We start from the raw sequence: 72,089 nt of genomic DNA on the forward strand, positions 1-72,089 counted from the left end.
CTCGATGACTTTGGCTGGAAACGGGAGGAGCGAGATGGGGCGGTAGTTCTTGAGTTCGGTGGGGTCCGCTGTTGGTTTCTTGAGTAGAGCGCTGAGTTCGGCGTGTTTCCAGCTCTCAGGGAAGGTGGCGGTGTCGAAGGATGTGTTGATGATGTCTCGCAGGTGGGGTGCGATGACAGCGTCGGCCTTGTTGAAGACGTGGTGAGGGCAGGGGTCGGTTGGTGATCCGGAGTGGATGGAGTTCATCGTGCGGATGGTGTCTTCGGTGCTGATCGGGGTCCAGGCGTGGAGGGTGGTGGTGGGGGGTGATTGTTCGGTCATGGTGTGCGTTGGATGGTTGTTGAAGCTGTTGTGTATGTCCGCGATCTTGTTGTGGAAGTATGAAGCGAGGGAGTTGCAGAGGTCTTGCGATGGGGTGATGTCGTTGTTTCCTGCGCTGGGGTTGGAGAGCTCTTTCAGGATGTTGAAGAGTTCCTTGCAGTTGTGTGCGTTGTTGTCCAGCCGTTCCTTGAATGCTGTTTTCTTGGCGGCGCGGATCAGCTGGTGGTGCTTCCGGGTGGCAAGCTTGAAGGAGGTCCTGTTGTCCGGTGTAGGTTCCCTTCTCCAGACTTTCTCGAGGGCTCGGCAGTTCTTCTTGGAGCTCTTGAGTTCGTCGGTGAACCAAGGGGCTTTCTTGCTGCCGGGTCTGCTGGGCGGGGTCCTCAGCGGGGCGAGCTCGTCCACGCAGATGGTGATCCACTTCGTGAGGTTGTCGGCGGCCTGGCTGGGGTCCGCTGAGCTGGCAGGGGGGTGCTGGCTCAGGGAGGTGGCGAGCTGGTCTGCTGTGATCTTGTTCCAGCTTCTGCGGGCGGCCTGTTGCTGGTGGTGGTGGGTCGTCGTTCTCTTGAAGGTGAAGTGGACGCAGCTGTTGTCCGTCCATTGAAGCTCTGTGGCGTGGCTGAAGTCGATGTCTGTGCTGGATGAGAAGACTGCGTCGAGTGTGTGTCCGGCGAGGTGGGTGGGGGTGGACACCAGTTGCTTGAGTCCCAGGTTGGCGAGGTTGTCCAGTAGGGTGGTGGTGTTGCGGTCGTTGTTGTTCTCCAGGTGGAAGTTGAGGTCCCCCAGGAGGATGTAGTCAGAGGAGGGAAGGGCAAGCGGGCTGACAAAGTCGGCGATGTCCTCGCTGAATTGTGTGCGTGGTCCAGGGGGTCGGTAGATCAGGGTGCCTCTGAGGGTGGTGTTCGGGTTGGTGTGGATCTGGAAGTGCAGGTGTTCGGCGGTGGTCAGGGTGTTGTCGGTGCTGGTCGTGAGACGGATGGTATTCTTGTGGATGATGGCGATGCCTCCTCCCATCTGGTTGGTGTTGCGGTCCCTCCGGACGATCTTGTAGCCCTCTGGGATAACGATGGCGATGTCGGGAGCTGAGGAGGCGTTCATCCAGGTCTCTGTGAGGAAGGCGACGTCAGGGGCTGTGGCGTCTAGGAGGTTCCAGAGTTCGATGGCGTGTCTGTGGATGGAGCGGGTGTTGAGCAGGATGCACTTGAGGTGGGTGCTGCTGGTGTTCGACTTGGCGGGTGCTGGTGCAGGGCAGGTCCGGATGCAGGTGAACTTGCAGGCGTGGCAGCTGAAAGGTCCGTGGGTGCGTCGTGGGGTTGCTTGAAGGCATTCTGGGAGTCGGCCGGAGTTGAGAGCGATGAGGGTGGCGGCGGAGTACGTCAGGCGGGTCGGTCGGGGTCTTCGGGGGCCAGGGGTCCTGGCGCTGGTCGTGATCCGGTCGCGGACGGGCGCAGACGGGCTTACCTTTGGCGCGCCTTCGGCGCACAATCGGCGCACCCGCTGCGCGTTCGCACGGTCGCCATATAAAGGCGAAGTGCGCGGGTGGGCGGAGCAGCTGGGAGGCGGGAGCGGGGAGGGAACAGAATGAAAAAAGGGACGGGGCCTGCGGTGGTGACGGGAAGCGGGGAGCGGGGAGGGAAGACGGAGGGCGGCGAGGGTAGGCGGGCAAACAGGAAGGACAAGCTGAGAAAAGTACAGAAATACAGAAAACAGAGGAAAAAAAACGCTAACACGGGCAGGGAAGCAAAGAGACAAATTAGCAAGCACAAATGACGGGCAAAACAAAAACAAAACAAACGACAACGGAGTCGGCCGGCAGCGAGGCAGGCAGCGAAACAAAACAAACGACAACGGAGTCGGCCGGCAGCGAGGCAGGCAGCCATCGTTAGTAATCTTCAATCTCGCTGGGTAGAGCATGGCGTATGGGATTTGCAGATCTCGTAGTTTTTGTTTTGCGGCGTTGAACTTTTTCCTCGCTTCTTGCACTGACTGGGTGAAATCCGGATATAAGGCTATTTCCATGCCTTCATGATGCAAACTTTTCAGTTCTCTCGCTTTCCGTAGTGCCTCGTCCCTGTCCAGATAATTCAGAATTTTTGCTATTATCGGTCTGGGCCTTTCACCAGGCAGCGGTTTCTGGGCCAAGGATCTATGGGCCCGTTCAATAAGAAAGACCTCCGAGAAGGTGTCCCTCCCCAGGAGTGCAATCAAGAGTTGTTCTACATACTTTTCCATCGGCCCGTGTTTGTCGTTTCCGCCACTCCCATAATTCGTATTTTGGATCGACGGGACCTGGCTTCTAAATCTTCGGTCGTTGCCTGCAGTGCTGCTAGTTGTTTATCCACTTCAGTTTGCTTGCTAGACATCTGGTTGGTAGTGTCTTCCACTTCCGAAATCCACCGTTCCGCCATGTCCAACCTCTCCGTGTGACGATCCAACCTCTCAGACATGCGGTCCACTCGGTGAGTGAGCGTGTCAAGTTTACCATCTATGTTCGACAATGTGGTCTGGATGGATAGAAACATCGATTGGACATTTTCAATTGGTATTTCCCTGGGCTGCGTCTCCGGTGGTGTGTTCAGCTGTTGGTCTGCTTCTGATTGCCCCGGCTGTTTCTTTTGGGCCTCAAAGGTAAGTTTGGGCTGATTCCTGTCCGGTTTACCCATGGTGTCTGGCTGCGTGTAACCAAGATGGCTGGTGGTCAGTTGCTGGGCTGGCGTATCCTTTTCACCCCCGTTCTTTTGTGGAGTATCTTCAGCGGGTCGGGTGTCCGGCTCCTCCCGGGTGGGTTCACCTCCCACCTACTTCCAGCAGTGCAGCCTTCCTCTGAGGGTCTCAGGACCGGTGCGCTCGTGGGCCACTCCTCGTGCTTTGGTGGCAGGCCCGCAACTTGACGGCTCAGCACTAGTGGCGTGGTGGGCGTGGGGGTCAGCACTGGGTGTATGTGCTCTTTTTCCGCCTCTCTGAGTGCCCATAACCGGCCTCCGGACTGCCACCGTGGGAGGAGGGGCGTCCGAAATGCAGCCTGTAGTGTGCCCTCTATTTATGACCCAATCTGCGCAGGTGAGGAGGCAGGAGAGCGTGCTTTACTTCGACTCCCACTCGGGGGGGGCTCAGCAGGGTGTCACTGTGGTATCTCTTCATGCCCGCGTCTTCTCGCCACCCCAGGGGATCCGTCACGTCTATGGGCGATGTCACGGCCCTGCTCCCCTGTTCTCACCTCGTTTGAACCTCCTCGTCCGCTCCAGATCCGCCTGCAAAAAGGCACCGCGCTGGCCAGTGGTCAGTCACCCGCTGGGAGGCCGCGCGGGACCTCCGCCACTCCGCTCCCGCTGCGTCTCTGTACAGAGTCGGACCAGGCGCCCGGGTCCTTGCGTAAGCCCCGGGCCGGCATACGTGCTCTGCGATTCGGCCCGCGATGTTACTGCAGGGCGGTGCTTCCCGGTGATCTGGGTGCCACAGGCCTCTTCTCGCCAGCAGGACAAAACTGTACTCCAGTCCGCCTCAGCAATCGCCGCTTCCTGTCGAGTGTGGATCTAATGGTTAGCTGTTGTCTGCTGGGGTTCTCGGCAAAAAATCGCCCAGCTACATGTAGGATGTGGATGTTTTATTACAGCCTCTCCGAGGAGCTTGCGTACTACGCGGCCATTTCTCGTCACGGCTAGCTCCACCCCAGGTGTTATGCGAAGTTGATCGCAGATTTTACAAGAAAGCTAGATATAAGATTATTGATGGTGTCTGGCGGGTGTGGAAGGCATGTGGAAAGCTCTGTAACATCCCCAAGGTTAATCCATACCTACACATTTATAAATCGAGCCTCTTTTCAGGGATAGGTGCCGATAGGATTCTTAAAGTTTGGATGGGGTTGGGTATTAAGACCCTGTGGGAAATAATGGATGGAGAGGGGATTGTAAGCTTTGATGCCCTACAAAATAGATTTGGAATCCCAGGTAATCATTGGTTTGTATACGGTCAATTGACACGCTCCTTGATGGCAATCAGACCAAAACCGCCACCCCCTGACAATAGCCCCCTTCTGGAGGCACCTACTAGAGGCTGTAAAAAAATTAAGACTCTGTATAATATTCTTATCCTAGAGATCCAAGATGATGTTGAAAAGACGGGGGTAGCCTGGTCTAGTAAATTGGGAAATCCAGACGTAGACGTCGACCTGTCCCTACTATTGAATAAAAGGATCTTTAGAGCCACAAACCTGAGGGCCCAGCACTACAAAACAGTGTTTAATTTGTACTACACCCCTGCGAAATTATTTGCATGGGGGGTCAGGGACGATGGTACGTGTCCAAGGTGTGGGGATGGACAAGCAGACCTATTGCACATGTTTTTCAACTGTAGCCTCCTGACCCCAGTAAAGAATGAGATCGAAAAATTTTGGGAGGGGCTGCTAGGTCACAAGGTTGATCTATCCCCTACCCTAATGATCTTGGGCATTGATTTTAATTTAAAACTGGTGAAAGAGGAAGAAGCCTTGGTTTTTATATCCGTCGCTGTGCTCAGGATTTTAATCTCAGCAGGTTGGAAGGATGTTGTGGGCCCGTCTTTTCAAATGTGGCTCTCTAGGTTTCTTGGAATTCATAATAATGAGTCCTGCCTGTACGAACAAAAGGGGGTGAAAACACGGGACTTTGGAAGAAGGATTTGGGCCCCGTCACTAATGAATTGTGAATAAGATGAACTTGGTCCTGTATAATTGGTTTTGCCTGTTTTATGCATCTTTTTGTATTATCTATGGAGTGTATTTATGTACGGAGCCTGTTGATCAATTGCCATTTTTAATGTCCGGATTAATTCAATAATGTTTTTTTTATTTCTGTGATGCACTTAAATCCCAATAAAAAAATAAAAATCATGTGCAGAATTCATAACAAATTACCAACACCCACCACATGGCCCCTACCTACTCAGGGCCCTCGTGGAGTTAACACAGATAACATCCATTGTGTGACAAATACCACCACCAAAAACATACCCTATAAGTGCCCAGAAAGAAGATACTCAGATTCAGATTAGAATAATTTACAACCCTATACCCCTACATTCTTGTGAGCATACTTACTCAAACAATAGGTACAAAGACCTTCTATATTGGTACTGATTTACGTGTCTAAATATAGAATCTGAATATGCACCACTTCTCAGCCAGGTGCTGAAACGAATCTCAGCGTCTAAGAGGGCAAGATAAACATAAGAACTTATTCTGCATCTTATTGATTCACAATAATACTATATAGGTGATACGTCCAGTATACACTAATCTGATAGTTTGATCCACACTGAATAAAAATGGGGCAAAAGTCTTTTGATCCATCTTATAGATTAAACCGCATAAGGATCCCCTTATGCATGATTACGAGCAAGGAGGACAGGGGCAAAAGTCATAGCCATTCTGGATCGCATACCAAAAAGAGTTACAGCCGAATGGGACTATCGACACACGGCCAACTAACCTTGCAAATGTTCTTTTTCAGAAAAGACGTATGTAACGCCGGTCCATCGTAGCGGAGAGGTAATAATGCACGGGCCACTAATGAACATAGAGTACTGCAAGGTAAAATGCACCCAAAGACAAAAAAATAAATATCGATGCAACATAGATTGACACAGAGGAGACCCTGATACGATTTGTATCATGTCCAAAGAAGGAGGACCAACCACTAAACATACTTGGTTGGCATTAACAATGAATTCCAAATAAATACTTCTTATCTCAGCAACACTACACAATTGTAGAAATTATGGACAGAGTTTATAAGGCCACGTACAGCACCGAGACACGTCTGGTTGAAGTTGCTGAAGCAATTCGGGAAACTTTTTACTCAGGAGGTAGAGCAGCCCTGATTCCATTAGACTTATCAGTGGCTTTCAGCACTGTGCCCCACTCCCTGTTCCTTGACCATCTCCTGGAAATTGGAGTTTCGGGGTGTGCTTGGAGATGGCTGAAATCCTTTCTTGAGAACAAAAAGCAACAAGCATGGATTCCCCTTTCTCTTCCTCCCCCCAGACTGTGAGCTCATAAATGCCACAGAGGTTCTTTTAGCCCCCTTCTCTTTAACATCTATGTCACTCCCCTGATACAGATGACCTACCTAGCTAAATCCTGATTGTCAGCCGTCTTTCGATGGCTCTCCGCCACTCAGATGAAACGCAGCGGGGACAAAATAGAAATCCTTCTTTTTGGTAACTTCCCCCCTCAGTTCCGGAAAGCGCTTTGGCCAGAAGAATCTCCCACGCCGTTCTCGGAGGACCAGCTCACAAAACATTTATGAATTTGATTTGACAAGAAGATTAACTTCTCTACTCAGATCAAGAAGCTTTAAGGGCAGTGCTTTGGCACACTTCAATCACTAAGGTCGGCGAGGGAAACTGTTACCCGAGCACTGGAGTCATCATGCCTCGACTACGCTAACACCTTGTACGTAGGCCTACCAGCTATCTTATAAACTAGAGGTGGTACAGAATGCCGCCGCCAGAACCCTCCTAAACTATCCCATAAAGAGCAGCGCGAGACAACACTTGCACAATCTTCATTTCCTACCTGTAATTGAAAGGCTAAAGTTTAAATCCCTTGTCCGGGCACATTCTGCCCTTTATGGACTTGGCCCTGCTTACCTGATAAATCGCTTTAGGTTTTATGTCGCAAACAGGTGACTGCGTTCAGCCACGCTACTTCTTGCGCACGTTTGGAGATTTCGCCTTAAGGGAGTTGGAGGGCAGCTTCGGCCTAGAACCTTCTCCCTTTGACCTCCGTAGCATTCAGGATCCCATGCTTTTTAACAACAAGGCTCAAGACTTTTCTCTTTATCGAAATAGTTTCTTTCTGCCTTCCTACCACCAGGTTTGAACTGGGACACTCTTGAGTAGCTGTGCGTGCTATAAATTCCAGCCCATGGGAGACCCCTGGTGTACCTATGCCCTGGGTACCTCAGTACCATATACTAGGGACTAGTAGGTGTACACCAGTAGCAAATTGTGAAGATACAAATTTAGGGAGGAAGCACAGTGACTGAGGTCCTGATTAGCCGGATCCCAGTCAGACTACTCCAAAAAACATACTGAAAACCAGCAAAAGGTGGGGGTAGTCTTTCCCACAAAACATGTGCAAATCTTTTGGTGAGAGGTTGCGGGAAGCTCGGTTGGGAGCTCCACCGAATGAGGCACAGATGAGAAAACAGAGCCCTAAAGTGTTATGAATATTGTCAGTATTTAAAAACGTAGTACTGAATTTTGATGTCGGGAGGTATTTCCTGGTTTCTGTTGCATGAATACTTTGGCCAAGTGGCGTGCTTACGAGACGCCCGACGCGGCTGTAGGTATCTGGGTTGATCGGGTTGAGGTGGAGGTGGGTCTCAGGGTGTGGCGCTGCTGTTAGCCCGCTGAAGGCGTTCTTTCTTTGGAGGCGAGACACGCTCGTGAGCTGATACGGAGTGTGTCGAGAAAGTCTGCAAGCGGGTTATTCCGTGCTGTTATGGTTGGAAAGACGAGGGCGAAGGCAGATTTCGGCGCAAGGCACTGCTCCATCCCGCTGAGAGAGGAGAAAAGGGGCGTATGGGCTGAAGCTGTGCTCAGATTACAAGAAGGCCGGAAGGGGCTAATTAAAACAAGTTTCAGAAGTTCGCCTAATAGCTATCCTCCATGTAACGTTGGTTTGGAAGGCACATGCAGCATAGGTACAGGACTAAAAAACAAAGGGAAAGATGAAGAACATAGTTATGATTCATGTATGAATCCAGTAAAGAGGAGGGGAAGGGGCAGAGCGGGGGATTTAATAGCTGGTACTCTCATTATTAATCCACTGCATGAAGGTCTAGCTCAAGTGACTCAAGCTGCAGAGTTGGCACCAGTTTGAGCAATCGACCGTAGAAAGGTAGAACACCCTGCAGACTCGACAGTAAGCAAAAGCGCCACAAAAACCTGTTCGCAAGAAATAAGTTATGCCCTACGGAATAGACGTATGAACATTGACCCCGTTGAAGCGTCAGGTTATTGCAATATAGGGAAAACACTAACACCTACTCCAAATCAAGAGATACCAAATCCCACTAACAAAAAACAAAGGGACCAAAAAACAAAAAGTGGAGCTGTAGCAGTAGTATCAGCTAGAGCTGTTAAATCGGCTAAAAAAAAAGAACAATCCAGGAAGAGTGCCAACATAAAAAGAACACCCTCTCTTTGTTCCTTTTTTAAAGTGCAAGAAAAACTTGTAACTCAGAGCCCATCTCAGAAGGAAAGCTCTTTAAACTGTGAAATTCAGAAAAAGCAAAAAATGCAAGTAACAAAAGAAACAATATCTTCTCCCAGCATTAAGATTGGAATTGCTGAATCTCCGAATCGCTTTCAAGTACTGAAGTCAAATAACAGTTCAGAACGTACTCCAGAAGCTGAAGAAAGCCCCTTGTTAGGAAAAAATGTTCAACAGGATACTCTTTCCAGCAATCATGGTGGAGACCTAGAGGCACCCTCGCAGGGTGAGATTGGCGGATTGATAGCTTCACTAATGAAGGAGATGAAATTGGGGTTTGCTAAGTCAAGAAAAAAAACAGGAAAAAATACAAGCATTTTGCGAAGCTTTGGAAACAAAGTTTAATGCTTTTATAGATTGCGTATCAGACATAGAAAATATAGTAGAGGAAACTAGAGAAGATGTAAAAGCATGTCAAAGTAATAATTTGCAATCTAAATATTGTGAGAAAGATTTAAGAGATAAAATTGAAATTCTGGAAAACAATTCAGGAAGAAATAACCTACGCATACTAAATGTACCGGAAGGACTAGAAGGTCTGAACATAAGAAAGTTTGTGGTAATCTTGCTGAAGGAATGCATTCCAGAGTTAGACGAGAAAATGTTGGACGACGATATTCAAAGGGTGCATAGAGATCCCTTTAGACGGAACACACTAAGGAAAAATGCTTGAAAAATTCTCATACATTTTCAAACCTATACTTTGAAAGAAAATATACAAGTATTGCGCTAAAAGTTAACACTTTTTCTAAGGACGACCAAAGAATCAAAATTCGTTTGGATGTATCTTAAGCCACCTTAGACAGACCGTTGGCGCTTGGAAATTATATGCAAAAATTTAGATCATTAGGTGCCACTGTCCAGATGAAGTTCCCAGCCCAACTAAGGATTATGTGGGACAATAAAACATACAATATTAGAGACGCAAAAGAAGTTGAAATACTCCTTGAACAAATTAAAGCAAAAAAATAAGGGCCATACATGGTATAATTAAAGGCCTCGTTCATCAGGAGCTCAAACAGGGCAATCAGTGTTGCCCAATGACAGAAAGGAAGGTTCTCCAGGGGGGGTGATGGGTGTGAATTCTGTTTTTTTTTTAACACAAGTTTAAAGTGGGGAGCATTTGGGGGAAAAATCAAAAAAGAAATTGTCCGATATGCAAGATACACGGAAGCCAAGGTTCTCTAATATGTACCGCACGGTCGACACCTACATTAAACAGAAAGGGAGAAAGTAGAAAATACAGATGATAGTACCTGAGGGCAAAATAAAAATAATAACCTGGAATGTAAACGGGTTGAGAGTAGGGAGAAGACGAAAAAATTATTTTTTATCTTAAATTAATTAACTGTGATGTTATAATCTTACAATAGACTCACCTCTAAAAATCAGAGTGACCAGAAATAATAAAACATGAAAAGTGGGTTGAAACTTATGTTTGCACAAATCAGTCATGCTGTGTTAAAGGCATAGCTATAATAGTAAAAAAAATCTGCTAAAATAAATATCCTGGAAGAACACTGTGACTCAAAAGGAAGGTGTTTGACAACAAGGGGTCTGAATCAAAAGGAAGGTGGGCAGCTGGTAAGATTAAACAAGAGCAAAATAAATTTTATGTAATTGGATACTACGTCCAAATACGGATGACCCAGCTCCCTTGCAGTCTCTATATTCCCAATTAATTACTATATCCATCCCAATTATTCTGGGCGGGGATTTTAATATATTATTAGATCCAATAAATGATAGACATCCGCCCGGTAGAGCCTCAATCCTCCCTAGAATGAGGGAATGGATGAATACATTTAAAGAATATCTGGGTCTAGTAGACATTTGGAAGAGCAAAGGAGACCACAAAAATTCATTTACCTATAAAAATCAAAAATATGGCCACACTTCAAGAATATATTTTTTCTTGATAGATAAATTACTAAGCAAACATGTAACAAAAGTAGAACATGTACCAGCCTACCTATCTGACCATTCCTTAGTCCAATTAGAACTGAACCAAAGCTGTGAACATGGTGAGATTAGATGGACGTTAGATCGCACACTCCTGGCCGAAGAACAGGTCATAGAGAAGATGAAAGTTATTACCGAGGAATATTTTAAATTCAATGCTAACGGAGAAGTCTCAACGCCAGTAGTGTGGGACGCTTATAAAGCGGTTCATGTAGGAACTTTGATCAAATTAGCAGCAAATAGAAACAGGGAAATAAGACATACAATAACAAAATTAGAATCAGATATATTGGAACAAAATCAAAATTATGAAATAGTAACCTCGGAAATAAAACAAGAAGAAGCTAAAAAGGAAATCTCCACCAAAAAAAAGGATTTATGAATACGGTGAAAATAGTGGGAAACTCATAGCATGGAAATTCAAAACTGATATTAATAGGAATAAAATTATGACAGTATATAGCGACCGGACGGGTGAAAAGGTAGAGAGTAAGACAGAAATACAAGATGCTTTTTAAAAAAAAATCATTCCCTGGATGAGGAGGACTTAGTACCTTCAAGCAACAAAACTGGTTTCTATCTGAGAGATTCAAAGGTTCCAAAGTTAGGGGCAGACTTTAATTAATCTTTAAAAGCGGAAATTACCATCGAAGAAGTATTGTCCCCCCTCGAATTTAAGTCCCTATTGCTACAAAAGATTCAAAGTGCAATTAACAGGTTTATTTGGTCCTCCAAAGGGGTGAGAATGGCATGGAGAAAATTGTGCCAGAAGAAACATTGAGAGGGGATAACAAGCCCTGGCTTGGTTTCCTATTATAGAGCTTTCCAGTGTAAGTAATTCTTTATTGTTGGTTAATTAAAACCATTACAATGCATAATATTCCACAGTATTTAAAACAAGTTTTAATGCTACATTAAAGAGGGAAAAAAAAAGTGTAAAATCTGCGTGCCGAGAGTCTGTCGTGAGTTTCAGTAAACTTATTCAACACAGATAGTCTTTAATAACAAAGTTCTAGGTCGAGATGAAGGTCGGGCCTATGACAATAGTGGGCCTCTTTTTTTCACAAAGCTGTCCAGGAATTTAACTGATCTACAAATCAGTTGTGGATCCGCTGTACATAGGATTTGGACTATCTCAGTCCGGCAGGTGCGTACTCCTTGCGCATTGAGCTTGTCCTTTAACCAATGCCGCTGATCTTGGTACATAGCTGGACAGATGCAAACTATGTGAATAATATCTTGTTTGCCTGCACCACAAAGGTCGCATTCTGTTGTTTCTTGTGGTTTCCATTTTGGTTGGTCAAATCTTGTCGGAAGATTGCCCAGCCTTAGTTGGAGAAATGTATGTTTGATGAACAATGAAAATGCAATATCTAGATAAGTTGCTGGTGTTGGTTTTGTGTATGATTTGATATTCATCCAGGCGCGAGTCCGGGCGCTGAAGGTTATTTTATCGTTGAGGAACGAGTGTTTCTTAGCGATCCTCATAACCACTTGGTTGAATGCAAAAAACGACAATTTTGTTTTCCACAATGCTCCCAGCTCAGTTGTATCTAGTGAGAGTTTTAGGTACTTTGCGTGCTCGGAGTTCGGGCTTGTGTCGATTGCTTCCCACAATGCCCCATTTATTTTGTTCTCTTTGTTCCTCCAAACGTTGTACCAGAATTTGATGGCCTCGTATTTTTTCAGTAGTACTTGAGATTGTAATCCAAATTCAAGTCTTACTTGTGCTGGCGAGGAACTGTTCGGTAAGGAAAAGACCCGTTTATAGACTTTAGTTTGTATTTTGTCTATAAAATTAGCGCTTTTCCCATGGTGTAATACACTCCCGTATGTTATTGTGGGTAATAGTTTTGCTTTCATTGCGGTTAGCACGGGAGAGAGAAGAGGACATTTTAGCTCAGTTGCCAAACTAGTGAAGGCATGCAATAAAGTAGACCTTTTTTTTCCATGTCCTTAAAATGCACTTGGAAGTTAAGGTGCTTGTCTAAATGTACCCCCAAGTATTTATTGCTGTTTACCATTTCCAGCTGGTCACTGTTTATTCGGAAGGTTGGTGGAGTTTTATGTCGTTGCGTTATGAGCATTGTCTTTGTTTTCCTGATGTTTATTGTTAGCAAATTCTTTTTTGTATAATCGAACATGTCATGCAGCAGGTGTTGAAGGCCAATTTTTGTCTGGCTCAGTAATACCACATCATCCGCGTACGATAAGTGCGTTACACGGAAGCTACCTAACCGTGGAGGATGTGCATTGACCTTATCCAAGCTTTCTGCCAGATCACCCATAAATAAATTAAATAAACGTGGGGCCAAAACACAGCCTTGTTTTAGACCGTCTGCAGTGTTGATCTTCCGGGTCAGGCGATGCCCATTGTCAATTTTTACCTGCATCCAGGTGTCGGTGTACAGGTCAATGATGTGCAAGAGAATTGAGTCCGGTAGGCCCTGATGTTTTAGTTTTGCCCATAGCATTTGCCTGTTGACGCGGTCAAATGCCGCCTTAAAATCCACAAAAGAGGTGTAGAGCTCCTCGCGGTTCTGTAGGCTTTTCTCTGCGATCAGGCATAGGGCCATAGCATTCGTCATTGTTCCCATGCCACGGCGAAACCCAGACTGATTCAGTGGTATTTTGTTGTTAGTTTCTGACCATTGGGCCAGGTCTGCTGATACCATTGACGCATAGTATTTGGCTTCGGCGTCAATGAGTGCGATCAGACAGTAGTTATTTGGATCTTTACGGTCTCCGCCTTTGTAGATTGGAGTTATGATCGCCCCCCTCCAGCTCTCTGGGATACAACCTGTGTTGTTTACTGTTCGTAAAAGTTAATTGAATATGCTAGCCCAGTACTGTGGGTCCTCCTTGTAGATAGCTTGCGTAACGCCGTTTGGACCGGGGCGCTGTCTTGTCTACCTTTCTTAATTATTTTTAGTATGCTTTGTTCGTCGTCTTGCCTGGAGCTTAATACCATGCTTTCGTGGACTTTTGATCGGTTCCCTTGATGGGCATGGTGTTTTCCCCCTCTGATTTGTCTTTTACTTTGCTTGGCAAAGTTGTTGCTGTCTTCAAATTATTTAATGAGAATGTGTCCGTTATGTGTTGGGTCCATTCCGATTCGGTTATGCAGGTCATACTTATTGGTTGAGCTGTCCCGGTTTACGGAGTTGACTTGTAACCAGAAGGCCCTTGAGTCTGCTCTCTTTATATTATGCAGTAGTTTAGACCAGAATTCATTTACAAGATTTTGCTTTTCAGTCCATATTAATTTCTAATATTGTTTCCTGGCCTTACGTACTGCTACCCAAATGCTGGAATTTTGGGTTTGACCATGTGCTCGATGCGTTCATTTTTTCAAGTGCCTCCTTAATGATCGTGCTGATCTGTCGAATCTGATGTTAAATTTGAAAGGGGTTCTGGTTTTGTTATTTGAACTGGTCCTCGGGAATTCGTTTCGTTTCATAAACTTTTATTCGATTGCCATTTGTTTTTGCAACCATCAAAAGTACAAGAACAGTTAAAAATGTATACATTATAAAACGTTTTCAGAGTAAATCAATCATAATATATAGAGGGTATGAAAAAGTAGAAAAAGAAAAAATATTAACATTATCTAAAAAAGTTGATTACTCATTGTTACGTCGATATTTAATACAAGTTTTTAGGAAGTTAGCTATGAACTTTGCAATAAAGCTTGACTCCAAGGATTGCAAGGACAGGTATGCAGGGTGACATGATCTGAGGCTTATTAGTCCGAGAAGAGGCAAAATCCAAACCTTTCTGGGAAAAGAATAACATTTGCAGAAAAATAAGATATGTATTGTTGATTGGGATGAAGAGTCATCACAGGGACAGGGAATAAGTGTAGGAGACCAGTCTTGAATGTTTGGGAAAGTGACTAGCCTGAAAAAGAGATTGAAGCGAAACCTCGTGAGGAGGTACTTTTCATAATTGTTTAAATGAAATGTCAGATATGGTTGTATACCCAAATGGGTCTGGACAGCAATGATTTGAGAGTTTGTAGGTTTTGCCAGTTCTGTTACGCTTCGAAGAGCTCTAAGATGGCTCAGACACAGCTTTTTAAGTTCTTTCCTTGAAATGTCTCCCATGCAGGGGGGGTCCAGAAAAAAGTTGCTGCGATCCATATCCCGGCTAAAATCCCTTATGTATACTAGCCAGGGTATTTTTTCCCAATTATCAAGGGCAGTACAATCCAGAATTAAAGTGCGTGTTAGTTGGCACTCCTCTTTGGACCATATACGGTGCCACAGAAGCATTGGATGGCAGCGAATGGTGTCCATAATAAAATCCATACCTAGTTCTGCTAGCGAAGCATAGGTTGGGGCACTAGTTGGTAGGGACAACAGATATTTGGCAAACCCATTTTCTACTATTTGTAGTGGGTCAATTGGACCGTAGCCCCAAACACCTGCACCATACGTGGCCACACTGTGGCACTTAGCATAGTATATTTTGAGTAGTTCCGGAGGAGCTGGTTTTCCCAGTTTCCTTGAGAAAGAAACTAGGGCTGATGTAGTTCTCTGGAAGAGCAATTTTTTGCTTGCCACTGTCTGCCGCCAACTCATAGCATCGTCCACCAGGATTCCTAGATACGGATAAGCACCAATTCGTTCCAGCTTAGTTTTATTGACAAAGATGGGTTTAGGGTTCTTTAATCTTGGGCCAAGATGCATTACAAATGTCTTTTTAATATGGACTTTGAGGCCCAAAGCATCCATATAGGAACAGTACTTATTGAGTTGTACTTGGAGTTGGGTCAATGTCCTGGCGAAGATGACAGAATCGTCGCATATAAAAGTGTTGGTATGGGACGATGGTTGATTTGTGGAAGATCCTGGCTCCCTTCTAGTAGCGCTGCCTCCAACCCGTTGGTATACAAATTATACAGGAAGGGAGCCAGTACGCAACCCTGCCTGACCCCCTGTCTAATTTGAAAGTGGGAAGTGAGTTCTCCGTTGGTCCCGTACCTTACTCTCGCCGTTGCATTTGAGTACAGTTCGCGCAGGAATACAATAAGGGCGGGATCGACTCCCATTTCCTCGAGCAAGGCCCAGAGTTTGGAATGCTGTACACAGTCAAACGCTGCTCTGAGGTCAACGTAGACGGCAAATAGATGGCCCTTTTTGGCATTCACATACTTTCCGGTCAGAAGAACAAGGTTTAGGGTCTGCTCCACAGTCCAAAGACCCGCCTGGAACCCGGATTGAAGGTCCGTCATGATTTTCTTGGATGTTGCCCAATCTTGAAGACGTACCAATAGTATTCGACCTGCTACCTTTCCAATGGAGTCCAGGAGGAAGATGGGTCTGTAGCAGACCGGGTCGTTCCGGTCGCCCTTTTTGAAGATAGGGAGGAGAATAGATGAGGACCATGATTCAATAAGGCCTACTGATGTTACTGCGGCCAAGACCTGGGTGAGAAGTGGGGACAAGAGCTCGATGTTGTGAGTAAAAATGTCCACCGCACCCCGTTCGGGCCGGGGGCCTTACCTGATTTGGACGCCTTTAGGGCTCTGACTACTTCACCATGCTCAAAACAGATGTTTAACGGATAGGTCTTTGAAACAAATGTGGGGGGTTGTAGGAAGGTACCTCCTGACTATGGTTGCCCCCAACATTTTGCCCTGTGTTTTAGCTGGTTTTTGACATAGTCGACCTGGGACCCAGCCAATCAGGACCCCAGGCCTACTGCTCTCTCTCTAAAATGGATTCCATGTACCCTAGGTACATTTCCAATTGGTACTGGGCCACCTTATCAGACCCTGTAACTCAGGGCATAGGTGTACCCAGGGCCTACCAGGGGCTGAAGCATGTATTATGCCACCCCTGGCTGGCCTCCTAAATTCGACACAACTGGCTGCATGACAGCTGGGGCAAAGTCGTGTAATCACCCTTTGCTGTAGATATAGTATACCTATATCTAAACCTAAAATGGACACACAGATTCCTATCAGTCACTCCTATGGCAGGCCTTAACAATCCTGAAGGCAGAGTGCTTGGAATCGTGTGAGATGGTGCTCTGGCATGAGCTGAGCCTGTCTGCAGCTTGCGGAACCAAGTCCTAATAGCTGTTCCATGATATCGCATACCATATACTCTTAAGTGCATTATAATCCTCGCGGTTAAATGCTATCTTTGGTATTGCTTTATCAAAACATGTCGAGTAAGGTGTCATACGAATTGGAATACTAACCCCTCGCCAATTCTGGCGACGGGGTTAGCATTCCACCCTTCTAGAGGGACACGACATGTATGTAACTGTGAACCCCGGTTAAAGTTAACTGAAGCCTCAGCTCCACAAAATGGATGCTGCCACCACAGACACGAGTCTGACCCCCTGCAGCTGGGAGTCCTTCCAGCGAGGGGAGCCTGGACAAAGGGTTTCCTGTCGAGGGCGGTGCTAGCGCCGTCCCAGACAGGGTTTTGTGTATCCTGGGTAGGCAGGGCTTTACAGGAAGGTGACTGCTGAGTGGCACCCCGGTGCTCACTACGCATAGGCCGGTCAGAACCAGTTCCAGGGGCACACCAGCCCCTGGCCTGGGGAAAGTCCGGCATGGGAGAGGGGTGTAACCACCCCCCTCCTAGTCCCACCCATAGGCAGGACCTAGTCACCGGGTCAGCCCCCTTTTTTAGTATAAAGATAGGAGCGGGCCCCCTGTTCAAATTAGATCATCTTTGGAATCAAGACACGACTTTCTGCAAAAGGACATCAAGATTTCTTCTTCAAGATTCTGCCTTGTGGCTAAGGAGTAGTCACCCTGCATCCGCAGGCACCATCCTAAGAACACTGCGGTCTGCTGCAAGTCCTTCCTCAGGAATCCGACGACACAGCTCGACGAGACCCGGCTTCCCTGGCACCTCTGACCTCTACTCACCTCTACAGCCAAGCTGAGAACCGTGGGTGCGACGAGACCTCGAGGGACCGACGATCGCCAAGACTGCACGACTTCTTTGCAACAAGCCCACCGAGTCTTCCACTGGTGAGTGCTTTGGGGTCCGAGAAGCCCCAACCCCGAGCAGCTCCAGCACCGAAGATCAGCCCTCCAGCATCTCCACGATCTGCGTGGGGCCCTTCTGCTTTTTGCTGTTCACCGCGTTGTTTGGCTACTAGCCGGCTGGCTTGTGGCCTTCTTAACGACGCCCGACGACATCACTGCTGCTGGTCTGGTTGCTCCAGACTGGCCCTTGCTTCCTTCCACGAGAGAAGCACCCCGGACCCTCATGGTCCACTCCAGACGCCATTTTGAGTCCACCGCGTGGGCTTGAATTTGCCAAGGCTTTGTTGCCCAATCCTGGGTCCAGCGACGCCGACAGCTTCATCCATCGTGGGACAGCTCGCTCCTCCATCCTGGTCGCCGACAACGCCTCCTGGTCCGTGAGATCTGCAGAGCACAGCGTCACCCACTCACCTAGTCGAGGTGACTACCATCCGGTGCCCTCCTGGTGCCACCTGACTACTGGCTAGTAGTCACGAACTTGGTCCCCTCTGCTTTCAGGTGTCTTCTATCATCGATCCAGGCTTGGATCCATCGAACTTTCTTCACTGGTCGCCTGCCAGCAACTTCTTTCTTCCAGGCTCCTGGTCCGTCTACGAGGATTCCCGACGTCTTTTGAGACATATGCAGCTGCAGCCCCTGGGCTAGGTAACTTCGGCATTTCGGTGCCCCAGCATAGCTTCACTATCCAAGGGTCAGAATCCACTTTCGTTTTCCTCCTACCAGGTCGGGTTCGCCCGAGAACACTAACTTTCTGAAATCTAGCTACCATAGACTTTGTCCCGCATCCCGCGTGGGAGTGCACATTCTGCACCCGAGTCCCCTAGGCCTCCTAGAAGTAATCTGAAGATACTATAGTCAAGACCTAGCGATTCCAAAGCCTATTAGTACTGTACTTACCTGAGGTAATTGAAATTTCTATGGTCAGGTATGTCCCCTAACGAGTACCCCATCGTCTCCATGTACGAGTTAAAGTGCATGTAACTTTCCTCCGCAACCGAATTTGAAGACGCAAATACATTTGCGTCCAACGTTAACATATCCTCTTTCAGATCCACCATGAATGGATTGATAATTCAGTTCCTAAGTATGCCGTGCCACCGTCTTTACATGGTGCACTTTCACGTTTTCAAGGCTCTGCTGAGTTAGGCCCTGATTCCTGCCATTGAACCACTTTTTCCGTCTCTGTCTCCGACAACTGCAACGTGGAGATGAAATGCATCCCTGACCTCTGCCTTACTTCCTGCCAAGCGAGCGGTGCCCGGCTCGGCCTGGTTTGCCTGCCAAAAACAGTATTTTGCCTTCAAGTTATCAGCGTAGCCAGCTCAGCCTCCTCGAAAACACATTCCTGTCTAGTAAAATAAGTAAACAGCTCCCCGGCTGCAGAGTAAAGGGCAAAGCCTTCCTGTCCTCCTCATGTAATTCATTGCTCCCGTTACCATGGTAGGCCCTGGCCCCGCGCATTTGCACCTAGACACGCATACATTCAGTATAGAATAGCCTCTGCCCGAAAGACCTTTTACTCCAGATTAAACATCCTCCAAACACAAGATATCAGATATGTTTTAGGAACAGGTCGATCTGACATGCCAGACTTATGTCTCTTCTACTAGTATTAAAAGTCAGACCCTTAGCTTCCTCCAGATGCACGTCAATTACACGTCATATTAGCTGCGCGCGCATTCAGGCCACAGGTTTCAGCTAACTCTGCAAGAATTCTCTAAGCATCCACCCACTTGTGACACTTTTCTGTGACGTTTCTAGTTCTCGCCTCTGTGCACACCCATGTTCACGCCTTTTTGCTACGCACATGTGTTCTTATCATATACATTTCACTAGTCACGCCTACTGTATGCAATGCTATTGTGTCATTTTACTATATATGCCATGTACTGTGAATAAATCGTTGACATCTTTCCTGACATCTTCCCTTGCATATCCGAACCCTTGTATTGATGGAATAGATCTCCATTGACTCGAGTCATTTTCTGAATTAAAGCCCTTTAAGACTCAGACACCCCGGACTCTGCCTTTCATTTTTATTGAGCTATTCTTTTACTTGTAATTAATTATATGGCAAACCTGTATACGGTAAAATATTTACCACATAATTTGGCGCCCGAACAGGGAACCCCTCCCCCACCCCACGCGCCGGTGATGCGTCGCAGGCCTTGCCCCCTGCCACGGCCGTGACGGACCCCATGCGCATCTGCAGGATTTCCTGTATCTCCCTCAGGCCCACGGAGGTGACGGAGACTGCGGTCGACATCCAGACGAGGCGGTGAGGAGTGCGGAGGATCCCGACCAGAGCCCAGCCGAGAGAGCAGTGTCCGAGGTGTCGAGAGGCCCACCTGTAGTGCCGAGGCGCATGCGTAGTGCGCAGCAGAGGCAGTGACGTCAGTCCAGTCCAGTCGAGTTTCCGAGGCCTTCCGTTCCGTGCTTCCCGGTGAGTACCGTTGCTGGGGACGCATCAAGACGGGTGCATTAATTTGTATCCGGTCAAGACGGATTTGGGTACACAGATCCGGTCTGCACTGTTTTAGCAGTGTATCTGTACTGTTTAGCAGTATATCAAGTAATTCTTGTATTCAACGGTTCAATTTTGTTCTCGTTATAGAATTAGTGGGTAGTCAATATATGTTCGAAATGTTTCAATGTATTTGATGTCGTGGTATGAGTGACTGTTTGCATATTTTACTGTGTTTATTGTTTTCGTGTCCAATTCAGAGGCAGCAATGCCTTTGTTCTCGAAGTTGCGACAGATAGGGACTAGGAAAGGGATTCTTGAAGAAGCAGTTCCCATCCCACCCAGGGACACTCCTGGGCATTTTATGTACCACAAGCACGGCTTAGATGCCATATTATATCTAGATTTGTGGGTGGATTACACGAAGGAATTGGCAGAGAATCTGAGATGGCCCGTTACAGGGACATGGGATGCCGAGTGCATCATGAGAGTACAAGAAGCTTTATGGAAAAAGAAAGCTAGACAATCACAGAAAGATGCCATTGAATTGTGGCGTAAAGAATCACATAGACGGACAGAAAAAGCACTCAGAAAAGCAGAGAAAAGTAGAGAGGATTCCGAAAAAGCCAAAGAAAAAGAACTAATAGAAGAAGGAGAACGAGTTAGAATGGAACAACACGACAGACAGAGTAATGCCATTATGACAGGACTGTATCCAGTCTTGGCCGAGGGCCTGCCCAAGGCAACCCCGGAAATACCGAAAGATCTGCCCCCTCCATTGGTTCCGAGTAAATTACGTCATAAGACCACAGCAGACATTTTCCTTTCTTCCTATTTAGACGACGTAGCTCCCGCATATACCAATGCACCTGCCCATGTACCCGTACCACCTGCTGACAATAACCTACCCCACGATCATCTGCCCCCAGGTCCGCAACAGCAAACCCCTCCCGCACCACTTCCCGCACCACTTCCCGCACCTGTTGTCACTTCCCCTATTGTTCTCCCTGGTATTCATCCGCTTAATCCTTTTGGGCCTGGCGCTGTTCAGGGCCCAACCCTGTTACAAATACCGACACTACAACCAGGTTATGCTCAAGCTTCCGCCTCAGGAGGTGCTACAGGAGGCTACCGCACCCCGCCACAGTTACAACGTGTGACAATGAGAGAATTCGCAATGTCGCGAACACCTAAAGGAGCTCCAGCCGAAAAGCTTAAAGAACAGCTTACTGATTGCAGATATGATACAGTGCCAGGAAAAACAGGACCCATGTTGTTAGCATCCCTACGTTTAAGACGTGTTACAGATTATTTGAAATTACTACCAGAAATGCCAGACCATCTAGACAATATGTATCATTTTATTAGAACAGGAGAAAGACCGGAGTGTGTTGGTGAAGCCATGTCACGTCAGAAAGTTGAGACTCAAGGTATAATAATGCGATTTTTGGTTAATTGTTTGATAAGGGAACAAGATCAGCCCAGTTTTCCACAAGGAGAGATGGATAGATTGACCAGATGGAGTCAGAATATTGCAGAGGGTAAACATGATAGAGAGAGATGTGTACATGCTATGGTTAGAAAAATCCGTAAAGAAATAATAGCAATACATGCCCGTCGAGAATCTGATAGGCAACTCGAGTCAGACGACAAGGAAACCTCAGATGAGGAAGAACCAGAGACTACAGCAGAAACCTCGCAACTAGCAAATAGAGACATGATAGCATATGTAGGTAGAGAGAAACTCCCTAGACCATCTCCTCTTGATCGGCCCTTTGACAGACCCATTCGTTTAGAAAACAAGAAACGTTACCTATGTCCGATACCAGAGCGATATTCCCTTGAGCATATATTCCAAAATACCGACAAAGTACTGAAAGACAGAGTAGGTTATCACAAACTCAATACCATACGTGATCAGGAACTAGCCCGGTCCGCAGTACAGTGGGCCGGGGATGACAGCATATACTAAGACGATTCAGTAGTACACACATTTTTAAGTCTCACTCCAGAAGAACAGCGACTAGCTGGTATATACATGACCCAACACCTTATTATACAGTATGAAAACCAAGCATCTGATCCAGGTCCGTTATACAATTTATTGCAAGACTTACTCCTGAGACGATGGAGAGGCCTAGGTACCGATTTAAATGAAACAATTTTAGAACAACGTCACAAATATAGAACTTTCTTGACTCCACATCTTGTTTCCGTTCCACCCCCAGTCAGGCAACCATATCACTTAGACAAACAGAATCCTTTACGAGAAGTACATCCAATTCGAAAACCTGATAATACCCTTGAACGTGTGTTTGTTTACACACCCATAACTAAAATGGAATTATTGGAAATGAAGAAAATAGTGCCCAGTCATGATAAAGACCCCGCAGGTTTCCACCGTGAAATAAAGGACATGTTACTCATGGGTGACTACACCTATCTTGACATTATGAAAATATTGAAAGTATTACTGCCTGCCGGTATTTACGAGAAACTAAAAGAAAAAGAATGGGAGGTGGGAGACAAAAAGATTAATTGGGAAGCATTAGAAGCCGAGGAAACTGGTCAAACCCCGGGTATAGGACTCGGGGAGAAAACTAAAGCATTACCAGGTTTATTAGTACAGGTTTTGCCTAGACTGTTAGCAACTAAAAATGAGGATTGGGATGCAATCTCACCCTGCAAACAGAAACACGACGAAGACACTAGTGATTTTTATTCCAGATTCGAGAAATGTTTTATTATTAATAGTGGCCTGAAAACAAGTAGCGAGTCATACCCACACCTTTTTGTGTCAAAATTAGTTGAGAATTCTTTGCCTCAGGTTAAGAACCGTGTATTGAAAGTTGAGAGTACATGGCAAGCCAATACGCCATCCCAAATGTTACAAATGTTACAATACCATCAGAACAGAATTAGAGAGGAACATGATCACGAACAGAGATGTATGAAAGACACGAAAATGAAAATGTTAGTTGCTCAGTCAGTTCCAGCAGATGGTCAGAAGAAGGGCGCGACACAGTCAAATAATTCAGCGGCTCCCGTTAAAGGGGTATTCAACTATTGTAAACAGCCAGGTCACTATGTAAACGAATGTAACGTTCTGAAACACAATATCGCTACAGGTAAAACCAAAGAGAGACCACGCCCGCCCAGACAGGATCAGGTCCAACAACATGTTCCACAAAATATACAACCTATGCATGTCCCACAGCAGGCCGTAGCGGTACCACAGCCCCAACCCATTGCCGCTACTCAGCATGTTACACAGCAGATGTACCAGTATGCCCAATCTGATTACCCCGATTATCAGCAATACACATGAAACAGCCTAGAGAGGGAGGTTGGCTTGCCCCTTATTGAGGTTCCTGTAGATCAAGAGGGTCCTTATGTACATAGTCAGGTATTAGGGAAAGACAGAAAGTTTTTGATTGACACAGGGGCAAGCAGAACAACCATCAGTCATGAAGAGGTTCCAGGGGAACCCCTCTCAGGCTCACAGAATGTTTCCCTTGGATTTTCAGGAAAGCCTATTGTTAATGAAGTATCGAAACCAGTGCCCCTTGCAGTTGGTCCATTGTCCCGAACTACAGATTTATTGCTCACGAAATCATGTCCAGAAAACTTGCTTGGTATAAAAACTCTGAAAGCTCTAGGAGCTGTGATTTGTTGTTCTCCGGAAGGAGTCAGGCTGTTCCTTCGTGACTTCAAGGGCCATTATGTATTGAGAGATTTTGACCCCAGGTTACAGAATGTTCCTGCACATTTATGGGCTAAAGGCCCCACTGATGTAGGTTGTATGCACATTACACCATACCGTGTCACACTCAAGCCAGGAGTTATACTACCACGTATCCGACAATACAAGTTACCACCAGATGCTGTAGTGGCTTTACTGAAAATCATTGACGAGCTCATTGCACAAGGAGTGGTTGTAGAAACCGACTCCAATGTTTGTAATTCTCCTATCATTCCGATTCTTAAACGTACTGATCCAAACGCACCTCCAGTTTATCGACTGGTTATTGATTTACGTGAATTGAATAAATGCGTGGTACCACAGTATCCTGTGGTCCCAGATATCTCTTCATTATTGACAGCCATTGATTCAGAGGCGACGTTCTTTACTGTAATCAATCTTAAGAACGCCTTCTTTAGTGTCCCCATTGATCCGGAAAGCCAGTATCTTTTCGGATTCTGTTTAAATGGCCGAAGCTTCAAATTTGCACGCGCACCTCAAGGATTCACAGAAAGCCGCAGCATCTACAGCCAAGCATTGAAACGACAACTTGACAACATTCACATGCCTCCCAATACTGCCCTATTGCAGTACGTCGATGATCTATTGATCACCGCCCGAAGTGAACCAGAATGTGAACAAGCATCACTGACAGTTTTGTTTTTCTTGGCGGACAAGGGACACAAGGTGTCTCCTTCGAAGCTGCAATTCTGCGCCCAGCAAGTAGTGTATCTTGGGCACTTGCTGTCCAAAGAGGGGAGACAGCTGACACCAGATCGTATACAGTTAATTGCACATCTTCCACAACCCAAGACACAGAAAGAAGTACGAGCTTTTATTGGACTCACTTCTTATTGCAGACAATGGATTCCACAATATGCATTTCTAGCTAAACCACTCATACAGTTGACAACACAGGAGGCAGCGTCTTCGTCTGTCCTCCCATGGACTCAGGAACATACACAAGCTTTTGACGAATTAAAGAAAGCCTTATGTCAAGCACCAGTGTTAGCAACACCATGTTACAGCAAACCTTTTACACTTTTTGTCACAGAACGCGATGGCACAGCGTTGTCGGTTCTCACTCAGCTTCAAGCAGACAAACACAGACCGTGTGCTTATTTTTCAAGCACATTAGATCCAGTAGCCCAGGCCTTGCCTGCGTGCTTAAAATCAGTTGCAGCGACAGCTCTAGCAATCAGACAAAGTGATTCTATTGTATTGGGACACCAAATGACAGTACAGGTTCCACACTCTGTGGAAGTTCTCCTAAACAGAACACAGACCCAGCACTTGACCATAGCACGACTAACAGGTTATGAATTGACGTTATTCCAACCACACATAGAAATCAGACGTTGTAATACACTGAATCCTGCTACACTTTTACCATCAAGCACAACAGATCCTACTCCACATGACTGCATGGAGGTCATTGATGCAATCACGAAACCCAGACAAGACTTGACAGATGTCGCATTACCCGATCCAGACCTGACACTTTATGTGGATGGTTCATGCATGAGAACAAGTACAGGAGAGCTAGTGGCCGCATATGCAGTGACCACTGAGACTGAAGTCATAGAAACACATCGCATTGACACCCTGTCAGCCCAAGCAGCAGAGCTCATTGCTCTGACCCAAGCCTGTCTACGAGCCAAGAACCTTAAAGTAAACATATACACAGATTCACGTTATGCATTCGGAGTCGTTCACGACTTCAGTGTCCTCTGGCAAGAGAGAGGTTTTCTGACCTCTCACGGAGCCAAAATCCAGCATGGTCCCCTCATCCAAGCCCTGTTAGAAGCAATACATTTGCCTACAGCCATAGCCATCATGAAGTGTAAAGCACATACAAAAGTAACAGACAAGATTTCACAGGGTAACGACTTTGCAGATCAGGCAGCGAAATATACAGCACAGACTCATACTCATACGACTGATATGACAAAGTCTGACGTATCATCACTGACACACAACATGACAGTCAGGGACCCCGCACTAGATGTCATTGACATACAGACACATGCTACTCCAGACGAAATCAAGAAATGGGCTGAACAAGGAGGGGTCCAGACCGAACAGGGTTGGATGACGAGGGGAAAGACCACATGGTTCCTCCCCGACTCTATGGTTCAAGTTACCATCAACACTGCACATAGTCCAGCACATTTAGGTGAAAAAGCCATGTTAGACAGTTTACAGAATCTCTGGTTCAACAAGCATTTACGAGCAGCAGCAAAACAGAAAGTGCGAACCTGCATGATCTGTTGTCAGTTCAATCCAGGAAAAGGGATTCCCGTAGAGCAAGGTGGATTTCATCCTCCTGACTATCCTTTTGAAGTCCTCCAGATGGATTATATCCAGATGGACAGATGCCGAGGATTTAAGTATGTCCTCGTAGTTGTATGTGCCCTATCCCGATGGACAGAAGCATATACCGTCCCAGATTACACTGCCCGACCACTGCCAGGCAGCTGGTTCGTGAGTTTTTCCCTCGATACGGTTTGCCCCGTGTCGTGTATTCGGACAACGGTCAGCCATTCTCGTCTGAACTGATGAAGCAGATCTCGCTTCTATTGGGGTACCAGTGGAAGTTTCACTGTGTCCGGCATCCAGAGGCAGCAGGCCTCGTGGAGCGTCACAATCAGACTCTGAAAACTCGCCTTGCAAAAGTGTGTAAAGAGAAAGGCGTAGATTGGATAGTAGCATTGCCAGTTGCTCTGTTTTATATGAGAATGGTAGCCCATTCTAGGACAGGGCTATCCCCGTATGAGGTGGTCTTCGGTAGACCTCCTAATATGTGGGGGACGCCTCTGCCAAGAAAAATCACTGATGTTGAAAGTACTATGCTGACAGATTACCTTGCTTCCTTGATGTCTGCACTACAATCATGTCGTTCACAGGTTGCTGCAGCCTTCCCAGACAACACCGAGGTGAAGCCACATGAACTGGTCCCGGGTGATATTGTAGTGGTCCGGAACTTTGATAGGACGAGCCCTTTGGAGCCCCGCTGGAAGGAGCCGAAGATTGTTTTGTTAACAACCCGGACTGCTGTGAAACTGGAGGGGAGGAAAGACTGGGTGCACTCCAGTCATGTGAAAAAATTCCATGGACTTCTGCCAAACCCTGATTCCCAGAACTCTCACGTACCAGAGACAGATACAAAACTCCCCCTCCGAGAGAAAACTCCCCAAGAGGAGTACAGACAGAAATTGAGGTCTAGTAAGTCAGACAGTTTAATTGTTTAACTCCCCTCCTGGGTGAAGCGGTTAGGCAGTTTCTGACAATGTACAAGTTAGACCCAAATAGAGAGAGAGATAGACAGGAGATCCTGAAAAGAAATCATTACTGTAAAAATCTCCGTAGTAGGTGCATCTGCACCCTGATTATTATGTTTTTTCTGAGTCTTACGTTAATTGGCATCAGTTTGATGTTGTACATGTATTTTCCGATTGCACATTCTTTTTCTAATGACACTGCAGAGCACACGTTTAGTGAACTACCTCCACACGAATGGTCTTATCGACTTGCGCTGCGCAACAATACATTAATTCGTATGTTACACCATTCTCACCAGATCAACAATGCTACTAACTGTTGGATATGTGGCCGACTCCCTCCCTATCAGAACTACAAGGGAGCTCTGCCCCTCTTTCCTTACCCGTTTACACATAATGGTTCCTGTGGTGCATGGTTTAGTTTAATATCCTCTTTAGACACTGAATCAAGGGTTTCCCAAGGCAAATGGATATGGGGGAACCTGAACACAGTCATGAACAAAGCATGTTTCCCAGATGAAGAAGGTCTTCCACAAATGACAGGGACCGATCTAGAAAATGAAGTGTATGGATTAGGTAATTTTACACTCAACCTCATGATTCTAAATGTTCAGTCAGAAACTAGTCCAGACTTGCCATCCATATCAGTTTTACCTGCTAAAGGTGTATTATGCGTCAGAAAGAATGGTTCAGTACATCTAGGCCATAGTGATTGCACTACTGTGGTCGAATTCAGTGATGAAGGCAAGTCTACATTCAAAGCTTCCCGACATTCCTATATCATTTGTGGTCATACAGCTTATGTACGTTTACCTCTAGACTGGGATGGTACTTGTTTCATTGCATTCTTATTGCCACCAGTTTTTCTAGCCCCATCTGTTTATCACAGAAATTCCCGCCTCAATCTTGTTAGGCACAAAAGAGATCTTCCATTAGTTGATTTTACTGAAACCGCATGGGAACAATATACAGATTTCAATAAAGGATTCTTTCCCTATTTAGGCACGGTCTCCAATAGTAAATTGATACGCAAATTAACCAGAATTCTCGAAGCAGTAGTGAATGAGACTACTTCAGCTTTGGGCAACTTAACAGAGGAGCAGTCTGCTATGAGACTTGTTGTTCTTCAGAACCGCCTTGTCCTTGACGTCATCCTGGCCGATAGGGGCGGGGCTTGTAGAGTCATCGGATCCAGTTGTTGCGTGTTTATTCCTAATAACGCGCCTTCAGTCTATAAGGCCATCACCAGACTTCACGAAATTGCCCATCAGATACACCAGAACCCAGGCTCCTGGACTTGGTCCGGTTGGCTCTGGAGTGTAATAACCGCCTGGGGATGGAAGCTATTGTCATTCCTAGGGATTATATTGGCCATTGTATTCAGCTGCTGTTTATGTCTTCAATGTGGGCCAGCGATTTGCGGCTTGTGCGCCACAGCTTGTATTCCCCGCTCAAGTTCACGTTCCCATTCCCGATTAAAGAAAGAAGAACAGATGATGTTATACGAACAAATAGATGGTCTCATGAAAATAGATATATCCTAATGGGTCCGTAGGGGACAAGGAGGGAATGAGGTAATTGAAATTTCTATGGTCAGGTATGTCCCCTAACGAGTACCACATCGTCTCCATGTACGAGTTAAAGTGCATGTAACTTCCCTCCGCAACCGAATTTGAAGACGCAAATACATTTGCGTCCAACGTTAACATATCCTCTTTCAGATCCACCATGAATGGATTGATAATTCAGTTCCTAAGTATGCCGTGCCACCGTCTTTACATGGTGCACTTTCACGTTTTCCAGGCTCTGCTGAGTTAGGCCCTGATTCCTGCCATTGAACCACTTTTTCCGTCTCTGTCTCCGACAACTGCAACGTGGAGATGAAATGCAACCCTGACCTCTGCCTTAATTCCTGCCAAGCGAGCGGTGCCCGGCTCGGCCTGGTTTGCCTGCCAAAAACAGTATTTTGCCTTCAAGTTATCAGCGTAGCCAGCTCAGCCTCCTCGAAAACACATTCCTGTCTAGTAAAATAAGTAAACAGCTCCCCGGCTGCAGAGTAAAGGGCAAAGCCTTCCTGTCCTCCTCATGTAATTCATTGCTCCCGTTACCATGGTAGGCCCTGGCCCAGCGCATTTGCACCTAGACACGCATACATTCAGTATAGAATAGCCTCTGCCCGAAAGACCTTTTACTCCAGATTAAACATCCTCCAAACACAAGATATCAGATATGTTTTAGGAACAGGTCGATCTGACATGCCAGACTTATGTCTCTTCTACTAGTATTAAAAGTCAGACCCTTAGCTTCCTCCAGATGCACGTCAATCACACGTCATATTAGCTGCGCGCGCATTCAGGCCACAGGTTTCAGCTGACTCTGCAAGAATTCTCTAAGCATCCACCCACTTGTGACACTTTTCTGTGACGTTTCTAGTTCTCGCCTCTGTGCACACCCATGTTCACGCCTTTTTGCTACGCACATGTGTTCTTATCATATACATTTCACTAGTCACGCCTACTGTATGCAATGCTATTGTGTCATTTTACTATATATGCCATGTACTGTGAATAAATCGTTGACATCTTTCCTGACATCTTCCCTTGCATATCCGAACCCTTGTATTGATGGAATAGATCTCCATTGACTCGAGTCATTTTCTGAATTAAAGCCCTTTCAGACTCAGACACCCCGGACTCTGCCTTTCATTTTTATTGAGCTATTCTTTTACTTGTAATTAATTATATGGCAAACCTGTATACGGTAAAATATTTACCACATACCTGCTAGTAATTTTGCATTCCACTTCCAGAGTATATGGTTTTCCGTGCCCCTCGGGCATTTGTATATACTGTGCTAACTTAAGTATTTTCGTAAGTTTTGTTTTGTGCTTAGTACCCTGTCCTCATAAAGAGTACAGGGCTGTTGTGATTTTAATAAATACACTGTTTATTTTCATAACACTTGTGTGGTGTCCTTTCACTTGGTGTTCAAGGGGTACATGTGTGGTATAACAGCTGGCTTAACACGCCCTCTCGAGTCTTTAGCCTTAGACTGCTCGTATCCATGCTACTAGGATAGCTGGTCTATAAGGTTGACTTACAACCAATCATCAATAAGGGTTGTTTGGACTGATACAAAGTGCTCACTAGAATAGTGAACATTATATATCAGGCTAACTTCTCACATTGGTGGCAGCGGTGGGATTTGACCTTGCTGTTGTTCTACCACACGTATCCTAAGAATATCTTGTTGAAAGATCACATAAGTACTGTTAGGTACATATAACTTAGCTTAGAATACTCTGAGTTCTACTGAACCAGCTGTTGCAGCTCCTCAAGGCTTAGCACACCTTGGCTGCAACTCTTAGCAAGGGATCAGTAGGTAAACACATAGTGTAGATAGGTGCATCACTTACACCACACTAGAAGCATGTCTAACCACGGAGAGTCTACTGAGACCCCTCTGATGGTTGAGGACCCTCCACAGGCCTCTTCTAGATATGCAGCTCTTAGTTTCCAGGAGATGAGACAAGTGTGTACCTCCAGGAAGCTAAAACAGGGGTCTAACCCCACAATCCCATTTCTGATAGGTCTCTTAGAGACTTATGATGCTAGAAAGGCTGAGAAACCTCTTAGCTCTTCTCATCCAGAAGGGGACATGCCAGCCCTAGAAGGAACCAGGGGTGACCCAGATCTCATCCACCTCTCAGGTGAGGAGGATGATGATCAGGAGACATCTGGGGATGAGGCAGACAAAGGTCCAGAAGTAGTTAGTCAGCTAACTAGGGACAACTTAAGCAGAGAGTGACACTAGGAGAGCCCTAGGACCTCTCTCAGGCCAGCTTAACATTGGGAATGGACGAGTTAGGTCTCTCTCAAGAGGCTCTAACAGATCCATTCGAACCAATGGCTCTCAGGCCTCTGCTCTGAGGAGGATGACCTCCCCTCAGAGGAGAGTTTATGAAGCCAAGGAAAGGGAAGTCAATCTGAGGATTGCCAGGGAAGAACTTGCCCTGGCCAAAGAGAGACTTGCCTTTGCTAGAGAGCAGGAATTGAGTGGGTCAAAACCCACTGGTGGCAGCATTATACCTAGCAATAGGGAAAGGAGTTTTGATACAAAACACCTGAATAAGATAGTGCCCCCCATTAAACAAGGGGATGACATCCACAAATGGATAACTGCTTTGGAGAGGGCCTGCACTGTGCAGGGTGTTCCCCAAAGTCAGTGGGCAGCTATCTTGTGGCTCTCCTTTGAAGGTAAAGGTAGAGATAAGCTCCTCACTACTAGAGTTGAGGATGCTAACAATTACCAAGTCCTGAAGAATACACTGGTTGATGGGTTTGGTTTAACCACTGAACAGTACAGGATGCTGTTCAGAGACACCCAGAAAACTCAGTCTCAGGATTGGACTGACTTTGTTGATTGTGCCACTAAGGCTTTTGAAGGCTGGCTACTGGGTAGTAAGGTTACTGATTTTAAAGGATTGTACAATCTAATTATGAGGGAGCAAATCTTAAGTAATTGTCAGAACCAGTTATTACACCAGCACCTGGTAGACTCTGATCTGACCTCTCCACAGGAATTGGGTAAGAGGGCAGACAAATGCGTCAGAACCAGGGTCAGGCCTAAGAACCAGGGTGGTGACCAAAAGAAGGAATCAACCAAGCCTCAAGAGAAGGGTGGGGATAAATCCACAGAGAAGACTTCCCAAGGGCCCCAAAACTCCAACAAGGGTGGTGGGTCCCAGAACACTCCTTCAGAACAGAAGAAACCTTATTGCCATACCTGTAAACAGGTGGGCCATTACAAAAGTGATGCCAGTTGCCCTAAAAATGGCAATAAGGGAAATATACCCCCAGGTAATACTCCCAAACCTCCTGTTACCACTAGTGGTAATCCCCCAGGTGGTGGGAGTGCCCCCAAGAATGTGGTGGGCATTACTTTGGGCAATCAGGAGGACTATGGCTTAGCCAGGTCCCCTAACAACACTCTTGTCTGTGAGACTGGCATGGGGTTTGCCAACTTCACTACTGGACCCCACATTTTGGGAAAGTATAGACAAGTATAGACAAGAGCTCCTAGTCAATGGTCAGAAAGTTGAGGCATTCAGAGACACAGGGGCCAGCATCACCATGGTGATTGACCATCTGGTCCCCTCTGCTCAACTGACCCCTGGTTTCAGTTATCAGGTGACAGACATTCATGGAGTGAAAAGAAGGCATCCCATGGCAGTAGTCAAGCTCAGCTGGGGTAATGTCACAGGGCCCATGAGAGTGGCAGTGACAGATAACCTACCTGTAGATTGCTTACTGGGGAATGACCTGGAACTCTCAGCATGGGCTGAGGTGGAGCAAGAAACTCACTCCAGAATGATAGGCCTATCCAGACAAGTTAGTGGGGCAGTAATAGCTACAGCCCCAGTCCAAGCACCATTCCTCCCTGAAAAGGTTGGAAGAGCAGTGGTAGCCACTGCCCAGGCTCCGACAGACTTTCCTGAACAGGATAGGAGGGCTGTGACAGTCACAGCCCAAACACAAACTGAGTGCCCTCCTGAAAAGGTTGGCAAGGCTGTAATGGTCTCAGCCTCTACTCAAACAGATAGTGTTGTGAAGCCTGAAACAATGGATCACTCCACTCAGACAGAGAGCATTGAGGAGGAAGAGAAATCTCCCTCCTACCAGACTCTAGGAAAGGATCAGCCTCCTCAGGGAACTGATCTGACCCCTTGTGAAGGAACTGCCCCAGAGGTAGTCAGGCCTAGCCTGGCAGAGCCCCTGATGTCAGTGGACCCTTCCAAGGTGGGACCCTGTCTGGAGCAGGTAACCTGCCCCTCTTTACCCTGCCTCAGTCAGCCCAGGGCTGTGGAGGTCAGGGAGGCCAGTGGTGGACCCCAAAGGGCCCCCTGTCCAAAAGAACTCCTTAATCAGCAGATTAGGATCACTGAAGCTGGTAAACCTAGCCAAGTGAAAAGAAATCAGACTCCTGAGGGATCCCCCTTAAAAGTAGTTAGGGACCTCCCACAGCTGGACACTGTTGGGCACAGCCAAACATGGGGCCTAAAAACCCCAGACCTGACCTGTCCCTCCAGTACGCCAAACAGAGGGACTCAGCCTCCAGCTTTAGGTAGCCAGAGGCTGACCCTGAGAGCTCAGTGCATCTCAGCTAAAGAAAGGAAGGCACACATGATGGATGGTGATTGGAGGAAGTTGAGCCCAAAGGTAGAGGAGCCTCACTTCAGTACTCCATCCCAGCATCAGATCAGCCTTTTTCTTTCCCAAGACACACCAGAGACAGAGATTCCCTATGGTGGAGACCCTCAGATACCCTTAGGGTGAGGGGTTGCCTAGTGGACCATGACACAGGGGGAAACCAAGCCAGAGCTGGTCCTTCCTTATATGGCCACTTAGGTAATAGAGGCTTACCTGGACAAGGATAGCCTTATCTCCTTTCGTTTGGGGGGGGGGGGTTGTGTGGGAAGGTACCTCCTGACTATGGTTGCCCCCAACTTTTTGCCCTGTGTTTTTTGCTGGTTTTTGAAATAGTCGACCTGGGACCCTGCCAATCAGGACCCCAGGCCTACTGCTCTCTCTCTAAAATGGATTCCATGTACCCTAGGTACATTTCCAATTGGTACTGGGCCACCTTATCAGACCCTGTAACTCAGGGCATAGGTGTACCCAGGGCCTACCAGGGGCTGAAGCATGCATTATGCCACCCCTGGCTGGCCTCCTAAATTCGACACAACTGGCTGCATGACAGCTGGGGCAAAGTCGTGTAATCACCCTTTGCTGTAGATATAGTATACCTATATCTAACCCTAAAATGGACACACAGATTCCTATCAGTCACTCCTATGGCAGGCCTTAACAATCCTGAAGGCAGGTTGCTTGGAATCGTATGAGATGGTGCTCTGGCATGAGCTGAGCCTGTTTGCAGCTTGCGGAACCAAGTCCTAATAGCTGTTCCATGATATCGCATACCATATACTCTTATGTGCATTATAATCCTCGCAGTTAAATGCTATCTTTGGTATTGCTTTATCAAAACATGTCGAGTAAGGTGTCATACGAATTGGAATACTAACCCCTCGCCAATTCTGGCGACGGGGTTAGCATTCCACCCTTCTAGAGGGACACGACATGTATGTAACTGTGAACCCCGGTTAAAGTTAACTGAAGCCTCAGCTCCACAAAATGGATGCTGCCACCACAGACACGAGTCTGACCCCCTGCAGCTGGGAGTCCTTCCAGCGAGGGGAGCCTGGACAAAGGGTTTCCTGTCGAGGGCGGTGCTAGCACCGTCCCAGACAGGGTTTTGTGTATCCTGGGTAGGCAGGGCTTTACAGGAAGGTGACTGCTGAGTGGCACCCCTGTGCTCACTACGCATAGGCCGGTCAGAACCAGTTCCAGGGGCACACCAGCCCCTGGCCTGGGGAAAGTCCGGCATGAGAGAGGGGTGTAACCACCCCCCTCCTAGTCCCACCCATAGGCAGGACCTAGTCACCGGGTCAGCCCCCTTTTTTAGTATAAAGATAGGAGCGGGCCCCCTGTTCAAATTAGATCATCTTTGGAATCAAGACACGACTTTCTGCGAAAGGACATCAAGATTTCTTCTTCAAGATTCTCCCTTGTTCCTAAGGAGTAGTCACCCTGCATCCGCAGGCACCATCCTAAGAACACTGCGGTCTGCTGCAAGTCCTTCCTCAGGAATCCGACGACACAGCTCGACGAGACCCGGCTTCCCTGGCACCTCTGACCTCTACTCACCTCTACAGCCAAGCTGAGAACCGTGGGTGCGACGAGACCTCGAGGGACCGACGATCGCCAAGACTGCACGACTTCTTTGCAACAAGCCCACCGAGTCTTCCACTGGTGAGTGCTTTGGGGTCCGAGAAGCTCCAACCCTGAGCAGCTCCAGCACCGAAGATCAGCCCTCCAGCATCTCCACGATCTGCGTGGGGCCCTTCTGCTTTTTGCTGTTCACCGCGTTGTTTGGCTACTAGCCGGCTGGCTTGTGGCCTTCTTAACGACGCCCGACGACATCACTGCTGCTGGTCTGGTTGCTTCAGACTGGCCCTTGCTTCCTTCCACGAGAGAAGCACCCCGGACCCTCCTGGTCCACTCCAGACGCCATTTTGAGTCCACCGCGTGGGCTTGAATTTGCCAAGGCTTTGTTGCCCAATCCTGGGTCCAGCGACGCCGACAGCTTCATCCATCGTGGGACAGCTCGCTCCTCCATCCTGGTCGCCGACAACGCCTCCTGGTCCGTGAGATCTGCAGAGCACAGCATCACCCACTCACCTAGTCGAGGTGACTACCATCCGGTGCTCTCCTGGTGCCACCTGACTACTGGCTAGTAGTCACGAACTTGGTCCCCTCTGCTTTCAGGTGTCTTCTATCATCGATCCAGGCTTGGATCCATCGAACTTTCTTCACTGGTCGCCTGCCAGCAACTTCTTTCTTCCAGGCTCCTGGTCCGTCTACGAGGATTCCCGACGTCTTTTGAGACATATGCAGCTGCAGCCCCTGGGCTAGGTAACTTCGGCATTTCGGTGCCCCAGCATAGCTTCACTATCCAAGTGTCAGAATCCACTTTCGTTTTCCTCCTACCAGGTCGGGTTCGCCCGAGAACACTAACTTTCTGAAATCGAGCTACCATAGACTTTGTCCCGCATCCCGCGTGAGAGTGCACATTCTGCACCCGAGTCCCCTAGGCCTCCTAGAAGTAATCTGAAGATACTATAGTCAAGACCTAGCGATTCCAAAGCCTATTAGTACTGTACTTACCTGCTAGTAATTTCGCATTCCACTTTCAGAGTATATGCTACTAGGATAGCTGGTATATAAGGTTGACTTACAACCAATCATCAATAAGGGTTGTTTGGACTGATACAAAGTGCTCACTAGAATAGTGAACATTATATATCAGGCCAACTTCTCACAGGGGTGGAGTGGAATCCCCCTCTGTTTGATTTGTTTGGGAACCGCCAAAGATTCTCGAAAAGTGAGCAACCCATTCTTCTGCTGTCACTGCGACGTCAAGATGTTGAACAGACGGCGAGTCTGACAGAAAGGGGGATTTTACAACTGGCCAGAAGTGACCACTATCCCTTGCTCTGCAGCTATCATGGAGTTGTAGCCACAGGTTCGCCTTGATTTCTTTGGTGCGTTTTGCCCGTTATCCGCAGAGCTGCCTTGAGGTTTGAAAGTGCTTTGCGGCACCTAGGTTTAAACCAACCCTCAGCCGATGGTTTACGTTGATTTGTGCGCGTTAGTTCCTCTTTTATTGTTCTCGGGATCCTGCCAAAGCTAATCAGCACTGATTGGCGCGAAGAGCTCGGATTTAGACAATCAATTACCGAGAGGTTGGCTTTTTTAAGAACCTGTTCTGTCACTGCGTCAGGGTCTATTTTAGCCCCCTTTACTGAGAACCCATTCACTTTGTCCATTTTTAGGGATTCCTGTGTTAAAAGGCTTCTAGCGTTTGTATATAATGAAACGACTTTTGGCTGTATTAAAATTCTATTTGGGAAGTGGTCACTACTAATGTCTGTGCCTGTGGAAATTTTTTGAAATTGGCCCCTTAAACTCTGTGAACAGAGAATAAAATAGATTGTGCTTGATAGACCCCTGCCATGAAATTTTGGGGAAAAGTCAAGTTGTGGGTGTACTAACTGATTGGCATAATCCAGCTCTAAGGAAAAAAAGCTCTCATTAAAAAGTTTCTCGTTTGTAGAGTGTGCGAAATGAGCCAGAGGGCTGTAGGTCTCATCAAGCAATCCACAGTTCCCATTTCTGTAATTAGAACATATTGGGATATTAAAGTCACCTCCCCAAATGATGTACACAGTGTGAGATGTTGATTTGTTCAGCTGTAACTTTAAACAAGCATTTGCAATGCAATGGTCTCGGCATCATTAAAGGTAGAGCTATTGGCATTGCTCATGACATTTTTTTTCTTTAAATCAAAAATAAATGGGCATTGCCATTAACATTGCCAATACACAGCACTCTGCACTCAACAGCACACTTACTCTGCACACTCACTACTCTGCACACTCACTACTCTGCACACTCACTACTCTGCACACTCACTACTCTGCACACTCACTACTCTGCACACTCACTACTCTGCACACTCACTACTCTGCACACTCACTACTCTGCACACTCACTACTCTGCACACTCACCACTCTGCACACTCACCACTCTGCACACTCACCACTCTGCACACTCACCACTCTGCACACTCACCACTCTGCACACTCACCACTCTGCACACTCACCACTCTGCACACTCACCACTCTGCACACTCACCACTCTGCACACTCACCACTCTGCACACTCACCACTCTGCACACTCACCACTCTGCACACTCACCACTCTGCACACTCACCACTCTGCACACTCACCACTCTGCACACTCACCACTCTGCACACTCACCACTCTGCACACTCACCACTCTGCACACTCACCACTCTGCACTCACCACTCTGCACTCACCACTCTGCACTCACCACTCTGCACTCACCACTCTGCACTCACCACTCTGCACTCACCACTCTGCACTCACCACTCACCACTCTGCCCTCACCACTCACCACTAAAAATACAGAAAGCGGACACCTCCCTGTTAGAATCCTAGGGAAGCGAAGACGCGCCCAGAGATGACCACGTGAGCTCGTTCGCATGGGGAAGGAACATCGCTTAATCTTAAATACCATGAAGTGATTGTACTGTGGAAGAACGCCGCTACTCGGCCAGCATGGGCTCCAACTTGTTAAGCTCTTGAGATAACTAAATTGATTAGCGTGAATGCCCTTGTGGGAAATCAGCCCATTCTCTTGTACAAGCCGCCCGTGAATACAAAGAGAACACAGGCTACCTGATGTACGGCAGCCAACCAAAACACAGGCGGAAAGCAATTACTTTCCGTCAGGCCCGTACACTTCTCATAATAAGCGCCAATGGACGCGACATAAAGCAATCTGCAATGCATCTTTGTTCTGCGAAATAACCGCTCGTGCCCCGCATCGCTATTGTTTAGGCACTAATCAAATGCTACAGCTGGCTGCGCCGCACGACGCCAACATAAATAAGGTCGGCATTTTCACACTCACCCCTTGCATGCAGCCATTGTAACTCCACAGACCACACTTTGTCCCCAGCAGTCTCTTAGTATCGCGTACGCCCCGGAAGTCAGGCACGGTTGCCTGTGACGGGGGCGGGGCCACGTTCAGACCGGAAGAGGAGGCAGGCGGAGTCGTTGCGTCTCGCGGCCCGGGGCTCCTGTGAGCGGTGTAGAGCCCCGGGGCCGCGCCATCAGGAGGTTGGGCGCCGCGTGCTGAGGTAAGGTAAGTTCCAAAAGGCTGGAGCGGGATTGGTGCACGTGTGTGTGTGTGTATGCTCGTGTGTGTGTGTGTGTATGTATGTGTGCGACGGTGACGGCGGGGGAGGGGGGACTCGGTGCACTTGTGTGTGTGCGCGCGTGTGTGTATGTGTCAGGGGGGGTGTCTCTATATGTATGTATGTGCGTGCGTGCATGGGCGCTTGTGTGTGTGTATGCGCATGCGTGTGTGGTGCTTGCGCATCCCAGGAGACAGCGCCTGGCCACGCGCGTGTTCCAGTTACAAATCGCCTCAAAGGATGCGCGTGGCCGGGACTGTCTCCTGGGAAGCATAGTCGCTGACAAAAGATCTCGGCGGAGACGCGCTTCCGCGCGTTGACGCCGAGACCTAAAAAGTGGTAATTTCATGTACCATCTGCGAGCAGTCTGATGGCAAGAGATGGTTATACAAATTAACCAAAAGGTAAACAAAACTGTTATTGAAGTGGATTCTTAGGATTTGGTAGCAGGCTTCTTCTTTCAAGCTTGTAATTGTTGTAGAAAGAAGAGTGTTTGTTACGTAGACCGCTAGCCCTCCCTCGGATCTCCCGAACATGCCCTGCGTGGCTAAGATGGTAAAGGTTTTGTAGCCCGCCAAGTGGATAGGAACAGTTGACCAGGTCTCCTGAAAACATACTATAGGGTTCTCAGTTATTGTATCCACCCATGTTTGCAAATTCATTTTGGAACGGAGACCCGCAATGTTCCAAAATAGGACAGATAGTGTCATCTCTTTGGATGTGGTGAGGTGACATATTTGATCGTGTGATGTAGCTTTGATAGTATTACCTGTATCAATTGTTTGCAAGGTGCTAGTCTGTCCTAGGATTTGAGAAGGGGAATTTAGACCCATTGTCAGGGAGGCTGGCAGGTCGGGAGGAGTTATGGGTTCCTCTGCTGCAATTCCCATAGAAATATGAGGAGAGGGAGGGGGTGGAAAGGTTTGGGCACAGGTGACAAGAGTAAGTATGGGATTAGAATTTACAGGAGAAATCTCCAAGGTGATCTTCAAGGTTTTCTTTAATGCCTCAGATAATCTGGGGGTCATCTGGGCCTGGTTGTTACTATGTGGACTGGCTAACGGTCAGTCGACCATTTCCAAGCAGTCGTACCTGTTTCTAGTTGGTATTCCTCGCCATCCTGCCATGGGGGCCTGTTCTCTAATTGGAAGCCAGGACCGAGGTTCCCACTCCCTGCTGAAATCCTATGGGTATGCCAAGGTTCCTCGTAATTCCAGGTCCTCTCTAGAGGTTGTTCCCAATTTTGGGCCATCGAATACTGATTGTTGTATGTCGGGGGGTAAAAAAAGGAAAGACGGTAGGCGTCTATCCCCCCACTCTTAGCTAGGGCTGGCCAAGAACAGATATAGTCAACTGTGGCTGGATCTTCGCAGTTGACTATAATACAGTCACCTTGGATGGTTTTAAGTTCTGACCCTACCCACGGGACTCTGCGTACAGTGGAGATTCTGCTGGTGTATGCAGATTGAGTTGGTCTATTGATGTTAAGCCACTGTAAAACCTTATTTTGAAGGGACCAAGATGGTTCCTTTGCAGATTCCGGTAGCTCAGGGACTCCCATGAGAATAATGGTGTAGGGGGATGCTTCTCGCGGAAGATGGATCGGACGTCTTGGCCTACGCCCCTTTTTACCGTCACCTAGTGCGTTTGACAGGGGGTGCTGAGGTACTAAGGATGGGGCTAGTCTCTGGATTGGCAGGTGAGGAGGACCCTTTTCAGGGAGATGCTGGGTTGGACAGGATTGAGGTGGTGCAGGCTGAATAGAAGTAGTGCACTTAGTCCTATCCTTATCCTCAATCCCACTTCCAGAGATTGGGGGAACGGGGGTTTGTGGTTTCTTAGGGTTGGGTTGAGTGATTTGGGATTTAGTTACTTTTAATAAATTGGTTTCACAAGTTTTATGGGCCCCTTGGGTACCAGCAGTTAAAGAGGTGTCCTTAGTAATCCCTTGGCCCCCACTAGGGAGTAATTGGTTGGCCCCCACTGTCTAATTCAAAACCCTTGGAGTCCTTTAAAAGCAATAAGAGGCTGACACAGAACTCTGAAATATCAAAGGACAGTTTATTACATGAAGTGAGGCTGCGTCGTCCAAAGGCCATGGCAAATGAATGAGGCAGTCTGAGGAAGTCAGAAGGCTGATGCCTTATATACATTTCAGACTTACACAGTACGCATACATGAAAAGGGGCAGTCTTAGTTCCTGTGAGCACACAAGGAATACCTAATATAGACATGTAGAACCAAGGGGGAGGAACTAACAGTTTCAGAACGTAGTGAACACATTCCTATGCAAAACTTAATCAGTAACAGATGCAGAGCATGCGTGGAAGTGGAGGAGGCTAAATATATCTTGTTACTAGGCAGACTTCAGGCACAGCTAAAAGGAAGGTAGGACAATACAGATAGTGAGCACATGGCAGCACATGGTAGCCAAGATGGCCTCCAGAAACTAAAATGGCTTCTAAAAAGCGGATAAGATAACTTCTAAATGCAAAATGGCTTCTGCTAACGCTAACCCATTTATGCTAATTTACAACAGATGGCCCTTTTAGCGTTTGCTGAAGACATTCGTATTATTCAGTAGGAACATGGAAAACAGGTGCTCATTAATTTGAACATAATTTCGTCAATTTTCTAATTCATTGCTAGAGAACCATTTCCATCCTAAACATTTCAGCAAGGGTATGACCAGGAACACTAAAGAACGGGACATTAGGTCATAAGCATACATACAAACAGTAGGAGGAAATAATGACCAGTATTACAGAGAAAATTAGCATTTTCACAACCCTAAGCAATAGCAAATCCTAAAATCTTTCAGAAAACACTATATACTCATGTAAAATGGTGGCAATGCAATCCTTCAATGCTCTCAAATGGGATAAGGATATTCTTCACAGAGAATGAACTTCTATTCTACCTGTGCTAAAAAGAATACTACTCTAAAATACTGCAGGCAAAACAATAAAAATTAATTCCACAACACCCAGTATCTCAACATTTCAGGAATCACTTCTATAACCACGACTTATGCCCAGAGTCCAATTCCAAGTCTCTCTGGCAGACTTTTATTGCTCATCGAATCTCTTCATCCATCGCTGCAAGGGCCTCATCATTTCAGGCCTTCCATAGAAATGTATCTCAGCATCCGTTGGAGTGCCCTTTTTGGCAAACACTCATAGTTCAGTCAAAAGTCTCAAGTTCACAAGGGCAGTGCACCAGTGTCTCTCATCTGCGGCAGACACTACGGCAGACACTACAAATGACGTGCTCTTCGTGATCAAGGGCACAAAGCATCTCGTGCAGATCCAAGCACTGTCAAGAAAACTCCTTTAGCAAATCAGCAGCACTTTCAAACTCCAACACTCCTTGTTCGGTGTCAGAGGACGCTCAAGCTGCTCGTTCATGGGCACCATAAGATAGTGCCTCTCGCCAATCTCGAATTCTCCCTTTCATTTCTTTTTCGTTGGAGCAAAGGTGAAAAAGAGAACGGTGTGGCCAACTTAGACCAAGGCTCAGGCCAAGACGCAGACCAAAGGACTCAAGGGGTTCAGGCCAAAACTTAGGCCAAGGGCTCAAGGGGCTGTACACTGTCAGAGGTTGCCAGTACATAACAGGTACGTTTTACTTTTAGCTGAAACGTTAACTTTTTACATGTATGAAAAAGCATGTAAGCAAAGGAGGGCTTCAAATTCGTTTTTCCCTACAGAACACACAATTTAATTTTGAGGCCTTTTCATGTTCCTAGTGAATGTAAATTTTAACTTTATCTAATTTAAGCATTTCAACAGTTTGCAAATATGTGCCTTTGTTTAGTCTATAATTTAAAAAGCAACATATCGCGATTTTTGCAGGTAACATGGCAAATTACTGCATTCTTATTTAATTTTCACCTAATATCAATTAATGCAACATTTTCCTTAACAGACTGAAAACATCAAGAAATCCACATTCACGCATTGAGCTCATTTCACACAGAAACAGAAATATTTCAAACATACAGGACACACAATACAGTGCTTAAGGCATGTGTTTCATAAATTCGCGCCAACGCTATTCACAAGCAGAAATTACACTAACAGGAACAAAAACCCTACATTTAAACGCACATTGAACCCACAGATCAACACATAGGACTGAAACAAAAACAAGCCACAAACAGATCTTAAACCAAACCAATTGTAAATGCTAGTTGTACGTCATATTTACAAGGAATGTTTGGCAATGATGTTTCAATTCACAAGTTTTAACTGGCAGAGCACCAAAGAATCGCTCTGCATTCCCCATTCATAAAGGTGCACAGAACAAAAGGATCCTTACATGTATTATGGCCATATTTTAGTTCCCTGAGGATACAATATCACCAAGGAAGAAATATGTTTTCACACCTAAACCTATTTAGGTATCCCTTCTAAGGGAAGCCGGCTCATTTACTTCACATCACATTATGGTACCGTTCACAAAAGCAACACATTTTAACATGTGAGCTTAACCAAGGACAACAGGCATGCCAAAAAATAGTGCAGAGTATACACTACTATCAAAGGTGGAGGAAATATCCTCGCATTACCTGCCTATATGAGTTGCAACACATACATATCAAATCAAATCACATCAAATCATATTCATATCATATTCTTCGAAGATCACACACAATTCAAAGTAGACAAGTCTATCTCAAACTCAAATATGCCACAGTAAGCGTTACAAAGGCATTCAAAACTTAGAACAGGCGCCGCAAAATTACTTTTACCAAACATAAGCTGTCCAAATTCTAACTGCCAAGTCTCATCTAACAGTCTATCTTTTTATGTTACATTTTAATACTCACGCCAAAAGTGTTCTCAGTCAGGGGGGTGACATCCTTGGGAGGACCAGAGGTCAGGAAGGTCAGAAAACACACCGAGCTGCAGACACAAGAAATCAGCAGAAGCGCCTCGTGCACAGCATACCTCCTTGCAGAAACCAGTCCCATGCTGCTCAGCAGTTTTCTGCCTCCTGGCAAGTTGATCACTCCTCCAGATTGTCACCTCTCTGATGAGTCCCTTCGTGGTTGCCAATTGTGGAATTCAAAACCCTTGGAGTCCTTTAAAAGCAATAAGAGGCTGACACAGAACTCTGAAATATCAAAGGACAGTTTATTAAATGAAGTGAGGCTGCGTCGTCCAAAGGCCATGGCAAATGAATGAGGCAGTCTGAGGAAGTCAGAAGGCTGATGCCTTATATACATTTCAGACTTACACAGTAAGCATACATGAAAAGGGGCAGTCTTAGTTCCTGTGAGCACACAAGGAATACCTAATATAGACATGTAGAACCAAGGGGGAGGAACTAACAGTTTCAGAACGTAGTGAACACATTCCTATGTAAAACTTAATCAGTAACAGATGCAGAGCATGCGTGGAAGTGGAGGAGGCTAAATATATCTTGTTACTAGGCAGACTTCAGGCACAGCTAAAAGGAAGGTAGGACAATACAGATAGTGAGCACATGGCAGCACATGGTAGCCAAGATGGCCTCCAGAAACTAAAATGGCTTCTAAAAAGCGGATAAGATAACTTCTAAATGCAAAATGGCTTCTGCTAACGCTAACCCATTTATGCTAATTTACAACACCACTAGGGAGACTAGGTGGTTTTTGGGTCAGTTTTGCTAGCTGTTTTTCGATGGTCATTATGCTGCGTTCAAGGGGTTGAAGATGATGCTTAAGAATTTCCCTAAAACTTGCCAGGAGCTGAGTATTTTCACTACATAGAGTACAGGCCTTCCCGGCTGTGGACGGGATAGGTAAATTAACAGATGAGTCTGTTAGGTTGATAGGTTTGATGTTTGAGTCGTTTGGAGGTTCACATAATTTTCTGTGAATTGATCTGTCTTTGTGGGTTGTGACAGCTTTAGGAAATTTGGGGTTTGCTAAGTTCTTGTCTTTTCCTTGCTTAGGGACGGCACCCTCTTTTTCCCCTATTTGCTGTATTTGAGTGCCCGGATCCTGGGAATGCAATAGCTGAAGGTCTGGAGTGTTTTCCAGATCGCCTATGGTTTCCGCGTCAGAGGTAAGATTTGAGACAGAGAGGTCAATTGATTTCGGTATTGAGTGAATATCTGCCAAAACATTTAGCTGGGGTTGTAATGATGGTATTATCGTTGGAATGTCTGAAGATGGTTTTGACGGGGTTTGGGCGGAAGCTAGGGGGCCCATGGATGACCTTCTAGCTATTGCGAGTTCTTGCGATACCCTTCGCTCAAGTAAGGATATACTCAGGTTGATTGTTTCATTTGTTCTAGAAATGAATTGGTCGATTGGGCCAGTAACCAGAGCATTAGCCATGGCCGTCTTGCTTCTGCTCCCCCGGGTCATAATACGTAGACCTGGGGATCGACTTTGTAGGATAGTGAGTCTTCTGGCGTAAACAACAGAAAGTGCAACTAGTTAAATTGCCTGTTAGTCGAGGATCACCTTACCAGATGCAGATGCAGGAGCCAAGGGGGATGGCCCAGCCCAGCCTTGAACAGTCTAGAACGGGCTAAAACGGGTCCGCCCTTGGCCCTGGCTTCGCCCGGCGTCCCGCGAGACGGGGCCGATGCTGGTTTTAAGCGCCACCTGGCGCTCCCCGGTGACACTGGACCCCGCAAGGACTTGTGGGTGTTGTAGTTTTGCCCCTCGCCGGTCTCCTCTTGGCGGCCCTGCTCTTGATGGAATAACGAGCGGCCGGGCAGCAGGAGACTGGCGGTCGGGACCAGGCAGAAACGAGGATTCAGCAACAGAATTTTGGCCACAGATTACCGAGGCAGCAGCTGGGGCAGGAAGCAGTTCAAAGGAGGTTCGTTTCAGATAATCACTCCAAATTTCTGGGCTCAGAGCATTCTTTGTGAGAAATGCTTGTAATAAATTCTTAGCGTCATTGGCTATTTGAGGGAGGGATTCGCTTGTCCACTTAAGCGGCTTCAGGTTAATGGTTGTGGTTTTGCCTGGTAACATGGGCGCTGGTGCATGTTTAGTTATGTCCATCCTAATCTCAATGTGTTGCATTGAGTGGTCGCTGTCCAAGGAAAAAATGATATGGAAGTCTTGTACTTGATTTAGCAGGGGTAATGTGACTAACGTATAGTCCAGAATGGAACTTGCGTTGTGGCCTGTATAGGTCATGGATGGAGGGTTGTCTTGGTTAGATCTTCCATTTAGTGCCCTTAGGCCAAGATTTTCTAGATCCCACATGAATTGTTTACCCTCCTTGTCACTCTTCCTAAATTGAGGAATCGCCTGCGGCAAGACATTCCAAATGTCGTTTGCAGCATTGATGTTAGCTTCGTCTTCTGGGTCATGCAGCAGATTAGAATTAAAATCACCAGTGAGGATTATCGCCCAGTTAGGGTGTTCCAAGCGGATATTGGAGACCGCTGTGATTATGCGTTGAAAGAGTGCTTTTTTGAGGAGGTTTTTTGGATTGGCATATGTATTTATTAAAATTAAAGTACTGGTTAAGGCCTTTGTCATGCTTTCCAGTTTTAAAATGTGCATGTCCGCCGTTGTTGCATCCAGTTGTAATACTTTAATTTTTAAGGCTGTTGAAATATAGACGGAGAGGCCCCCACTGGCTCGCCCGAAGCGCTGTGGGCGAGTCGCACTTACATGATAGCATACATGGCCTGGTATGTCAATTAGTTCGGTTAGCCACGTTCCCTGTAGGGCTATTATTGTGTATGGGGCCCAGGTGGCAGCTTTGCCGTTTTTATTTACAATGTCTTTTGCTCCCGCTATGTTCCAAGAGAGTACTTTTATGACATGTCTTTCAGTGTTGGTTGACTTGCGGGAGGTTCAGTTAGAGGATGACGATTGCGGCCATATGTGCTCATACTCAGCTGCTTCTGCACCCCTAGCACCTTGGAGGACTGAGCGCGTTGGTCGATTTGTCCGTGCTTGATTGTATAGAGCTTTCCAGTTTAAACACATAAGAATCCTTTTTAGACCTCATGCTGAATATGCCTGCTATTGGAAAGCTTTGACGGAAGAGGACTTCTGTTTATTTAAGTTTGGGCACCCCAAATACTTTATAAAGATCAAATTACAAGTACTTTACTCAGCATACAGAACATGGTATGAAATAAAAAGAAAAGTGAAGATTCCATACTACAGCCCTATTTGGAGGTCCCCTGGAACACCTGAGTGCTTAAAAGACTCTTTGGCATTGTCACTGATGTAAATAGGAGTAACAAGATGGGGACAATTGTTGGAACCTAGAGCTTTAAAAAGTTGGAATTCACTGCTGGAGGAAACTCAGGGGGAAATATCCAGGTTTAAATATTACCAATTGTTGAGCTGGTCAAAGGATCAGGAAAAAATTCTAGAATCTACTGAAAAATGTGAGAATGAACTGCAACGTGATTATCCATCAAAGGAAATATCAAAGTGGTATTGGCATCTGATACAAATAGATGATGATTTTAAACCCCAGACAAACTATGGAAGGAGATCTTCCCAGCACAAGATTTGCAACAGCTTTGGCAAGTATCCTGCACCTTATTATGGCAAAATATAGTTTCTGCACCTCTTAGGAGAAATCATCTTTTTACTTTGCATAGGTCATATTGGACACCGGAAAAATTATCCAAAATGAATATCCGAGTGGGGAAAAACTATATGCCCCGAAATATTCCCCCATGGAGGATTGATTACTTCTTGATTCCATCCTTGACAAGCCCACGTCCACGATCTATTACAAGTTAATAAACAACATGCCCGATCCTTTAGTGTTACTAAGGGCGACTTGGGAGCGGGACTTGGGCCCCTTGGAGGATGGCGACTGGCAGGACGCCTTGCAAAGTCCACGGGAAATCGCGATCCGGGTCCGCTTCCGGCTGGTGCAGCTCAAAATTCTACACCGGGATTACTACCCCCGTACCCTTCTATACACCTGGGGTGGGTGCCAGTCTACTTTGTGTGTGCGGGGGTAAAGGGTCCTTCTACCACATACTATGGGAGTGCCCGGAGATTGTTCCCTTTTGGACAAGGTCAAAGACATAATGGCGGAGGTGGTGGGCTCTCCGGTCCCGAGGGAGCCCAAATGGTTACTTTTAATGATAAAGGGACCCACTGATTGGAGCAGATATGCAGAACTCTGGTTGGCCATGGCGGCGGGCGTGGCAAAAAGGAATATTGCCAGGGCCTGGGGGGGGTGACGGCTCCTCCACAGTGGGACCAATGGGAGCGGGACCTCGATTGGTGTCAGAGGGCAGAGGAGACCATTTACAAAAGTACGGGGTGCCCCAAAAAATGGAAGATGATCTGGGGGCCTTGGAGAAGATACAGGGGAATAGGGGGAGGCCTTGGATAATGGGTTTACTTTGAATGTCCAGATTCTGGTTAATTGTGACTATTCTTTACGCTGTGCACTGTTAATAAAAAGAGTTTTTAAAAAGAACTGTCCTAAATGCGGGAAACCAAAGACGAATGACATCCACATATTTTACCAGTGTCCTCAACTGGGAATGTTTTGTAATGAAGTGGGTAAGATTATTGAAAAAGTGTTAGAAATCAACATTAAGGTAACCCCACTTAGGGGCGCTAGAGGGCGCACACGCGGAATGGCTGCTTAACACTGCAGCTCCCGCACCTTGGCCATCGATCCTTAATTATCCTTTGCCACAGATGTCCGACATCGCCCCTGACCCCGCCACTTGCAGCATAACACCGTTCTCTGCACTCGTCCCGGAGCCCGTTTAATTATCGTCACCGGAGGCGGAGATCTGGACGGGTGAAATCTGACCGGCAGGAGCCCTGGTTGCTGCTGGGCGAGGAGACCGGCTGTGAGGTCCCACGAGAGGTCTGTGCTCGCCATGCGGCCCTAGGCCTCGCCTACACTGGTGCTCGCGATCCCTGTGTGCACCCCATCTGATCCTTGGTCTGCTGTGCGACCTGGGGGCCCGCTGCCTGGCCGCTAGTTCCCTACTGCGGACGGGTGCTGGGTGTGCCTGCATCGGACACTTGGATGGTGGACACCCCCGAGGAGCTGCTCGACCTGGCGGAGCGGAGGCCCACTACTAACGGCTGCCAGAGACTGCCGCTGCGGTCCCGAGCTCGTTGAGTGGCACTTCACCTGTGAATCTTACCTCCCGCGATTGCCCCACGCCTACTGCCTGCTGCAGCCGGAGCGGACCGTGGGGTCCCGCGTCGCTTCTGGGCTGGTCTGCTCAAGCCTCAGTGCCTGCCGGCCCGCCTGGTCTCCCCCGGGCGCTTGTGGGGGCCCCTGGACACCTGCAGCCTCATCGCCACACGAATCCTACTGCTGCTGCCTGCTTACCCAGCCTGGTTTGCCTGCTGCCTACTGTAGGAAGGTACCTCCTGACTATGGTTGCCCCCAACTTTTTGCCCTGTGTTTTAGCTGGTTTTGGACATAGTCGACCTGGGACCCTGCCAATCAGGACCCCAGGCCTACTGCTCTCTCTTTAAAATGGATTCCATGTACCCTAGGTGCATTTCCAATTGGTACTGGGCCACCTTATCAGACCCCGTAACGCAGGGCATAGGTGTACCCAGGGCCGCCAGGGGCTGCAGCATGTATTATGCCACCCCTGGCTGGCCTCCTAAATTTGACACAACTGGCTGCATGACAGCTGGGGCGAAGTCGTGTAATCACCCTTTGCTTTAGATATAGTAGCTCTATATCTAACCATACAATGGACACCCGAGTCCCTATCAGTCACTCCTATGGCAGGCCTTGACAATCCTGAAGGCAGAGTGCATGGGCTCGCGTGAACTGTGTTCTGGCCCGAGCCGAGCCGGTTGCAGCTTGCGGAGAAAAGATCCAATGGCTGTTCCATGATAACGCGTGCCACATCGGTAACTTCGGTGTCGCGTTATCAAGACATGTCGAGTAAGGTGTCATACGAATCGGGATGCTGCCCTCTCACCAACTCTGGCGACGAGGTTAGCATTCCGCCCTTCTAGAGGGACACGACATGTACGTAACTGTGAACCCCGGTTAACGTTAACGAAAGCCTCAGCTCCACAAAATGGACGCTGCCACCACAGACACGAGTCTGACCTCCTGCTGCTGGGAGTCCTTCCAGCGAGGAGCACTTGGACAAAGGGTTTCCTGTCGAGGGCGGTGTTCGCACCGTCCCAGACAGGGTTTGTGTATTCTGGGTAGGTAGGGCTTTGGCGAGAAGGTGACTGCGGAGTGGCACCCCGGTGCTCACTACGCATCTGCCGGTTAGAACCAGTTCCAGGGGCGACAGCCCTGGCCTGGGGAAAGTCCGGCAGGGGAGAGGGGTGTAACTACCCCCCTTCCTGGTCCCACCCTTAGGGCAGGACCTAGTCATGTACCCACCCCTTTCTTTAGGATAAAGGCCGGAGCGGGGACCCTTCCAAATTAGATCATCTTTGAATCAAGAATACTTTCTACGAAAGGACTTCAAGACTCTTCTCAAGATTTCTCCCTTGTGGCTAAGGAGTAGTCACCCTGCATCAGCAGGCACCATCTAAGAACTCTGCGGTTTGCTGTAAGTCCTTCCTCAAGGAATCCGACGGCCCAGCTTGACGAGAACCGGCTTCCCTGGCACCTCTGACCTCTACCCACGTCATCAGCTCAGCTGTGATCTGTGGGTGCGACGAGACCTCGAGGGACCGGCCATCATCAGAACCTGCACGCTCTTAAAAACCAGCACGACCATCGAGGTAACTCTCTGGTGAGTGCTCTGGGGTCCGAGAAGCCCCGACCCTGAGCCGCTCCAGCACCGAAGTGCAGTCTCCCAGCATCTCCACGATCTGCGTGGGGCCCTTCTGCTCGCTGCTCAGCACGTTGTCTGGTCACTAGCCGCTGGCTTGTGTCCTTCTGTGACGACATCGGAGAATCATCACTGCCGGTCTGGTTGCTCCAGACTGGCCCTTGCTTCCATCTTTTCGAGAAGCACCCCGGACCCTCCTGGTCCACTCAAGACGCCGACAGCGACATCCGTCGTGGGACAGCTCGCACCTCCACCGTGGTCGCCGACAACGCCTCCTGGTCCGTGAGACTGCAGAGCCTAGCGTCGCCCACTCACCTGGTCGAGGTGACGGCCAACCGGTGCCTTCCTGGTACCCTCTGACTACTGGCTAGTAGTACGAACTTGGTCCCCTCTGCTTTCAGGTTTCATCAATCTCCGATCCAGGCTTGGATCTCTACGAACTATTCAGCACTGGTCGCCGGCCAGCAACTCCTTTTCTTCCGGCTCCTGGCTCGTCAGCGAAGACCCCGACGCCTGTAAGACTTGTGCAGCCGCAGCCCTCGTGGCTAGGTAACTCGGCATTTCAGTGCCTGCATAGCCTCCTTACTCTAGGGTCCCGAGTCCCTCGCTTCCGACTTGCCTTAACCTTTCCGTGTCCTCGGACACTTGTTTTAACTGTGCACTTAAAGTATTTGCTAAAGAGATTTGGTTTGTGCTAAGTACCCTGTCCTCATAAAGAGTACAGGGCTGTTGTGATTCTTAATAAATATACTGTTTATTTTCATAACACTTGTGTGGTGTCCTTTCACTGGGTGTTCAAGGGGTACATGTGTGGTAAACAGCTGGCTTAACACGCCCTCTCGAGTCTTTAGCCTTAGACTGCTCGTATCCACGCTACTAGGATAGCTGGTCTATAGGTTGACTTACAACCAAACACCATAAGGGTCGTTGGAACGATACATAGCGGTCGCTAGAATAGCGAACGTTGCATATCGGGCCAACTTCTCACATTGGTGGCAGCGGTGGGATTTGAGCTTGCTGTTGTTTTACCACACGTATCCTAAGAATATCTTGTTGAAAGATCGCGCAAGTACTGTTAGTACATATAACTAAAGCTTAGAATACTCTGAGTTCTACTGAACCAGCTGTTGTAGCTCCTCAAGGCTTAGCACACCTTGGCTACAACTCTTAGCAAGGGATCAGTAGGAAAACACATAGTGTAGGTAGGTGCATCACTTACACCACACTAGAAACAGTATGTCGGGCCAAGGAGGAAACTCTGAGTCTCCCCTTGTGTCAGTTGACCCTCCACAGGTCATCCCTTCAGGATATACTGTGCTGAGCTTCAAGGAGTTAAGACGATTGTGTCACTCCCGGAAGATTCAGCAGGGGTCTAACCCCACAACGTCCTTTCTGATTGGTCTCTTGGAGACTTATGATGCCAGAAGAGCGGAGAAACTTCGTAGCTCTTCTAATCCAGAAGGAGACATGCCTCCCCTCGAGGGAACCCGGGACGATCCTGACCTCATTCACCTCGCAACCGAGAACGAGGATGTGGAGGAGGATGAGGATGAGGATCTCTCTGGGGACGAGGCAGATAAGGGACAGGTAGAAGTCGTCAGACTAACACGGTCCAACTTAAGCAGACACGATAGTGGTACTGGGGGAACCCCGGCGCTACTGTCGGTTCCGCTTAACCTGGGGAATGGACGAGCCCGATCTCTGTCAAGAGACTCTGGCAGATCCCTTCATACCAACGGCTCTCACAACTCTTCTCAAAGAGGGATGACGTCCCCTCAGAGGAGAGTGTACGAAGCGAAAGAAAGGGCAGCTAATCTAAGGATCGAAAGGGAAGAACTTGCCCTGGCCAAGGAAAAGCTTGCTTTCGCTAGAGAGCAACAGTTAAGTGGGGCAATCCCCACTGGTGGCAGCAATGTACCTAGTAATAGGGAAAAGAGTTTCGATACGAAACACCTTGGGAAGATAGTGCCCCCCTTTAAACAAGGGGACGACATCCACAAATGGATTACTGCTTTGGAGAGGGCCTGCACTGTGCAGGGTGTTCTCCAGAGTCAGTGGGCAGCTATCTTGTGGCTCTCCTTCGAAGGAAAAGGAAGAGACAAGCTCCTCACCACAAGGGTGGAGGATGCTAACGATTACCAAATCTTGAAAAATACACTCGTTGAAGGGTTCGGCCTAACCACTGAGCAGTACAGGGTGCTGTTCAGGGATACCCAGAAAACGCAGGCTCAAGATTGGTCTGACTTTGTTGATTGTGCCACTAAGGCTTTTGAAGGCTGGCTACTGGGTAGTAAGGTTACTGATTTTAAAGGATTGTATAATCTAATTAAGAGGGCAGACAAATGGGTCAGAACCAGGGTTAGGCCTAAAAACCAGGGTGGTGACCAGAAAAAGGAATCGACCAAGCCTCAAGAGAAGGGTGGGGATAAATCCACAGAGAAGACTTCCCAAGGGCCCCAAAACTCCAACAAGGGTGGTGGGTCCCAGAACACTCCTTCAGAACAGAAGAAACCTTATTGCCATACCTGTAAACAGGTGGGCCATTACAAAAGTGATGCCAAGTGCCCTAAAAATAGCAATAAGGAAAACATACCCCCAAGTAATACTCCTAAACCTCCTGTTACCACTAGTGGTAATCCCCCAGGTGGTGGGAGTGCCCCCAAGAATGTGGTGGGCATTACTTTGGGCAATCAGGAGGACTATGGCTTAGCCAGGTTCCCTGACCACACTCTTGTCTGTGAGACTGGCATGGGGTTTGCCAACTTCACTACTGGACCCCACATTTTGGGAAAGTATAGACAAGAAGTTTTAGTGAATGGTCAGAGAGTTGAGGCATTCAGAGACACAGGGGCCAGCCTCACCATGGTGAGTGACCATCTGGTCCCCTCTGCTCAACTGACCCCTGGTTTTACTTATCAGGTGACGGACATTCATGGAATGAAGAGAAGGCATCCCATGGCAGTAGTCAAGCTCAGCTGGGGTAATGTCACAGGGCCCATGAGAGTGGCAGTGACAGATAACCTACCCGTAGATTGCTTACTGGGGAATGACCTGGAACTCTCAGCATGGGCTGAGGTGGAGCAAGAAACTCATTCCAGAATGATAGGCCTATCCAGACAGGTTAGTGGGGCAGTAATAGCTACAGCCCCAGTCCAAGCACCATTCCTCCCTGAAAAGGTTGGACGGGCAGTGGTAGCCACTGCCCAGGCTCAGACAGACTTTCCAGGACAGGATAGGAGGGCTGTGACAGTCACAGCCCAAACACAGACTGAGTGCCCTCCTGAAAAGGTTGGCAAGGTTGAAATGGTCTCAGCCTCTACTCAGACAGATAGTGAGGTTGTGAAGCCTGAAACAATGGATCACTCCACTCAAACCGAGAGCATTGAGGAGGAAGAAGAGTCTTCCCCCTCCCAGACACTAGGTGAGAGCCAGCCTCCTCAGGGAACTGACTCTACCCCTGTTGAAGGAACTGCCCCAGAGGTAGTCAGGCCTAGCCTGGCAGAGCCCCTGATGGCAGTGGACCCTTCCCAGGTGGGACCCAGTCTGGAGCAGGTAACCTGCACCTCTCTACCCTGCCTCAGTCAGCCCAGGGCTGAAGAGGACAGGGAGGCCAGTGGTGGACCCAAAAGGGCCCCCTGTCCAAAAGAACCCCTTAATCAGCAGATTAGGATCACTGAAGCTGGTAAACCTAGCCAAGTGAAAATAGAACAGGCTCCTGAGGGATCCCCCTTAAAAGTAGTTAGGGAACTCCCACAGCTGGACACTGTTGGGCACAGCCAAACATGGGGCCTAAAAACCCCAGACCTGACCTGTCCCTCCAGTAAGCCAAACAGAGGGACTCAGCCTCCAGCTTTAGGTAGCCAGAGGCTGACCCTGAGAGCTCAGTGCATCTCAGCTAAAGAAAGAAAGGCACACATGATGAATGGTGGTTGGAGGAAGTTGAGCCCAAAGGTAGAGGAGCCTCACTTCAGTACTCCATCCCAGCATCAGCCTTCTTCTTTCCCAAGACACACCAGAGATTCCCTATGGTGGAGACCCTCAGATACCCTTAGGGTGAGGGGTTGCCTAGTGGACCATGACACAGGGGGAAACCAAGCCAGAGCTGGTCCTTCCTTATATGGCCACTTAGGTAATAGAGGCTTACCTGGACAAGGATAGCCTTATCTCCTTTCGTTTGGGGGGGGGTTGTGTAGGAAGGTACCTCCTGACTATGGTTGCCCCCAACTTTTTGCCCTGTGTTTTAGCTGGTTTTGGACATAGTCGACCTGGGACCCTGCCAATCAGGACCCCAGGCCTACTGCTCTCTCTTTAAAATGGATTCCATGTACCCTAGGTACATTTCCAATTGGTACTGGGCCACCTTATCAGACCCCGTAACGCAGGGCATAGGTGTACCCAGGGCCGCCAGGGGCTGCAGCATGTATTATGCCACCCCTGGCTGGCCTCCTAAATTTGACACAACTGGCTGCATGACAGCTGGGGCGAAGTCGTGTAATCACCCTTTGCTTTAGATATAGTAGCTCTATATCTAACCATACAATGGACACCCGAGTCCCTATCAGTCACTCCTATGGCAGGCCTTGACAATCCTGAAGGCAGAGTGCATGGGCTCGCGTGAACTGTGTTCTGGCCCGAGCCGGTTGCAGCTTGCGGAGAAAAGATCCAATGGCTGTTCCATGATAACGCGTGCCACATCGGTAACTTCGGTGTCGCGTTATCAAGACATGTCGAGTAAGGTGTCATACGAATCGGGATGCTGCCCTCTCACCAACTCTGGCGACGAGGTTAGCATTCCGCCCTTCTAGAGGGACACGACATGTACGTAACTGTGAACCCCGGTTAACGTTAACGAAAGCCTCAGCTCCACAAAATGGACGCTGCCACCACAGACACGAGTCTGACCTCCTGCTGCTGGGAGTCCTTCCAGCGAGGAGCACTTGGACAAAGGGTTTCCTGTCGAGGGCGGTGTTCGCACCGTCCCAGACAGGGTTTGTGTATTCTGGGTAGGTAGGGCTTTGGCGAGAAGGTGACTGCGGAGTGGCACCCCGGTGCTCACTACGCATCTGCCGGTTAGAACCAGTTCCAGGGGCGACAGCCCTGGCCTGGGGAAAGTCCGGCAGGGGAGAGGGGTGTAACTACCCCCCTTCCTGGTCCCACCCTTAGGGCAGGACCTAGTCATGTACCCACCCCTTTCTTTAGGATAAAGGCCGGAGCGGGGACCCTTCCAAATTAGATCATCTTTGAATCAAGAATACTTTCTACGAAAGGACTTCAAGACTCTTCTCAAGATTTCTCCCTTGTGGCTAAGGAGTAGTCACCCTGCATCAGCAGGCACCATCTAAGAACTCTGCGGTTTGCTGTAAGTCCTTCCTCAAGGAATCCGACGGCCCAGCTCGACGAGAACCGGCTTCCCTGGCACCTCTGACCTCTACCCACGTCATCAGCTCAGCTGTGATCTGTGGGTGCGACGAGACCTCGAGGGACCGGCCATCATCAGAACCTGCACGCTCTTAAAAACCAGCACGACCATCGAGGTAACTCTCTGGTGAGTGCTCTGGGGTCCGAGAAGCCCCGACCCTGAGCCGCTCCAGCACCGAAGTGCAGTCTCCCAGCATCTCCACGATCTGCGTGGGGCCCTTCTGCTCGCTGCTCAGCACGTTGTCTGGTCACTAGCCGCTGGCTTGTGTCCTTCTGTGACGACATCCGAGAATCATCACTGCCGGTCTGGTTGCTCCAGACTGGCCCTTGCTTCCATCTTTTCGAGAAGCACCCCGGACCCTCCTGGTCCACTCAAGACGCCGACAGCGACATCCGTCGTGGGACAGCTCGCACCTCCACCGTGGTCGCCGACAACGCCTCCTGGTCCGTGAGACTGCAGAGCCTAGCGTCGCCCACTCACCTGGTCGAGGTGACGGCCAACCGGTGCCTTCCTGGTACCCTCTGACTACTGGCTAGTAGTACGAACTTGGTCCCCTCTGCTTTCAGGTTTCATCAATCTCCGATCCAGGCTTGGATCTCTACGAACTATTCAGCACTGGTCGCCGGCCAGCAACTCCTTTTCTTCCGGCTCCTGGCTCGTCAGCGAAGACCCCGACGCCTGTAAGACTTGTGCAGCCGCAGCCCTCGTGGCTAGGTAACTCGGCATTTCAGTGCCTGCATAGCCTCCTTACTCTAGGGTCCCGAGTCCCTCGCTTCCGACTTGCCTTAACCTTTCCGTGTCCTCGGACACTTGTTTTAACTGTGCACTTAAAGTATTTGCTAAAGAGATTTGGTTTGTGCTAAGTACCCTGTCCTCATAAAGAGTAAAGGGCTGTTGTGATTCTTAATAAATATACTGTTTATTTTCATAACACTTGTGTGGTGTCCTTTCACTGGGTGTTCAAGGGGTACATGTGTGGTAAACAGCTGGCTTAACACGCCCTCTCGAGTCTTTAGCCTTAGACTGCTCGTATCCACGCTACTAGGATAGCTGGTCTATAGGTTGACTTACAACCAAACACCATAAGGGTCGTTGGAACGATACATAGCGGTCGCTAGAATAGCGAACGTTGCATATCGGGCCAACTTCTCACACCTACGCTACAACGCCCCGCATCCGTCTGCAGGCCTGCGGGCCGTGTATACTACCCTATGTACTGACCTAGCACCGGGCCCACCTCCCCGGGGAGCCCTCGTGCTGCTGCGGCCCTGCCTGCACCCGCTGGTGCTACTACTTCATCAGAGCCGCGAGGCGGACAGCCTGGACCTCCGGCCTGGACCCTCCCGCTTGCCACCACTGGGACCACGTGTACTGCATTGCCTTCCTGCGCTGTGTCTGGACACCCCTGCTCAAAGTTGTTTGTGGCGGACTTCTCCACGTGCTTAGCCCTGCCTACTTGGCTGGTCCCGGCCTGGACCCTTCTGCTTGCCACCACTGGGCCCACGAGTACCGCATTGCCTTCTTGCGCTGTGGCTGGACACCCCTGTTCAAAGCTGTCTGTGGCAGATTTCTCCACGCGCTTAGACCTGCCTATTTGACTGGTCCCGGCCTGGACCCTCCTGCCTGCCACCACTGGGGCCACGCGTACTGCATTGCCTTCCTGCGCAGTGGCTGGACACCCCTGTTCAAAGTTGTTTGCGGCAGATTTCTCCACGCGCTTAGACCGGCCTATTTGACTGATCCCGGCCTAGACCCTCCTACCTGCCACCATAAGTACCACGTGTACCGCATTGCCTTCTTGCGCTGTGGCTGGACACCCCTGCTCAAAGTTGTCAGTGGCAGACTTCTCCACGTGCTAAACCTGCCTATTCGACTGGTCCCGGCTGGTGCTGTGCTGGTGCGGCCTGGGCGGGCGGCGGCGCCGATCTGAGAAACCAAGATGGTACGCCCTGAGAACCGCCAAACGAAAATCAGCTTCGACGGCACCAAGAAACCCACGAAGGCGGTCCCTGCTGACCCTAGCTCCGGCGCTGCTTCCATCTCCACTCTTCCCTCCCCTGCCAAGGAGCTCGACCTACACCATCTCTTTCAAGAGATGCGACAGGGATTCGCCACCGTGGTGGAGAAGGTGGATGGTGTAACCGCTAGACTTGACGCTCTGGCCCACAGGGTGGATCGGCATGAGGAACGACTCACGGCCACGGAGCAACGTATCTCCGATGCAGACGATGTTGCTTCCACTCATACCACTCAATTAGCCAGCATGGACAACCTTCTTAGGATTATAGCGGCAAAGAATGAAGATTTGGAATCCCGTAGCCGACGCAACAACATCCGCGTCACGGGTCTTCCGGAGTCCACCAACACGGGCAGGATGGAGCTCTACGTCGAGAAGATCCTCAAGGGATCCATAGGCGAGGATGCCTTCTCTCCGCAGTTCATTGTTGAGCGAGCACACCGGTCACTAGCTCCTGTCCCGAAACCTGGCCTGCCACCTAGGCCAATCATCGCTAAACTGTTAAACTACCGTGACCGCGATGTGGCACTGAGAGCTGCTCGCACTCAACGATCCCTTCAGTACGATGGCGTCACTTTTTCTATCTATCCGGATTTCACCCCCATGGTACAGGAGGACGGCGTAAATTTCTCCCTGTGAAGAAGAAATTACGCGAAGCGCAACTGGATTATGCCCTACTCTACCCAGCGAAGCTACGGATCACGCATCAGGGGAAGCAACGTTTCTTCACAAATCCCCAAAAAGCCGAAGACTACTTGAAATCGCTCCGCAGGGCCAGAGGAAGTGACCATGCTGCTGCTGCTGACTCAGGGGATGATGATCCTTCTGCTGCGGGGAACGAACACTGACCATGAACGGTTACCTGAACTAAACCTTTGACTATCCAGAACAGGCATGCTGCCTATTTGCCCTACGTGCTCTGAAGTGACTGCCTCTTCAACATGACATGGCGGTGTCTGGCTGTATCTGGTAATGTATACCAAGTTCCGCTTGCCTAGCCCTGGCCTCCACCGAGGGCGGTATAGTTTTGGAGGCCATCGGTGGGTAGAGCAGCTGTGCGCCCTTGATGTCGTTACCCCGTCGGGTGTACCCCATGACTGTTAATGTGTTAGAATTGGATGTTGGGGGTGGGGGTGGGGGGGAGGGTCTGAGGGCGGGAATGGATGGCTGCAGACAAGTTTGGGGCGCTGTAGTGGGTCGGGGAGGGGGTTCGTGGGGGGGGGGGGGAGGCCGACACACCGAAAGTTGTTTTTGACTATGTCGTTTCATATTGCTCACATGGATTCGAGTCAGTTAAGTACGGCTGCCTTACTCTGCTCGAGAAGCGATGTTCCAATATACTACACTAAATGGCGGTCTTAGGGTCTGCAACCCAGCTACACTGTATGTCATGGAATGTCCATGGGCTCAATAATGCTAGAAAATGTTGTGATGTTCTCGCATACCTCACCAGGCATAATGTACATGTTGCCATGCTCCAGGAAACACACCTGTCACCACAAGGGCGGGCTACCTTTGCATGTAAATGGGCTAACACTTGCACCTTCTCCTCCTATTCCACGTATGCCAGGGGGGTTGCTATCCTACTCCGGGGCACTGTCCCGTTTCACAAATGCGGGGAGCTGACAGATGGAGGAGGTCGTTACGCTTTACTTTGGGGGAGAATGGGTCACGACACTGTCACCTTCGTTAATTGCTATGCACCTAACGTGGACACACCCACCTTCTTCACTGCTCTTTGGGGTAAAATCCTTGACGTGGGCTCCCGCCATATCATCTGGGGCGGGGACTTCAATTTGGCAGTGGTACCCAGCATGGACAGTGCAGATGGGGCTGCCCACTATAAACCCAAGGCAAGGGAGGCCCTCGAGGGTATCATCACGGAGGGGGCTCTGGTAGACATATGGCGGTCCTTACAGCCGGTAAGACAGGAGGGAACTCACTTCACCTCACAGACTGGCACTTGGGCACGACTAGACTACTTCCTTGTCACCCCTGGAGTCGTACCTGGAGTATCGACAGTCACACACCTACCGAGGACGTACTCTGATCATAGCCCTGTCCTGCTGCACACTAGACTACCTGGGTGGGATTGCCCTAGACCTCATTGGCGCCTACAGCCGGCGGCCCTGTTGGATGCCTTGTTCCGCTCTGAGCTGGGGGAGGAAATAACGGATTTCTTTCCGAGGAACAAGGGGTCGGTCGAGTCGGTGGAACATATCTGGGAGGCTTTTAAGGTAACTGTCAGGGGATATTGTATAGCTAAGAGTTTCGGGGTCCTCCGGGACATACAGGCCACTATCCGTAAACTTCATGGGGAGTTGCGAGCGTTGGAGAATCGTATGGTCGACGAGGCTGATCCTACATTACATGCTGAGTTCAGGGTCACATTGACCAAATATGAAGAGGAAGCTGACAGGGAGGCGAAATTCAAGGGAAAGCACTGGCAGGCTCGGAGATATTGTGAGGGGGACCGCCCGGGTAAGGCTCTGGCGGCCTTGACACGGGTCCCCCGTGATCGCAATGCCATTCTAGAGCTCACTGATGACCAGGGTCACACGGTCAGGGATTCGGAGGCACTACTTGCCACCTTCACCTCACATTACCACAATCTGTACACCACCAATGCTTCGGCGGAGATGCCCTACGCAGACTATCTGAGTGAGGTGGCTCTTTGCTGGCTTAGTAATGGCGACAGGGCTTTCTTGGCGGCACCGTTCGAACTGGACGAAATTAAGGAAGCCATTATGTCCCTTAAAAATGGTAAGGCGCCTGGGCTGGATGGCATACCGGACGAATTTTATAAAACATATATAGACATCATGGCCCCGGTCCTCCGTGAAGTGTACGAGGAATCGCTCGCTGATGGCATCCTCCCGGGCTCTATGCGCGAAGTAGTTATCACCTCCCTCCTTAAACCTGGCAAAGACCCTGGATCCTGTGGATCCTACCGTCCCCTTTCCCTCCTGAATTGCGACGTAAAGATACTAGCCAAGGTTCTGGCTACTAGGCTGTCCTTGCTCATGACCAGGATTGTACTGCCAGACCAGTTGGGGTTTGTTCCCGGTCGCTCCACATCTCATAACCTACGCACCTTATTTTCGCTCCTCCGCGCGGTTCATCCTGACCTCCCAGTCGCTGCTGTCTTTTTAGATGCTTCCAAAGCATTTGATTCGGTCGAATGGCCCTACTTATTTTCAGTACTGTTGAGTATGGGTTTCCCCAAGCTATTTCTTTCCTGGATTCAGCTCCTCTACACACGACCGACGGCGAGAGTTCTCATCAATGGTCGTCTTTCCCAATCGATAGCCATCACGAGAGGTACACGTCAGGGGTGTCCTTTGTCCCCCCTCCTTTTTGCGATTGCTGTTGAGCCTCTGGCATGTCGGCTCCGTCAGCTGCATCGGGAGAGTGCCGTACGGTGCCTACAACGTCAAATAGATGTCTCCCTCTATGCAGACGACATCACCCTTTATGTTAAATATCCTCACCTTCACCTCACCCCTCTGCTGAGAGACTTTGTGGCTTTCGGGGGCATGTCGGGGATACATATCAATTGGTCCAAGTCCCAGTTCTTTCCTCTCACCGACTCTGTAGTTGACTTTCCCCTCGACTATCCTCTCGAATGGTGCCGCTCAGACCTTCGGTACCTAGGCATACAAATCTCGCGGGATCGGGAAGAGACCCTTCGCTCCAATTACGGAGTGGCAATCACGTCCCTTGCTGCCACGGTCGACCGTTGGGTCACGCTGCCACTCTCCATGGCTGGTAGGGCCTCCCTCATTAAGATGGTTGTGTTGCCCCGTTTCCTCTACCTCTTTCTCAAAGTCCCGTGCTTTCTTCTTCAAGACCCTGAAGTCTGAACTCTGTCGCCTGTTCTGGGGGGCAAGGCCCCGCAGTTGAAATGGTCTACACTGATACTGCCTTACGAGGCCGGAGGATTCGATGTCCCTGACCTTGAAGCCTACTACCTCTGCTCGCAAGCCCACTATGCATTTCATTGGATGGTTCCCACACCCTTCATGCCGCAACTCGCGGTGGAGGACTGGATAGTGCATCCCATACCGCTCAATGGCTTACTTCATTGTCCGGAGTCGATGATCCAGACTCCGAAAACGTCAGTCTCCTGCACCCTGGACGCTTGGCGCCGCCTGGCCAGGAGACTCTCCTGCACCTTCCCTTACTCTCCCCTTCTCCCCCTGACATTTCACCCCTCGCTCGCGCTCTTACAGGAACGTGGTTTCCAGCTGCTCTGTGACCGGTTACATATTGTCACCTGAGGTGATCTCTTCGCGAATAAAGTTTTCAAATCCATGGAAAGCTTCTTTGCCACTCAAGACCACTCCCCACTCGACGTCTTTTACTACCTTCGCCTCCGACAGGGGATGAAGGATATCCTTCCAGATTATCCCCGTGTGCCGGAACTCCTGTGCCCTCTACACTTTCTGCTTAGCTCGCAAGATGGGGCACATTTAGTCTCTGGCTTGTACCGCCGGCTCTGGTCAGACATTAACCCTCTTGAGACAGGTGCCAGGGCGTCCTGGAATGCTGAGTTGCTTATCACACTCACTGATGAACAGTGGCAATACTGCTGCGCACTCACAGCCAGGATATCAGCTAGTAGCAGGCTTAAGATGATCCACTACAGGTTCCTCCAACGGCTCTATTATACTCCGGTCAAAAAACTCAGGTTCCAACTTGCCGATACTGACAATGTGAACGCTGCCGCGCTGATCATGCAGGTTTCTTGCACCTTGCCTGGGAGTGCCCGGCCGTTCGGACATACTGGCAGCAGGTGACCGAGGCTCTAACCGCGATGACCAAGATCACTGTGGAAGCGGAACCGCTTATCACTCTGCTGGGGCACACGCCGCATTTCCCAAAACCCAGTAGGAAATTCATAGACACAGCTTTGCTCCTGGCTAAACGACAAGTGGCATGTCGTTGGGGCCGTGGCAGGGCGCCGAAGTTTAAGGACTGGCTCTCGGATATGACTCACTGTCAGGTCCAACACGTCACTTATTCAGAACTCCTACTGCTCCCAAGCAGGCCCAAAGACATCTGGGATCCACTGGTTTCCTACCTGCTGAGTCAGGGAGATGAAGACACAACCTCGAATTGACAGCTGGGGGGATATCCGACCGGGCTATCTGCCCTGGTGCCTAAGAGACCTGAGTTCCTAACGCTCGCATATCCTGAATCCTTCATCTCCCATGTGTCCCCCTCTCGCCTCATCACTTGTGCCGATACGACATACAGCGTGACTAGCTGATTCTCCACATTTCAATACGCACCACGCTCCCATTTTTTTCCTTAAGAATATCACTTCACTGGGATACACCACACGACCCTGACCCTATTATTTTCCATGCCCATCAGATGCCATGACCACCACCATAATCCTGTGTTGCGACCTATGACTGTTATTCCGTGAGCAACCATATTGCATTGTACTTTTTCTCTTCACTCAGACATGTGTACAAGGCCTTTCTTATCTCTTTTTTTTCTTTTTTATTCTTTCTTGTTACCTGTTCCGGGTTGTTAAGAATTGGGGAGAAAACAATGAAACATTTGTTTTGCTGCTGTAAATCCTGAATTGCACATGCCTCTTCTCCCCCTCCCTCCTCCCCCTCCCTCCTCCCTGTCAACCTCCCCCTTCTCTCTTTTCTAGTCCTCCTCTTCTTTCCTCCTATCTACCCTCTCTTTCTCCCCCCCCTGTCTACTCCCTTGCCTTTCCCTCCCTTACCAAATGTCCTTTCCTTTCCTTTTATCTTAGCATGGTTTATTGCCACCGGGCCTCCGGGATGCCGGTACTAAGACTGTTTCTACCACTATCACTATTATATACTGTGTTGTTTTAACTCTGTAGCTGCCGGCCCCCAGGTTGTGGGCATACACAGCAGTGTAATTTCCTAATTATGCAATAAAGCAGTTTGAACACCAAAAAAAAAAAAGAAAAGAAAAAAAAGGTAACCCCACTTATTATTATTTTTGGCATGTTGGATAGTAACAATGTTACTACTGTTGAAACAGAAATCCTTATTATTTACTTTAATTTTATTAGCCAGTCGCGAGATATGCGTAAATTGGATTCTTATTACTCCACCTATAGCGTTAGAATGGATTTGGTCTGTAAGAAAGGTCAGGGCACTGGATAATTCACGAAGAACAGGGAAAAGAATAAACTGCTGGGAACTCTGGGATAAAAACATGAGGTAGGGTAGGGAGGAACGTCCATTGATTATACACAATGCGATCCATCAAATTTCGGTAAATCAGTACAATAGTGCGGCGACTGATGAACCAAAGAATTTGAGGGTTTTAAGACTTGATCCAATCTTCGCTATGGCCATAGGGCGGTCTCCATTCCGTTGAAAGCAACCATGTTAAAGGACCTTAACCTATATCATTGCATGAATGAGGACAAAGAAAAAAAATTGGGGTAACTATGAGAGCAGATCCTACTTTCCTACAAAGCCTAATTGGCCAAACACAATAACAGAATCCTCAAAGATACTGCGGGAACTGTCACAACAGTAGATATCGGAAAGCACAACTTAGCTACCAAACGTTCATCCGAATAGTGGCTGGATAGAAATAGGCAGGAACTTCAGAGGAACTCCTAGATGTTAGATTCTTCACAGACAAGAAATCTCCCTTCTTACCTATTAAGGTTGGTCATGACTATCATAAGATGTCTGCATACTGGGCAGGGCTTCGTAACTCATTTCTATGAACTCGCCCCCCCCCTAGCAACATGTTTGGCCAAAACCAATTCATTCTTTGAGGAGGAACTAAGGTTTAAATGGTAGGAGGCAAGGAGCCTAGAACACAAAAGGCTGATTGCACAGATCACAATTCACCAAGCAGGCTTTTTACTTGTTTTTAATACAGGAAAAAAATAAAAGGAGATTGTGAGAGCATTTAAAGATAGAAGGAACACACTTTTGGGGACCTTATAAGTAAAAGAGACGGCTAACTAGATTTCACATGAAGTATCCATACCGGATGGTACCATCGTTCATGCCACTCAGGTGTTTCTTGCAATTTATATATTAGAAACAAGCGTGGAAATATGCAGCACTACCGTTCGGATTGCCACATTAGACTTGCAGGACTCACCTTCATGGTGAATAAGTTAAGATATACCAACCAAGGGGGACACTGTTCAACTCCTTTGCGAAGGCAGTTGATCCTTGAGGGAGATGGCAGGAATTGTGAGACCCTTGGCCTCAATTCAGGCAATGTTTGTGAGCTCTCTACTCTAAAAAACAAAGATTTGTAACCCCCTCAAGGGGTTGAGGTGTGCAAAAAGTGCAGATACGTCGCAGAATGCAATCAGAACTGTTGTGGTGGGACATTTGTGTTATCTGCATGCCACCTTAGCTTTTATGTATTATTGTTGGAACTGCCTTAGGAATATGTTAACTTATTTACAGTTCATACAGGGAAAAGTTATAGCATGTTTAGACACTAAATTTAGTCACACAAATAATGAAATTACAAACCTCGCTCAAAGCAAAAGTAGATGAACTTCAGCACAAACCATCAAATATTCAAACAATTTTAAAGTTTTCACTCGGCAGTCACAAAAACACCACTCTACCCTGTCACATTGCTCCTTTCCATGTTCCCCTTTAAAGATTCCTATGATTCCAAAACGGTCCTGGCAGAAAAATCCATTAGGGTAAATTATTGGAATCCTCAAACCCGCCCATGTCGTTCTATATTTAATAAATGATTGGAATCCTCAGACCCGCCCATGCCTTTTTATATTTCATTTACAGTGCAATTTGAGTTAGAAAACATTCACAGTTGAGCCCTTCCTGGTTGGTATTAAATGCGCGTTTTTCACAACAGATAATTGTTTTATTGGTCCACTTATCAAGATTACAGGTTGAGTAAACAATATATACACACAAACACACACACACATATATATACACACACACACAAACACAATCATATCAAGTCGGAAGCCTTTGCATCAGGAAAAGGAACAGCATTTTACCACTTGACTTGCACTGTGAATAAAAGTTAAAAGCATTTACATTTTAGGGACCAAAAACCATCATTTTAAAGTCAAAGAGCAATCAGCTGCAACTTTTACTGGATTGGAGGTATGCATATCCGCGCTCGGCCTATTCAATATCACGAAAACGTATAAATCTACACTCACCATGTACATCATATTGGATGCTGGCGGATCCACATTAGAACGAAATTTGTTATGTTCGTCAATGAGCTTTTTCTGAAAATTGGAGTCGTAAATAGAAGGCACGTCTTGTGGAAGACAACGGACGAAAAGCTCTAGTAATAGCACACACGCCAACTGCCACCCCGTCTCCGCCATGCTTCCCGCGCTCTACGTATTCCTGACGTACCTTCCCTTCCGCCTCAGTCTTAAGAGGGCCAGGTGTTCCGCTTACGGCGCAGCTCGGTTCCTAAACTCCATGATGTGGAGAAAACGAGGATTCTTTCGCTAAATGCTGTAGTCAAGCAAGCATTGACAAAGGAAGAAGTGCCAAAAGGCTTGGTAGCTTTAGTGGGGGCCGGGGTATACGATTGCGTCCCGCCCCCCACCAATTGCCCCCCCTCCCCCACCCATTGCGGCCCAATTACAAGAGAGCACAAAGCAGGCACACACTCACACCTGCAAACCCTCCCGATTCCGACGGGAGACTACCGATTTCAAGGCTAGTCTCCCGATCCGTTTCATATTGCTATGTGTGACATTTTCATAATTTCAGTATAATTATCAGTGACATTCCAACGACTATGAGTGACACTTTCTCGCCAGCAAAATCAAGCAATGAAGACGATTCCCTCGTTGACATAAATACTAGTAAGGGCCCCAGCTTGGCAGCCGAATAAAACGCCTGGTATCCAGTCCTGCCCTGGAAGTTACACCCATTAAAGCATAGCTGCCAGGGCCTGACTGGCTGTAGCGGTTTCCGGGCATTTCCCCGGTGGGCCGCCAGGGTTTGGGGCCCTGGGGTCCGATTTTGTTACAGGGCCGTTTTTGCAGCATAGATGCAATATCGGCTGTTGTAACGAAACACGGCCGAAATCGGCACAGGCAACAGCTTGATGGCACCCCCAACCCACTGGGGGGGCTGGCCGAGCACTTTGCCAGGGCCGAGTTCGGTTCCCAATCTAGCCCTGATATTTATTTATTTATTTATTTATTTGTGTATTTTGTAAAGCGCAACAGCTGCCCCAACGGGGCGTCCCGGCGCTGATGAATCATGGAACTTAGAGGCTAGGCACCAATGGGGCATTATATGGGGAAGAGATGTGTTTTCAGGGACTTTCGGAATGCTAATTCGGTTTGGCAGGCTCGTAATGCAACCGGGAGGTTATTCCAACACCGAGTGGCACAGACCTCGAATGTTTTCCCTCCGGCGCGAGTACGTTTAAATCTAGGGGTTTCCAGCAGAAGTAGGGAATTTGAGCGTAATGTCCTGGTGTTGGCATACGGTCTCAGAGTGCTTTTCAGATGGGCCGAGCCTTTGCCCTTGGAGGCCCGGAAAGCCAGGGTCATGGCCTTAAAAATACATCTCTTGGAAATGGGGAGCCAGTGGAGTTTACGGAGGTGTGGGGAGATGTGATGTCTGGCAGGAATTCTCTCCACCAGCCGAGCAGCAGCATTCTGGACAGTCTGTAACTTGTGGCATAGGCCTGCTGTGATGCCAAGATATAGTGCATTGGCGTAGTCCAGGTGGGATATTATCAGGGCTTGTACCACAGTCTTACGGCAGTCCATCGGCAGGTAGTTGATGAGCCGTCTAATTGTCTTGATCTTAGCAAAACAGGATGCTGCTACTGTTTGAACCTGGGCGTTAAAACTGAGATGATTATCCCAGCGCACTCCCAGGTTTCTCACCGAGTCTTTAGGCGTGGGGGCATGGCTGAGATCATCCGGCCACCATAAATTAGAATCAAGAGGGGATGATGAGTTAAAAAACAGAATCTCTGTCTTTCCAGCGTTGAGTCGGAGGGAATTGGAGTCCATCCAGCTAGAGATGTCTCTTAGACAGTTTTTCAATGGGTCGAAGGCAGAGGCAGTGGGGGTATCAAAGGTGAAGAGTAACTGAATGTCGTCAGCGTAGGAGGTGGATTTAATCCCAGTTTGCGCAATCAGTTTAGCCAAGGGGGAGAAGTAAACATTGAAAAAGAGCGGGCTCAGGGAGGAGCCCTGTGGAGCTCCCCATTTAAGTGGTCTAGCGGTGGAGGTGTAGGGAGGGGTGTATACCTGCTAATGTTTCAAATTGCTTATGTGTGACATTTTCATAGATTCAGTGGACTTACGAAAGACATTTAACGAACAACTAAATGTGTGACAGTGACAGTGACACCATCTCATGGGCATACGAAGCGTGGGGGACACAGGGGATATATCTCCTCCAGATTTTGTAGTGGGGGGACCTGGGGGACAAGGATGGGGTGGACACAGAAGGATTTCCCCTCTCTCTTCTGTCTCTGGCAGGGCCATTAGCACGTCAAAGCGCAAGTGCTTTGACGTGCTAATGGCCCTGCACGTGACTTGTGACCTTCCCTTTTGTTGTGTGCAAAAGCTGAAGGAATTTTTCCCACCTGGTCCTTGCCACCACCACTGCATGCAGTCAACTTACAGGACAAAGGAAGAGAGGTACTTTGTTAATTACTGACTGAATACTGCCCCTTCTCAGCTGGGACCCTACCTCATTTGACTTTCACACTGCACAATTCAGCCACTCAAAGCCTAATGTTTATTTTGAGCAGTTGAACCTTGCCCTGGAACATGAGAACATTAGCCACAGACCTAGTCTGCACACATCTTGCATTATGTTGTGTCAGATGTGTTTGTCTGTCCTAATATTTGCGCAAATAGCAATTTAAATACCACTATATTGGCTTATTTCTTTTATAGCGCTACTAAACCCAATCCAGGGTGCCTGAGCGCTTGAAATCACACATACATTTACAATAACCATATGTGTAAATCAATTTACAGGATGTGTTACATAAGTTAGTGAGGGTTACAAGGTGTAGGACTCACATATAATTTCCTTTATAATTCGCTGTGCTGTATTAGAAGGATTACAATTTATGAACTGCAAGTAACTAAAGGATCTCTGTGTTAAAAGCAATACCCACTTACCTATCTACATAAAACAAACATCTGCATCTGTGTGTCACATGTTGTGCTTTGCGTGAGACATATTAACCCTCTATGCTACATTTAATCAAAATGGGATTAGACAAAACACCTGTCTTTCCAGCAAAAGCATTCACCTACAGAGTTATCTCACCATTATTATTATTAAATCCTACGATTTAGACTTCCTGATGGGCCCCTCTTGGCTGTCCGCACTGCCCCACGGAGATCTACTGGCTGTGTGGCGGTCTGGCTCCTCGGGGCGTCTGAGCCACGGGGGCACTTCGCCTCGCCATTCCTTGCTTGACCTCCTGGACACTGACCTTTCATGCAGCCCAACACTTCTTAGGGACCCAGCTTGAACTCGTCTCTGCCTGCCGGGCCTGGCTCAGAGGCCAGAGACGGCGTATCGGCTCATCATTGCTTTCTCTCTTGAAGGACTTAACTATGTACATCATGTCATGAGGAGCGGTCCTCCACGCTTTCCCCGTTCCCAAGCGTTCTAGTTTGGTCCTGTGTTTATTCTTCCTTTGTTAGGGCGACAGATGCTTCTGTTCCTGAAGTATAAGGTGGTGGGGGGGGTGGGAGGGGGGGGGGTCAGGGTGGAGGGACCGTAGTCCCAAGTTCTATTTTCTGCTTTTTGTTGTCTTTTTCTTTTGCCTCACCAGCACTCACACGACGTCCGATTTCGATCACTGCTATCTGGGTACTCATTCACACCTCCTGGCGACCTTGCTCCTGGCCGAGCTTCCTTGCGAGACTTTACCCCGCTGCTGTGACTGCTTGCCACTATGTCTGATACCCTGCACCTAGGCCCATCCATGCGCGTTCTGTCTTGGAATGTCAATGGCCTTCTGGATCGTTTCAAACGCATGGCTCTATTGCGCTACGCACAACGCCTTGGGGTGGAGATTTTATTGTTACAAGAGACACATTTGTTGGGTGACCAATGCCCCTTTTTAGCGAGATACAGGTACGACACGGTTTGGCATTCGGTCTTCACCCGGGGATCCCGTGGGGTGACAATCCTAGTTAAACGTTCCCTTCCTTTTGTAGCAGCCCAAGTCATTCATGATGCTCAGGGCACCTTTGTTGCCCTCAATGGTACTCTGAATGGCGTTCCCCTTAATCTGGCATCACTCTATTCTCCTCCATTGATGTTGACAGCGACTTTAGCCACCTCCGCCGCACTCCTGGCCTCCTTGCCCCTGGGCTCCACCTTCCTGGGGGGGGCGACTTTAATGCGGTCTCCTCCTCTGATTAGGACACAACAGGGCCCCCATCTTACAGTAGACTTGCGCAAGCGAGACATCTAACAAACTGGTCTGAATCCGTAGGTCATTGCGATGTATGGCGCGCCTGGCATCCACGCTCCAAGCTATTTACACACGCCTCAGCTGCCCACCATACACATGCGCGCATCAACATGATTTTCATTCCCTCGACTGATTGTCTCTCGATCCAAGACGTCTCCATCCTCCCTTGGGGTCTAGCCGATCACTCCCCGGTAATCCTCACTACGGGCCCCTCTCCCACCTCCATGCAACAGACGTGGCGGCTAAACGCGTGGTTCCTTCAAGACAGGGATTTCCGGAAGGTGGTGGGGTGAGAACTCAAACTTTATTTTCAGACCAATGAGGGGCCGGTATCTTCACCAGGCACCCTATGGGGGGCTGGTAAGGTCACGATAAGGGGAGTTGCCAAGGGCCAACTCAAGCTCCAGCGGCAGGCGCAACTGGAACAAATTACCTTGCGTGAGACGCAGGCTCTAAGCCTTGAACAATCCACCGCCCAGAATCCAGACGCCACAGAGGTGAGGCTCCTTCCTCATATCTGCAAGGAGATTCGACAGCTGTCGCAGGATGCGGCCAAACTCCTCTGGCGCTCATCCGTCGCCAGGGTGTACGGCAGGCGTGACAAGACCGGCTCTGTCCTCCACAGGTTGGCCACCTAACGAGGGCGAACTGCATAATCAACGAAATTATAACTCAAGAAGGATCGGTGTGCCACTCCCTGGCGGAGATGGCCTGCGCCTCCGCTTCATACTACCACCAACTATACAAGGCCAAAACTCCCACCTTGTCTCTCTCGGGCTTGATGGGAGCTGGAAACGGCTACCTACCTCACCTGGCTGCCACTGTTCAGGATGACCTGGACCGTCCCATCACCCAAGATGAAATTGGGGAGGCAATCACCCTCACCTCCACCGGCAAGACGCCGGGACCGGATGGCCTTCCCCAAGACTATTATGCTCTGTACCGTGAGACCATCATCCCACACCTAACTAACCTATTCCAGGAGGCGGCTGAAAAGGGCTACTTCTCCCCTGAAACAGATATGGCCATCATAGTGGTCCTTCTCAAATCCCAGCCACCTTCGCCCTAGTGTATGGACTACCGTCCCATATCCCTTATCAACATGAAGCTGAAGTTGTTCACCACGGTCCTTGCACAGTGACTCAAACCCCTCTTGCCCACGCTGGTTCATTCAGACCAATGTGGATTTATGCCTTTACGTGGTACCCGACACTGTCTCCAGCGACTGCATTTGGCCCTGGCCCACCGTCACTTGATTACCACCTACTTAGTGCTCCTTCTTCTTGTAGACTTTGAAAAAGCCTTCGATTCAGTGGATTGGGGGTTCCTGGAGGAAGTTCTTGTCGAGATGGGCTTCGAGCTCCGCTTTCGAGGTTTAGTCCGTGTGCTATACGCTCGTCCGAGGGCGCGTGTCCTGGTGAACGGAGCCCTATCGGAACCCTTCTTGATTGGCAGGGGAACAAGTCAGAGTTGTCCCCTTCCCGCCCCAGTTTTTGCTTTGGTGATGGAGCCCTTGGAGGCACTGGTGTGCTCGAGCGGACAGGGGCACGGTTGGAAGTGGCCCAATATGGAACCAGATAAAATCGCCCTTTATGCGGATGACGTCCTCATCTATTTGGCAGACCTCACACGATCGGGCCCTACTGCCTCCAGATCCTACATTCCTTCGAACGGGCTTCCGGCCTCCGGCTCAACCCCGATAAGTCAGTCCTGGTCCCCCTCCACATGTCTAGAGAATGTTTCGATTGGCAGTCCAACATCCTGCTCCATCGCCAATCCTTCAAATATCTGGGGATATGAGTGACTTTACTCCCTGAAATTTGCCGGGCTCTTAATGTTACTCCCTTGGTGAAGAGGGCCAGAGCTGACCTCCAGAAGTGGCAAGCATTGCCCCTGAACCCCATGGGGAAGAGTTTCTCTTTTCAAAATGATGATTCTCCCCAGGTTCCTTTACATGCTTCAAAACACCTCTCTCAACTTCCCGAAAGACTGGTTTAGGGACTTTGATAGCATGACTTCTAGATT

Source organism: Lissotriton vulgaris, chromosome 1_1, assembly GCF_964263255.1.
Source record: "Lissotriton vulgaris chromosome 1_1, aLisVul1.2, whole genome shotgun sequence".
In the NCBI taxonomy this organism is placed as follows: Eukaryota; Metazoa; Chordata; class Amphibia; order Caudata; family Salamandridae; genus Lissotriton; species Lissotriton vulgaris.